The sequence below is a fragment of the Canis lupus genome, chromosome 6, assembly GCF_048164855.1.
Source record: "Canis lupus baileyi chromosome 6, mCanLup2.hap1, whole genome shotgun sequence".
In the NCBI taxonomy this organism is placed as follows: Eukaryota; Metazoa; Chordata; class Mammalia; order Carnivora; family Canidae; genus Canis; species Canis lupus.
This window is the reverse complement of record NC_132843.1, coordinates 55,678,008-55,738,955: the sequence shown is the minus strand read 5'-3', so window position 1 is coordinate 55,738,955 and position 60,948 is coordinate 55,678,008. Positions and strand designations below refer to the sequence as shown.

The 60,948-nt window shown below is 39.0% G+C and overlaps 1 long non-coding RNA gene and 2 pseudogenes across 2 annotated transcripts; 2 read left to right on the top strand and 1 right to left on the bottom strand.

The window, feature by feature from the left end:
* The first annotated feature begins 3,509 nt into the window (after nt 1–3,509).
* Nucleotides 3,510–19,015, top strand: LOC140634736 (uncharacterized). Of its 2 annotated transcripts, none has more exons than XR_012032122.1 (4): nt 3,510–3,837; nt 6,925–7,001; nt 9,374–9,513; nt 16,653–19,015. It is a non-coding gene; the product is annotated as an uncharacterized lncRNA (long non-coding RNA). The 2 variants fall into 2 exon arrangements; XR_012032121.1 differs by having other exon boundaries at nt 6,874–7,001.
* Nucleotides 19,016–27,961: 8,946 nt separating this feature from the next.
* LOC140636062 (alpha-ketoglutarate dehydrogenase component 4 pseudogene) lies at nt 27,962–28,415 on the bottom strand (annotated as a pseudogene).
* A 14,525-nt stretch (nt 28,416–42,940) lies between these two features.
* On the top strand, nt 42,941–43,856 carry LOC140636061 (elongation factor 1-alpha 1-like; annotated as a pseudogene).
* Nucleotides 43,857–60,948: the final 17,092 nt, after the last annotated feature.

Below are 60,948 nucleotides of genomic sequence, written 5' to 3'. Positions count from 1 at the left end.
GGTGTTGTTAACTCCAGACAGGAGGAGGGGTGAAGCCAGCTGGGGGTTGACTCCGCCTCAGTGCGCTGGGCCCTCCACACTCTCTACTTTAAGGACTGTGATAAAGGTAAGAACAGAGCTGGCAGCACTTAAGTGGACTTCTTGAATAGTAGCTATTTAAGTGTAAGATTTACTTAATACAGCAGCAGCTGTCAGCTTCAGCCCAGCACCTCCCTGAAAGTTCTTGTTCAGACAGAGTCTGCTGTGCTGATGTCACATTACAGTTGTGGTGGTTGGAGGGGGGTTGAAAATACTGCTAAAGCTCCGTAAGACATTTAATTCAAGCTTACTTAAGAACTAAACCCACTGGATCAACTTCCTCCTTCCTTCCCTCAGGACATGTTTATAGGGTACCCACCATGTGCCAGGCACCTGCCAGTGCTGGGGATTCACCGGTCACTCAGCTGCGTGGTCTTTTTCCCAATTGGCACTGAAGGTTATGCCTTAGCCTGTGCCCAGGACTGGTGCCAGTCTTTTGAGGATCAGTTCCTCTTTCAGCTCTTGTTTCCAAGAGCCTCAGAGAGTTAGCGTCTCTCTCTTTGCAAGTGAACTCCCCACGCTTTAAATCAGAATGTTTTCTATTTATTTAGCACCTGACAAATGGTAAGAGAATTCTGGATATTTATTCCTTTTCTGCTTTGGTTGGGATTGGTTGGGATTCTCAGCATGACGAATGTGAGCAGATCATCTGGAGAGATGAGGAAATGCAGGAAAGAGGAAAAGACCATTCTCTCTGTTGCTGAAAAATAGGAATTTTTCATAGAGATAGACATTTTCATGATTTTCTTTAAAAATGTTTTAGAATGGAAAAAAACATTTTAGAATGGAAAAATTTAAATATGCAGAAAAGTAGAGAGAATAGCGTAATAACCCCCCATGTGCCCTCCACCCTGCTTCAAGAATTATCAACTCATGGCCTGATCTGGTGTCACACACAGCTCCTCACCTGTATTATTTTGAAGCAAATTGGATATATTATCTCATCTGTAAACATTTTAATAGGTAGTTCTAATAGATCAAGACTCCTTTGGAAAAAGTAATCACAAGACAAGTAATTCACCTACATTAGCATAATTCCTTTTTTTAAAAAAGATTTTATTTATTTATTCATGAGACACACACAGAGAGAGGCAGAGACATAGACAGAGAGAGAAGCAGGTTCCATGCAGGGAGCTCGATGTGGGACTCAATCCCAGGACCCTGGGATCACGACCTGAGCCATAGGCACTTGCTCAACCATTGAGCTACCCAGGTATCCCAGCAATAATTATTTAATATGGTGTACCATCTAGTCAATTTTAAGTTTCTAATTGTCTCATAAGTGTACATGTACATATTTTACAGTCTATCTGTTTGAATTAGGATCCAAATCATCTCTACCTATTGTACCCAGTAAATCTCTCTCTCTCTCTTTCAAAAGATTTTATTTTTTAAGTAATCTCTACACCCAACACGGAGCTAGAACTCACAACCCTGAGATCAAGAGTTGCATGCTCCACTGACAGAGTCAGCCAGGTGCCTACTCAGTAAATCTCTTACATCTCTTTTATTTCACAGATTTCCCCCATCCGTGTACCTCTGTCTTTTATCACTCTTGCAATGTGTAGAAAAACTGAGACATTCATCCTTTAGATTTCGCTGATTGCTGGTGCTTTTTTAAAAGGTCCTCCATTCTGTTTCCTATAAATCAGTAGTCGATTCAAGAGGCATGGTTAGATTCCTATTCTGTTAAAATGATTTCGTAAGTAGTGGAATAATTTCTCTCTTTAAAAATAGCATTCTTTATAATGTCATCGGTTTCTGAACTTGGTTGCAGCCTATAAGAGAATGTTTCTCAACCCTGGCACTATTGAAATTTTGGACTGGATAATTCTTTGTTGTGGGATCTCTGCTGTGCTCAACATGAGATGATGAGCAGCATCCTGGCCTCTACTCACTAGATGCCAGTAGTACCCAGACCCCAGTTGTAGCAATAGAAAAGATCTAGACTTTTCCAGTTCCCCTGGGGAGGGTGAGGCAAAGTCGCCCTTGTAGAGAACCACAACTGTGAAGCACTGACCGTTCTTAAAGGTTATTAGTCCAAACCTTTAAATGTTCAAATGTCCATCAGTTGGTCATAAGGTATTGGCCATTCACTACACATATTGTATGAGTTTCCTATTGCTGTGATGACAGATTACCATAAACATCGTTGTTTAAAACAATGCAAATTTACTGTTTTACAGTTCTGAAGGCCAGAAATCTGAACTGGGTTTCATTTGGCTAAGATCAAGGTGTCAACAGGGCTGGATTCCTTCTAGAGTCTCTAGGACAGAATCTGTTCCCTTGCCTCTTCTGGCAACTGCCATCAGGCCTTGGCTCATACCTCTTCCTCCATCTTCAAAGCCAACAAGGTGGCAGCATCAGCTCTCTGTCTCTCTATCTCTGACTCTCCTGTGTTCCCTTTATGAGAATCCTTGGGATAATCCAGAACAAGCTCTGCATTTAAAAATCCTCAACTTAATCATAGTAGCAAAATACCCTTTGTTATGTAAGGTAATATAGTCACAGATTCTCATGATTAGGGGTGGACATATTTTGGGAGCCATTATTCTGCCTTTCATGCCCATATGACTAAGAATCCAAAGGAGTAGAAAGTTCATCAATAGATTTAAAGAGTCATCCTGACTGAAAAGAGAACAAAAATGTGTAGAAAGTAGGGCCAGTCATGATTTGTTCATAGTTCCCAGGCTTGGCCTCCTTGTTGTGCATTCATAGAGCCTCCATGGACACATGAAATGTTGTGTGTATATTTACCACTTACAACTCCCCTTGAGCAGGACTGAATTGCTAACTGCTAGAGGAAAAACTAGAACTGGACATAGAGTAGTAAACAAGATTTCACTTAGAAAAACTATTTTAGTAGGAGAAAGGCTGACCCCACAAGGATGAATGGAGATTTATAACCAAGGAATAGATTTGGGTGTCAGTGGATGGAAGATGACTAAGAGGAAACAGCATTGGTGGGGGAGGGTTGTTTTTGTTTTTGTTTTTGTTTTTTTTTTTGCTAAATTGACTTAGCAGGATTCTTGCTAAAGTGGAACGATGTGGAAATGAACACAGACTCTTGAAAGAAAGATCCTGGTTGAGAAGAGAGTTCAGGGGAGCCTGAGCAGAGTTTTGTCAAGGAGAGAACCTGTCCCTGGCCCATGCCCTTTTCTATCTGGTTGTATTACTGGCCCCTGAGATGGAATGTGGCCCCAAGTCACTGACTTCCCTTCCAAACTAGCTCCTTTTCCCTCTTCACTAGTTGTATTAATGACACACATCCTTCCAGAGCCCGGAATTCAACCTCTTCCTTGATCTCATTTTTTTGCTAAGTCCGAGGGATTCCAATTCCATGAGACTTTTAAAATCAATTGTTTGCTAAGTCCGAGGGGTTCCAATTCCATGAGAATTTTAAAATTTATCCTTTCTTCCCTGTCCTCACCACCATTCTCTTATTTCAGGCCTTCAGATTCTTTCCTTGGATTATGAGTCTTCCTAAATTACCCCCTAATCAGTCTCCATGGCTCTAGTTTCCCCTCCTCCCAATTTGTGCATTAATGATAACAATAGCTATTCTTATAGAGCACTCTTTGTATGTAATCTCATTATCCTTACAACCTTTCCTTGAGCAGAGTTGAGCCAAGGGACAGGCCGGAGAGGAAGAAGTTCAAAGTCACAACTGGTCAGGGGTGTCAAGACATCACGAGAAATTGAATTCACTAGGAACTCCTGTTGGAGGGTCGGCACCTAGTTTTAAGGAAGAAGACTCAGGTTAACTACAGAGTACTGTTTGGCTGGGTGGAACATTGGAATTGCTTGGGACAGTAGAGGAAAGGCAGAGGGTCTCTACGTGAATCAGTGCTTAGCCTCTCCTTAAAAAAAAATAGTTGAATCAGTATTTAAAGAATCTCTGATGGAAGAGACATTATATTATTGCATGTTTGGGGACCCATCTACCTGGTCCCACTTTAATAGATGAGGCAAATGAGCTTCAGAAGATTTAAGTAATTTGCCTAAGTTCACATAGGCTGTAAATGACAGAATTGGAATTTTATCTCAGGACTCCAATATTCCATGTTCTTTCCACCCTATGATCTGGCTTCACTTGTGTTTGCAACTTAATTTCCCACTCTCTTCCTTCTATCTCCAATGTTGCAGTAAAACCAATCTTCTCAGTTCTCTTTAGTAGAATTTGAGTTTCCCATCTTTATTTTTGTATGTGGTTTCCTCTGCCTCCTAGAATGACCTAGAATCCATCTTCACCTTCGCAAAGGCTATTCTCCTTGCAAGCCTAGCAGCAACACTATTGCTTCTAGGAAACCATCACAAAGATTCCCACCTGGAAGTGATGGGTTCTTCTAATAACCGATAGCAGTCCGTACCTTGTTTATGACTGTTTCCACTTTGTACATTTTAACACAGATATTTATGTATAGGTCATTCTCTTAGTGAACATGTCTATGAGTACAGGTCTAGATCTAATTCATCTTTGTGTCTCTCACGGAGCCTTGTCCATTGGAGGCAATCAAAAAATACATATGGCATAAAGGAGCAAGTACAGAGATACTTCAACCAGAATTGTCTATTTTTTTCTAATTATTAAGGAGTTGGCAAAACATAATATTAAAGCGAGAGATATGGAAGAAGGGTGTAGTTTTGTTCTAGTTTGATTCTGTGCCTTTGTACAAATTGTTTCTTCTCTCCTTCCTATACCACTAGCTTTTGCCTACAGAACTTCCTTACTTGCATCAAACTGTTACCGAGTACTTTGTATATGAAAGGCCTTGCTGTGTCCTGGGAGGTCAGGGAAAGCTTTGCAGGAGAGGTGGGATCTAAGCAGGGTCTTGAAGGCTGTGTTTTAATTAAAGAGGTGGAGGGATACCTGGGTGGCTCAGTGGTTGAACATCTGCCTTCAACTTGGAGCGTGATCCCTAGGTCTCGGGATAGAGTCCCACTTCGGGCTTCCTGTGGGGAGACTGCTTCTCCATCTGCCTCTCTCTCTGTGTCTCTCAGGAATAAAGAAATAAGACCTTAAAAAGAAAGAGGTGGAAAGAAAAGGGAAATAAAATTATGTATGATATTGAAAGGTTTAATTCCTACTCTTCCTGTTACTGGCAATCTTGAGAAAAACCATTTAATCTCATCAGGGGTCAATTTCCACTTATGTAAGATGGGAATAATAAAATCCACATTCGGATGGTTTTGAGAATTAATGTGGAAGGCCCATGTATTGGTTAGAACTCTTTTGGTTACAAGTGATATTAATGCAGTTAAGATGCAACATGTTATAACATTTTCGGTGGTTACCATATAGCACTGAAGACCTGTCAATTTATGATGAGGACACACTGTTTCCTCTATGCCCCCGAATCTCTCATCTTGTGGTATCTACCTTGCTTAAGTTGGCTGAAGATGGGAGAAGTCTTCCTTTTGGGCTCCCTTCTTCAGGGGACCAGAATTGGTCTGCTGTCTTAATCACTACAGATTCCTCAATAATCGTCCGGTTTCTCAAGGGAGAGGAGAACTGAATTGTTTCCACCTTCTCCATGCACATTTCACTGTTTTAAGCCTGTGCTTTTACTCATTGTTGACTCTTCTACCTGGAATTGCGCATTCCAAGTCTTTCCAAGCTTAGCCTGGCCAGCTCTCATTGCCCCAGTAAGGGGCAGGGGAGGCATCACACTGGGAAATCACCTTGGCTCCTTTTTGACCACCTTGAGTGTCTCCAGTTCCCTTTGTCTCTGGGCCCCACTCTGTCATGGCACAATTATCACACTGTGCTACAAAAACCTGCCTCTCGGGATCCCTGGGTGGCGCAGCGGTTTAGCGCCTGCCTTTGGCCCAGGGCGCGATCCTGGAGACCCAGGATCGAATCCCACGTCGGGCTCCTGGTGCATGGAGCCTGCTTCTCCCTCTGCCTGTGTCTCTGCCTCTCTCTCTCTCTCTCTCTCTCTCTCTGTGACTATCATAAATAAATAAAAACAACAACAACAAAAAAACCTGCCTCTCTCGCCAGACTCCCCAGACTTATAAGGCTAGCACATAGCTCAGTACATAGCTACTAAATGAATGAGTGGACTTCCTCCATTCTCTCTCAGTCCTAACTTTTTTTTTTTTTTTTTTTTTTAACCCCTGCACACCACCATTATCTTCTCTATCTTTCTGTATTGTTTATGGCTTATTCATTACAAGACCACTTCCTGTTCGGACCATCAATATTGTCCTCCCATTTTAAAATGAATGATAACATTTGCTCACATCTACTGAGCACTTGCTATTTGCCTGGCACTGTTTCAAGCTTTGTACACGGATAAACTCCTTTACACATTCTTTGTTGCCTAATTTTTCTGCCAGAGGTTAACCTTGACCTTGTTGAGGTGTACTTTATTGCTATAGTCCCATCACAGCACAATAAATGCTACAGTGAGACAAGTTGGCTCGATGTACTATCATTCCAATGTTGGAAGATCTGACATAGAAGCAACAACATAAGGAAGTGCTAAACATGTGATGTCCTTACAGTGCGATGACACTACAGTTTTTTTTCCTGTTCATGTTTGCGTTTAAATTACTATATTATGTTTCAGGTAATGTAAGCCAGAAGGACAACTTGGGATGGACTGTTGTATTTAAATTTCATTTTATTTGTGTAGCCATGAAAAAACTAGGGTAATATGAGTATCAGCATGAAAAACATGAGGTTTTCATTTTTTTTTTTTCCAAAAGAGGTAAGCTAGCAAGGAGGATAGATTTGGGAATATTAGTCATGAAAATTCACCTTTCAGTGGATCCTTCTTGGCTGGGAAGGAAAACTTTTCTTCTAGTTACCTGGGAATGGTGATATGGTTATTTTAACAGAAGATAGAAGCATCTGGCAGATGAAGACAACTCCCTGGAAAATAAGGGGCACTATAATATGGAAGAGATGTGGTTCAGTAAGTTTGGGGTTCCTCAGTGATACTGCTTACCAGGTGTTAGCTTGGGTCAAGTTACTTATCTTCCTGAAGGCTCAGTTTTCTTATCCATAAAAAATAGGGTCAGCTTGCCAATTTTACCAAATAAAAATACAAGATGCCTAGTTAAATTTGAATTTCAGATAAACCACAAATTTTTAGTATAAATATGCCCCATGAAATATTTGTGTCCCATGCAATAAGTATGACTTTAGTATTGCATGGGACATACTTATACTCATTGTGTATTGGATTCAAATTTAACTTGTCTTTGGCTTCCTGGACTCAATTCCAACATGTACATGGGGGCCTGGAGGTACCCTCCACACCTCAAAGCAATCCTCTGGACATAGCTGGGTATCCTACAATAGGTCTCAATTCTGACTCTACCTACCCAGAGATAGTATCAGATTCTAAAGATTGAGGGCTCAGTCCCACAAGACTGCCTCCAGTCCCCTCCTCTTCAGACATCAGTTGGAAGTGCTTCTGATGGCTACAAATCAGAAGTTCCCATGATCCCCTCCTTGGGTTTGATTAATTTGCTAGAGCAGCTCACAGAACTCAGAGAAACATTTTACTTACCGGATTACCATCCAGTTGATCACAAAAAGAAATGAAAAAGGATACAGATGAGCATCTAGGTGAAAGAGATATAGAGGACAAGGCATGGGGAAAAGGCACTGAGCTTCCAATGCCTTCTCTAGGCATGCTACTCTCCCAGCACTCCATGTGTTCATGGACCTAGAGGTTCTCCAAACTCAGTTCTTAGGTTTTTATGACATAGGCAAAATTGATTATATCAGTGGCCATAGCCAATCAATTCAATCCCCAGCCTCTCTGCCTTTGCCAGACTTCGGTGGGGAGGTAGGGACTGAGAGTTCTACCCCTCCAGTCCACTGCAACCAGCCCCCATCCTCAGGAGCAGTACAAAAGACACCTTTCTCCCTCTCCACACACAGGAAATTGCAAGGGTGCTGAGAACTGTGAGCCAAAAAGTAAAGACTAGACTATATTTGCTTAATATAAATTACAGTATCACAACTGGGCTTTCTGTACTTTATCTGACAATCCTAAATAGGGTATGATCAAGTGATTATCCTGTAAGGGTGTTGTCAGGATAAAATGATACCATGTTTAAGTATGGCCACAGTAATTGATACATAGTCCAAATCTGAACAAATGGATGTTATTAATAGAATACTTAATAAAAGTATTTTTAAATTTCAGCCTAATTGAGGTATAGTTAACAAATAAAATTGTAAGATATTTAAAACGTTCATCCCAGTGAATTGATATATGAATGCATTGTGAAAGAATTCCCTCATCTAAGACATAGACATGGCCAACATGCATATGAGAAAATGCTCTGCATCACTTGCCATCAGGGAAATACAAATCAAAACTACAATGAGTTACCACCTCACACCAGTGAGAATGGGGAAAATTAACAAGGCAGGAAACAACAAATGTTGGAGAGGATGCGGAGAAAAGGGAACCCTCTTACACTGTTGGTGGGAATGTGAACTGGTGCAGCCACTCTGGAAAACTGTGTGGAGGTTCCTCAAACAGTTAAAAATATACCTGCCCTACGACCCAGCAATTGCACTGTTGGGGATTTACCCCAAAGATACAAATGCAATGAAACGCCGGGACACCTGCACCCCGATGTTTCTAGCAGCAATGGCCACTATAGCCAAACTGTGGAAGGAGCCTCGGTGTCCACTGAAAGATGAATGGATAAAGAAGATGTGGTTTATGTATACAATGGAATATTACTCGGCTATTAGAAATGACAAATACCCACCATTTGCTTCAACGTGGATGGAACTGGAGGGTATTATGCTGAGTGAAGTAAGTCAGTCGGAGAAGGACAAACATTATATGTTCTCATTCATTTGGGGAATATAAATAATAGTGAAAGGGAAAATAAGGGAAGGGAGAAGAAATGTGTGGGAAATATCAGAAAGGGAGACAGAACGTAAAGACTGCTAACTCTGGGAAACGAACTAGGGGTGGTAGAAGGGGATAAGGGCGGGGGGTGGGAGTGAATGGGTGACGGGCACTGGGTGTTATTCTGTATGTTAGTAAATTGAACACCAATATGTAAAAAAAAAAAAAAAAAAGTTGAAACGTTAAAAAAAAAAAAAAAAAAAGAATTCCCTCATCTAGTTCATTAACATGGCCATCACCTCACGTTTATTTTTTTTTCTTTTTGTGAGAACATTTGAGTTCTACTTTCTTAGGAAATTTCAGTTATGCAATACAGCGTTATCAGCCATAGTCACCATGTTTTACATTAACTCCTAAGACCTTATGTATCTTTTTAAAAAATATTGTATTCATTTATTCATAAGAGACACACAGAGAGAGAGGCAGAGCCATAGGCAGAGGGAGAAGCAGGCTCCCTGTGTGGAGTATGATGCAGGACTTGATTCCAGGACCCCAGGACCACAACCTGAGCCAAAGGCAGATGCTCAACCACTGAGCCACCAAGGTACCCCAGACCTTATTCTTCTTATAACTGAAAGTTTGTACCCATTTACCAACCCCTCCCAACATCCCCCACCCCCAGTCCCTGGCAAACACTTTCTACTCTCTGTTTCTATGATTTGACTTTTTGTTTGTTTGTTTGTTTGTTTTTGTTTTTAAGGTTCTGCATATAAGTGACACCAGCAGTATTTGTCTCTGTCTAGCATATTTTACTTAGCATTTGCCCTCAAGATCCATCCACATTGTTGCAAATGGTTCTTTTTTTTTATGGCTAGATAACATTTCATTGCATATATACACCACATCTTATTTATGCATTTATCCATTGATGGGCACTTTGGTTGTTTCCATATCTTTGCTATTGTGAATCATGCTATTATAACATGAGAGTGAAAATATCATTTTGATATCCTGTTTTCATTTTCTTTGAATATATCCCAGAAGTGGGATTGCTGGATCATATGGTAGTTCTAGTTTTAATTTTTGGTACTATGGAAACCTCTATATTGTTTCCATACTACCAGTACCAATTTACATTCCCACCAATAATACACAAGGGGTTTCTTTCTCCACATCCTCACCAACACTTACTTCTTTTTTTTTATGATAACCATTCTAACTGGTGTGAAGTTTTTAATTTGCATTTCTTTGATGACTAGTGATGTTGAACACCTTTTTTTGAACTTTGGCCATTTTATGTCCTCTTTGGAAAAATGCCTATTTAGGTTGTCTGCCCATTTTAATTTTTTTAATTTTTAAATTTTTAAAAAAGATTTTATTTATTTGTTCATGAGAGACACACAGAGAGAGAGAGAGAAGCAGAAACATAGGCAGAGGGAGAAGCAGGCTCCATACAGGGAGCCTGATGTGGGACTCGATTCCGGGACTCCAGGATCACGTCCTGGGCCAAAGGCAGGTGCTAAACCACTGAGACACCCAGGGATCCCCTGTCTGCCTATTTTTATTTTTATTTTTTTAAAACTTTTATTCATTTATGATAGTCACAGAGAGAGAGAGAGAGAGGCAGAGACACAGGCAGAGGGAGAAGCAGGCTCCATGCACCGGGAGCCCAACGTGGGATTCGATCCCAGGTCTCCAGGATCGTGCCCTGGGCCAAAGGCAGGCGCCAAACCGCTGCGCAACCCCAGGATCGCTGTCTGCTTATTTTTAAATTGGCTTTTTCCTCCTATTGAGCTGTATGATTTCTTTATTTATTTTGGATATTAACACCTTATCAGATATATGATTTGCAAAAATTTTCTCCCATTTCATGTTTCATTTCTCTTTTGTTGATGGTTTCATTTTGCTGTACAGAAGTTTTTTAGTTTGGTGTAGACCTATTTGTTTCATTTTGCTTTTGTTGCATTTACTTTTGGTGTCAAATACAAAAAAATCATTGTCAACACCAAAGTCGAGGAACTTACCCTTAAGCTTTCTTACGGAGTTTCATAGTTTTGGGTCTTACATTCAATTCTTTAACCCATTTTGAGTTAGTTTTTATGCATAGTGTAAGATATTGGTTCAGTTTCATTCTATTGAATGTAGCTGTCTAGTTTTCCCAACACCGTTTATTGAAGACACTGCTCTTTCCCCATTTACATGGGCATATTTCTGGGCTCTCTTATCTATGTGTCTGTTTTATGTCAATATCACACTATTTTGATTACTACAGCTTTGTAGTTTATTTTGAAATTGGGAAGTGTGATATCTTCAGCTTTGTTCTTTCTCAAGATTGCTTTGGCTATTCAGGGTCTTTTGCAATTTCGTACACACTTTAGGATTTTTTAAAAAAATTTCAGTGAAAAATGTCATTGGACTTTAATAGGGATTGCATTGGATCTGTAGATCATTTGGGCAGTATGGCCATTTTAACAATGTTAATTCTTCCAATCCATGAGCACAGAACATTTTTCCATTTATTTGTGTCTTCTTTAATTTCTTTTATAACCATCGGGTAAATGTATTACTAGGGGTTCATTTGTTTGTTTCTGGATGCAATTGTAAATGGCATTGTTTTCTTAATTTTTTCTTCTGATAGTTAAGTGTGTATAAACACAACTAATTTTATATATTGATTTTGTATTCTGCAACTTTTCTGAATTCATTTATTAGTTCTTACAGATTTTTGGTGGATTCTTTAGAGGTTTCCATATATAATATCATGTAATCTGCAAATAGTAGAGTTTTAGTTCTTCCTTTCCAATTTAGATGCCTTTTATTTTTTCTTGCCTGATTGTTTCTGGCTAGGACTTCCAGTGCTATGTTAAATAAAAGTGGTGAGAGTGCTTGCTTTGCTCCTGATTTTAGAGAAAACTCTTTTATCTTCTGTTGAATATGATCTATCCATTGGTGAAAGTGGGGGTGCTGGAGTCCCTACTATTATTGTGTTGCTGTCTATTTTTCTCTTCTTCAAAGCAAATACTTGAAATATTTAGGTACTTCTAGGTTGGATGCATAAATATTTACAGATGTTATATCTTCTTGTATTGATTCTTTTATCATTGTATCATGACTCTATTTTCTCGTATTATAGACTTTATCTTAGAGTCTACTTTGTCTGATATAAGTATAGCTACCCATGTTTTCCTTTGGTGTCCACTTGCATAGAATATCTTTCTCCATTCTTTTCACCGTTAGTTGTGTGTGTGTCCTTAAAGCTGAAGCAATTCCTTTCTAGGTAGTTTTAGTCCATTTATATTTAAAGTGATTATTGATAAGTATGATTTACTACTGACATTTTGTAATTGTTTTCTGGCTTTGCCATTCCTTTGTTTCTTTCTTCTTGTCTTGCTCTCCTTTGTGATATGATGATTTTCTTTAGTGGAATGCTTAGTTTTCTTGCTCTTTATCTTTTGTGTGTCTACTATGGAATTTGTTTTGTGGTACCATGAGGCCTGCATAAAGCATCTTATAACAGTCTATTTTAAGCTGATAACAACTTAACTTCAAATGCATACAGAACTACATATTTACTTTCTCTCACATATGTTGTGTTTTTGATCTCACAATTTACATCTTATAATCTTGTTGATCAATTAGAAAATTATTGTAGTTATAGTTATTTTTACTACTTTAGCTGCTAATCTTTATACTAGATTATAGTATAAGTGATTTACCCATCACCATTACAATATTAGAATATTCTGAATTTAACTATATATTATACCCTCGACGGCAAGATTCATACTTTCATATGTTTTCCTGTTATTAATTAGCATCCTTTTGTTTCAACCTGAGGAAGTCCCCTTAACCTTTCTTGTTAAGTCCAGTCTAGTGGTGATGAACTTCAGCTTTTGCTTATCTGAAAAATTCTTTATCTCTCCCTCAATTCTGAAGCACAGCTTTGCTGTGCTGAATATTCTTGGTTGTCTGTTTTTGTCTTTCAGCACTTTGAATGTATTGTGCCTCTCTCTTCTGGCCTGTCAAGTTTCTGCTGAAGAATCTGCTGGTAATCTTTTGGGGTTTCCCTGGTACAAAACAAATTGTTTTTCTCTTTCTGCTTTTGAGATTCTCTCCTTTTCTTTAACTTTTGACAACTTAATTATGTATCTCAGCATGTGGGGCTATTTGAATTCATCTTATTTGGAACTTTCTAGGTTTCCTGAATCTGGATGTCTCTTTTCCCAGGTTAAGGAATCCTTAGCCATTATTTATTTGAATAAGTATTCTACTCCACTCCCACCCCCTTTACTCTATCTTCCCCACCCCCTTTATTTTTCCTTCTGGGACCTCTATAATGTGTATGTTGGTCTGCTTCACATGTCCCATACGTCTTTAAGATGTCTTAATTCTTTTTAATTATTTTTTCTTTCTGGTCCTTTGTTTGGATAAATTCCTCTGCTACCCTGTTCTTGAGTTCATTGATCTTTCTTCTTTCCACCTGAACTTGTCTGCCATCAAACTCCTCTATTGAATATTTTAATTCAGTTATCATATTCCTCAGATCTGTGATTTCTGTTTAGTACTTTAAAAAAATCTATTCTATTACTTTGTTGAAATTCTCACTTTGAATTTTGAAATTCTCATTTTCTCTTGACCTTGGTGATCACCTTTATGACTATTACTTTCAACTCTCTATCCAGGAAATCACTTATCTTTGTTTCATTAAGGTCTGTTTCTTGAGTTTTTTCTTGTTCTTTTGTTTAGAACATAGTCCTCTGTTTCTTCATTTTCTTTCACTCTCTGTATTGGTTTCTGTTTTATCTAAATAGCTACCCCACCCAGTGTTGGTGGAGTGGTTTTGTGTAGAAGATGAACTTTTTCATTCAGCCTGATCCCAGCTCTTGGTTGTTTCTCAAACCTTTGTGATTGTCTAAGCCACCTACTTTCTTTTTAGTGGGTCCTGGTAGTTGAAGATGTATCAGTCATGTAGGTATTTTTTTGTTCAGCCAAAGTGTAGGAGTCACTCAGCTAGTTTCTAGATTTCTTTCAGAGGGAATTGCTCTCTGTAGATGTAGCTGTAGATTTGGTGATTCTGTGGGAGGAGGTGAATTCAGGAACCTCTTTGTCACCATCTTTGATCAGAACCCTTTCAAGATCCTTCTCTCATTCCAGCTTTTCCATGAAAGGCTTTCCCAAATCCCCCAGACTGTGGCAGCAAAGTCTTGGTAGTGCATCATGCATCTTAATTTCATTCTATTGTGCTGAGCACACTGCTTTCAAAGTAAAGTGCTTAAGAAATCTTTGTCCCTTCAGCAGGCGCAGAATCTAGCAAGGCACTCTAGCACCCTTAAAGGTCTTCACATGACAATTTGCCATAAAAGTAGTGCTTGGTGAAAAGTTTGCTACTGTAATTTTGGGGAAGGTGAATTATAATCAAGGGTTTTAAATTACACAGTGATAATTGGGGGAAGGAGGGGAATTAGTAAATTATTTCATTTAATAGTTGGGAGGGGACAGCCCTAGTGGCGCAGCGGGTTAGCGCCGCCTGCAGCCCAGGGCATGATCCTGAAGATCCGGGATGGAGTCCCACGTCAGGCTCCCTGCATGGAACCTGCTTCTCCCTCTGCCTGTGTCTCTGGCTCTCTCTCTCTCGCTCTGTATCTCTCATGAGTACATAAAATAAAATCTTAAAAAACAATAGTTGGGAGATTTTTCTTAATAGTTTGTTCTGTAGGGTATTGGTAAAGAAAAATATTTCATTGACGCTTAGTAAAGATGGAAGACAGATTTTGCTCAGGACCATTGCAATAGGTACATAGGGACTATTGCAATGGGATTTTATGGGTGGTGGGGAGAGATTAGGATCAATTCCAAATATAGCATGAATAGGGAGAAATTTAAGCCAAGGATCTGAGTGGGTTTAATGGATGGAAAATTACTTTGAGGAAACATCACAGATAAGAGGGATTCTGGCTAAACTGGCCTAATGGTATTCTTGCTGAAGGCAGGCAGGGTATGGAGGGGTGTTGGTGGTGGTGGTGGAGGTGGCGGTGCGGTGTTGGGGTGGGAGGATCAGACATTACCTTGGGGATGCTGAAGGATGAGTAACATGGTCAGATATTGATGGTGATCAAATATTGAGAATGGGGGTGGGGAGGGTTCAGGTTAAACTGACTTAGCAGGGTTTTTGCTAAAACCAAGTTTTATAAGGAAGCTTACAGATGGCCTAGGAGAAGGCTCAGGAGCCTGACTAAAGTTTGGTCAAACAAAAGATTTGTCAGTATCATTTAAAAATTATATTTAGTTTATGCTAATTAATTTGATATACTTTTGGTTTTAGATATTTATTTTCTTTGTTTTGTTTTTAAACAGGGAAAATATATTTAGCTTTATCTTATGGAAATTATGCGGTCATGTTAAGACTGCTGGTAGGCAATTCTGGCAAGGAAAAAGGCATTTAGTGCCTCCTGGTGGCCATGTCTTCTTACTGCAATGTTCCCAAAAGCAGCCCTAGAGAAAAGTGAGCATTTGAACTTTGCTAAATCCTGAAGGCACTAAAGGTGTGTCATGACATCAAGAGACATGAACAACTGTACTCTTTCCCCCACCCTCCTCTTTTCCAAGGTTTGAGGCTGAGAATTAGCAGCTTGCCAAGGGAAGCAGAGTAGTGAAAATACTGAAGTCCATTCCCTCCCTCTTGGTACGGTGGGTTTCCAAACCAGAAGTGAAAAGCCAGAGAAGGAAGCTTTGTGTTGAGTGGAGTACTGATAATTACATTGGACTGGTCTTTTAAGGGCCAAGACAAAGGGCCTCTTTATTTCATGACTAAAAGTGGTTAGAAAATCCATGCATGGCATTGCTCAGCTTTCACCCAAAGGGCAGGCAAAGTACAAATCCAGATGGTGGCATTGAGGGGACAAAGAAAAAGAAAAATTGTGAGTTTCACTTGCATCCTATTGTGTGTAGCTCATTCAATGCACATGTTTCAAATGCATAAATGTGAAAGGGGAAAAAATGCATAAATGTGAGGAAAAAAAATGAGCAAGAAAGGAAGCTCAGTGATTCTGCCAAGGAACAGGCAAACTGAATTAGGATTCTGGCTTGGATTCTTCTGACTTCTCATGTCACTCATGAACAAACCAAGGTTAAAATCAGGGGAGGCAGGGTAAGGTTATCGGAAGGGTCTGCTCCAGGATTCATAGTAAATCTATTTAAAAAAAAATCTGAAAAAATTCTCAAGTCTATTATAACCAGGGCATAAGTAGAGTCTAGTCCTGGCCTACTTGACCCTGACTCAACCATGGTTAGAAGAGCTGTTTCTTTTTGATCTATTTCCCTTCCTGTGGGTCTTTTGCAGGCACAGCAGGGAGGCATAGAGGCTGGTTCCAGCAGTGCCTCTTCCCCAGCCTTCAACCTCGTTTCTTTTCTATGCACCCTCTGTCTTCTGTGTCTGTTCCCCCAAATAATGCCTAACCTTTGTATATGGCCTATCAGTCAGGCCAGGTGTTCACACCCACTGGCTCAGTGAGTCTTTTCTGTCTCCCAGGGAGGCATTATATCTCTATTTGCATGGGAGGGTCAGGAGAGCAGGGGCTGACATGCCCAAGGTCATCATACACCTGTAAAGTGGCAGGGCCAGAGTGACACCAAGTGTGGGCCTCTCTCCATTATATTTACTGCCCTCGCATTTCTGCCGTCTTTTTCTGGCTTTCCGTTCTGGACTATGACCATTTTTTTGACTGTTTTTTATTTTTTTTTCAGTGTGAAAGTTTTCAAGACGCCCACGAGTGGAAAATGTACTCCCCCCAGCCAAATCAAACTCCGCCAGATTCCTTACAGCTGTGTGCCGTTGAAATGACTAATGAAAGCACCTTTTGCTGCTGGTGGAACTTTCACATCGGGCTCTGCTACTGCTGTTCACCAGGACCCGACCCCACGTATTTACATACTGGATGTCACCCCAAAAGCCCCCGACCAGGGGATTTCCGGGATGTAATAAGAATGTCGCTCTGGGCCTTGGAAGGTGCAGTGTCTGAGCACTTGTCCTACAGGAAATGGGGGGCAGCATTTCGGACCCCACCACTCCCTCACCAGGCTCTCCTCCTGGGGAGATGTCCAATTCAGTCACAGGCCCATTGGTGGCAGGACACTGCTTGCCTGCCAGGTATGGAGGTGCTGGGAATATCAACACGAGGAATTCAGGGACCCTATACAGCAGGAGCTCGGGTCCCTGGCTAAGTAAGGCAAGAGACACAAACAGTCTGAGAAGTTCAATCCAAAATGTGAGTGCAAAGGGGGATGCCTAACTTAAGAATGGCCAGGGGAGGATTCCTAGGGTTTGTAATGAGTGAGCTGTCTTCAGAAATTTTTAGTCTTTTTTTCTTAAAAGTTAGAATATCTAGTTACAAAGGTAATACATCCCATTGAAAAGAATTTAAACTTCATAGAAATATGTTCCCTTAGAAAAAAGTGTAGGGAACAAAAAAGAAGAAAGAATACTTGATTGGTAGGATTTCTACTCAGTTCGTGCTGTGGCTTTCTTCCTGAAAATTTGTTTGTGTGTGTGTGTGTGTGTGTCTGTGTGTGTCTGTGTAAGGGGGTGGAGTAGTGCCCAAAAGAGGGAGGCAAAGACTCTAGGGTCAGCCTGGTCCCTGTGGCCACAACCAGCCTGAGTGAGAAATCAGCCAGCCACTTACCAGGTACCCACTTGCTATGGAACTCTGGTTTTTCTGACTTGATATTCTAGGTTTGAATCTTGACTTTTTCTGTCCTATAACTTCAGAGTCTTGTCTCTGCCCACTCTCCAAAAGGTATACCAGGGTATTTTTCTACGTGAAATGAATCTCTCCCTAAAAAGAATAAGACCTGGTTTAAGATGTCAATACTTAACTTGTTACAGTGCCAGTAAGAGCTCACATATACTGAGGGCTTTCTGTACTGAGAGCTTTATTCCTTCATAACATTAAGGCTCACAATGACCTCCTGGAGCAAGTGTTTCATTACTCCTATTTTACAGATGAGGCAAGTAAGGCTATTGAGTTGCTCAAACCACATGGCTAAGAGTTGGCCTCAAACCAGGGTGTGTGTGACTCCTGAGTCTATGCTCATGAACACGATCCTCTCTTGCACTCTTTCTCAAGCATATTTGGCCACAGAGTGTTTTTTTTTTAAAGATTTATTTATTTATTCATGAGACACACACACACACACACACACAGAGAGAGAGAGAGAGCGAGAGAGCGGCAGAGGGAGAAGCAGGCCCCTCGCAGGAGCCTGATGCGGGACTCCATCCCGGATCCCAGGATCATGACCCGAGCCGAAGGCAGCCGCCCAACCACCCAGGCCAGGTGTCCCAGTCACAGAGTGTTTTTAATTACACAACCCTCATCTCTTAGCATTACTATTACTGTTCCATGGATCACACTATGGCAAATGGTGCCCAAGGGAAACTCACTGCCCCACCCATAAAACAGAGATAATAGCACAATCTCAGTGCTTTGATGATTAAAAGATATTTCACAAAACAGATGCTGAAAAAACTTACCTTCCACTGTTCGTAATGTCATTGGAGAAATGAAGCAGTGTTTTGGCTGGAATGACAATGAAGATGATGGCTGCTAGGTACAGAGACCACCCCTTAGCCCTGGGGGGGCAGGTTTCTGCATCCTAAAACCAGGTTTAGCTGGCCAAGGGATACCTGGGGGAGAAGAGGGTTCAGAGCCTGACTAAGGTTTGTCCACCAAGGGAGTTTATGTCAGCATTCCTGAAGCAGTGTAAGAGTTGGAGCCTAGTCAATCAGAGAAAGACAATTATCAGATGGTTTCACTCATGTGGAATATGAGAAAAGTGCAGAGGATCATAGGGGAAGGGAGAGAAAACTGAATGGGAAGAAATCTGAGAGGGAGACAAACTTGAAGCTCTAGCCTCCAATGTGACTCTATTTGGAGATAGGGCCTCTAAGGAGGTAAGTAAGGCTGAATGAAACCATAAAGGCAGAGGCATAATCTGATAGGATCAGTGTCCTTCTAAGAAGAGGAAGAGACACCATAGAGGAAAGGCCATGAAGACATGGCTGGAAACCAGGAAGAGAGGCTTACCAGAAACTGAAATTTACAATACCTCAATTTTGAACTTCTTGCTTCCAGAACCGTGAGAAAATAAATTTCTCTTGTGTAAGCTACCCTGTGTCTGGTATTTTGTTATGGCAGTCCTAGAAGATGAATCCAGTCTCATCTCATGGATTTGCTTTGAGAACTAAACACAAGTGGAGGATCTTACAGCAATCCACATGTTAGTTCATTTGCCCCCCTGTCCTGCTGTGGGATCTGTGGAGTGGTAAAGGCCTATTTGTCACCAAAAGTCTTTCTTGCAACTGAACGATGGCATGAGAAATTCATCCAGCAGAATAACACCTTTGGAATTCGGGCTTTGTTCCTCCATGTCGCAAATAACAGAACTTTCACAAGCTACTATAAACTGAAAGGGGAATTTCCTAGAAGTGTGCTGTTCTCAAGATTCCCAGTTTCAAGTAGCAGAAACTCAGTGTGATTGACTTAGACTGAAAAGGAACTCTAAAAAGGATATTGAATCCAGTCAGGAAGACTGGAGACCTACACGTGGGGTCTTGTCAGATGCGCATGTAGAAGGGTGTGTGAGGACCCCAGAGCCACACTGCATAGGGCACTGGCTGCTGCTGCCTGCTGCTCTGACCCCTCCAACACTGGACTGAACCAGCACTGGTGGACCATCTTGCAGAATGAATGTGCCTGAGGCCCGTGTAGTTCAGGGGCAGTGCCATCTCTTTGGTAGAGCCTACATTACCCATCTGCTACATTCTAGTTGTGAGGAAGGCTGGAAAACTGAGCATTTGGCATTTTGAGCATTGACAATGCTCCCACTGAGATTCATGCAGTGGGGAAGCTTTCTCAAATAATAAAAGGAGATTCAAAATGCCAGATGGCCAACAGGAATGAAAAGTTTCCCCACAGAGAGGGAATCTTAGAGAGCTCCCAAATAGGTCACTCATAGGACTAAGAAACACAAATTGGAAAGCCTGGAGCTGGGTTACTCTGCCTGTGTCTCTCTGTATTCTTTCTATCTTCTTGAGAACTGGGTTTCCTGCTCATTTGCTCTGGTGAGGGCCACTTCCTTCCTGACTGTTGGAAAATTAGTTGTCTCTCACCTCTAGGACGTCTGTTTCTTCTTCTTCCAGAAACACCTCCCTATTCCCTTTTGAGGGCCCCTTCTCTGTCCATTTATGGCCTGAGTGGGCTCCATCACCAGCTCTAGGAAGGAACCACATGACCCAGGTCCAAGTCAGTCATTGTATTCCCTGGCTACAGTGACTGATCTAGGGAGGGGAAGGAGACCTAAGAGAGCCTGGTGCTTTTAAAAGTTGAACTATAACTTAAATGTTGTAAAATGAATGAATTTTAAGTGTATGGCTCAATGAATTTTACATATTCATACACCACCACCAAGATGGAACCATAGGACATCTCTAGCAGCCCAAAGAAGGCTCACTTATAGCTACTCTATCAGTACTCCATCCAAAGATAGTCACTATTCTGACTTTCATTACCATTGACAGAAATCTTACCTATATTTTTGAACTCCATTTAGATGGAATCAATCATACAGTATATAATCTTTGGTATCTGTTTTTTTTTTTTTCTCAACATTATGTCTGTGAGATTCAACCAAGCCTTAGCTTACTCATTTTTATACCTACATGGTATTCTATTATATGAATTTTACCACAATTTATCCCTTTTACCATTGATGGACATTTGGGTTGTTTCTGGTTTGGAGCTATTAAATAATGTTGCTATGTACTTTATTGTATATCTTTTGGCGGATATAGGCACTCATTTCTTTGGGTATATATCAAGAGTGGAATTTCCAGCTAATGGGAAAAATACATAGCTTTAGTAGGTATTACCAAATACTTTTCCAAGTAATTGTATCAATTTACACATTTACCAGCAATATATAAGACCTATAGTTGCTCTATATGCTTGCCTATACTTATTGTTGGCATTATAAATTGTGGCCATTTGGATTAGGTATCACAGTATCATGGTATAGTTTTAATTTGTATTTCCATAATGACTATTGGTGCCAAACACTTTCACTGGCTGTTTGAATATGCTGTTTGGTCAAGTGGCTGTTTAAGCTTTTGCCCATTTCTGAAAAACACTTGTTGTTGGTCTTTTTTAAATTGACTTCTAGAAATTCTTTATGTATTCTCTGAGTCCAGATATAGATATTTGCTTGATAACATATATTGCAAATATGTTCACGTATCCCATGGTTGCATTTTCAAGTCCTTAATGATATACTTTTAGGGATATAAGTTCAATGTATTAATATTTTCCATGGCTACTGCTTTTTAACTTGTTCTGTTTAAGACACTCACATGGAGTTTATATACTATAGGATTTTGGAAATTATTTGAAAACATTTGCTTATAACCCAGATTAAGATATGATAAATAATTTTCTTGTCATCACAGCTGGGGAAAAACCACTGGTAAATCAGAACCACAGCTAAAACCCAGGTCTCCTGGATTGAACCCTCACCCCCTACCCACAGTCTGTCAGAAAGACCTGAATGGTGATAATGAGTGACATGGCTTTCGGTTCAGCCTTACGGTAGACTAAGATAGGTGGAGGTTTTCCTCTCTTCCTTTGACCCTGGGCAAATAGAAAGTGAGATTCCCCTCTGGTCTGCAGTGGCAGAGACATCAGGAAGCCCACACAAGTCAAAGGGCCAAAGCAGATCAGTGTCAACTGGCAGAAATCAGAGGGACTTCCCCGAGGTCCTTCCTGTCAAAGAAAGAAGCATTAGAGATCTTTGTGAAAAGAAAAACACCTCAAGGACATTCTAGACTAGGTAATGTCTCCCTAGTGGGGCTGCTACCCCTTGGGTTTTATCCTAGGAAACTGGGCTCCATCTTACTGTGGCCAGTTCCAGGAATCTGGGATTGAAACCTGGACACTTTGAGCAAGTCCTAGGTGAAGACTAGGTTCCAAGGAACAGTGGAGTCTTCTTATTGGCAGCCAGAGGGAAGTGATGGACATTTGGATGCCTTGTCATTCACCAATGAAAGTGAGATCAGCGACATGGCGATGACTCCACCAGGCCTTTTCTGACCTCTGGCTTCTAATTTTCACCACACATATGACTGCAACAACCAGCACCACAGGGGCTCACTTAGACATGCTCATGACTGTCAAAGTGTCCCTGAGGTCTCCATACTGACAAGAGACATATTTTGAATGTCCCCTCACATGATAAGAGGAAGGTGGCGCATTTCAGAGTGGTTCCTCATATCAGATGTGTGGGCTGGTGACAGGCTGTGTAAGAATTACCCTTGTGAGTCTCGGCTTGGGACTGGGAACCTGGCATTTTTTAAGCCATCCAAGTGATTATGATAAACAGATGGTTCTGAAAATCATTTTGCTACTTCGTGCTTGGGCTCTGACAAACCACGGTTTCAATTCTGCCTCTGCTCTACCTCTTAACAATTGAACTTTCTTGCCCACAAATAGCCTCTTGAGCCCTCAGTTTTCCTGTCTGCAAGACGAGAGATGATAACAGTATGTACCTCATGATGTTGTTACACAGAGGGAGCGAGATAGTGTGAAATACGTAAAGCTGAAGCCTAGGGCTGGTCACTCAATGAGTCAGAATAACATGTGATGCTATCATTATTATTATGAGTCCAGATACATTTCTCTCACCTCCTCTCTCCATTGTCATGCTTCCTTTTTGTGCCCTAACTGCATATTAGCATTGCTTAGTTACACAAAACTAACTGCCCACAAGACCTTTTGTTTGATACAAACAGAACAAAGAACTTTACTATGACTTCATTTTTAAAGGTGAAAAAAAGAGTACCAAGAAGTTACATGATTTGCCCCAAGTCACATCACTTGTAAGTGCCGATGCTATGGTCTAGACACAGGACTGTGGGTTCTAGGGTCAAGAAGGATGACGCAGAGAGAAATACTGCACTGCCCCAGGAAGGAGACACTATTCACACCCTTCTCTCAGGCCTCATGTTTTATGTTTTGAGTGTCTGCGTCATTGCAAAGAGGCTCAATTCATCGTCCGCCTAGTCTGAACAGAGCAACTCTTTCCCACAAAGGGGAAGCAAACAGATGAAATGAAGCTTCATCCTTAACGCCTGGCTGACCAGGTGAGGCCACGGAGCAGCGGCACAGACACAGCCACATTAGTAAGGATGAGTCGCCGCCCCGCATTTGAACCCATATTTTAATAAGGTCAAGAGGTTGAGGTCTGAGAAGCAGTAGGAGGAGGCAGGACCGCTGTGTGGAGTAAAGGGATCCAGGTGCTTGCACGGGACAGTACTTTCCCGACTGAGGGAGCTGGGATGTCCAGGTGCAAACGACCCCCGTGAGGAGGAGGACGGGGCTGCTGCACCTGGCTCTGGCGGCACAGGCCTGCGGCTCGCGCCACACGGTCGAGCATCCCTTCTTGCTGTTACCCACGTCCCTGGGAATCCGGCCTCCAGTGTTGTTTAGGCAGCAGCACTACGGGGCCTCACTGAGACTGTGAAAGCATCACTGGAGTCTTCACAGGGACCAAGTCTCTAGACATGTTTGAGTGTTTGGACCTTCTCTTATGTCATTGAGGAAGGCAGGAACGACGCGGTAGTAAAACTAGATTTGAATAGGCGTCTCCCACGTCTGCACTGAAGAGGACGTGGTGGCTGATGAGCCAGCGTGTGTTGTTGGCTGCCTTTTTTTTTTTTTTTTTCCTTTCTGTTCTGGGTTCCAGGGATCTTTTCCCTTGAGTTTTTTTCAAGCACAAATTTTCACTGTTGATTTGCGAGTGTGACATATGCAGCTCTGACGAAGTTGTCATCGTCTAGTGTTGATGGTGGTTTGTGGATTTTTTAAGATTAGGGACTATGTCTTTTTTTTTTTTTCTCACTTAAATTTAAATTTTATTGAAGTATAACATGCATACAGAAAAGAGCACAAAGGTTAAGCATACAGCTTGAGGGAAAGCATAAGGATGCACCCTCCTCGTGCACCCAGCACCTCAGTCAGGAAACAGAACGCTAGAACTGCAGAAGCTCATCACTCTTTTATAGTCACTACTTCCTCTTTCTTCTCCCACCAGGGGGACCAAAGTCCTTGCTTCTCCAAATGTACGTTTGCTTTGCATGTGGGAATCATATTTTTATTTAAAAAAAACACCTTAATTTAAAAAGTGTTATAAACCTATAGAAGCACATGTTCTTCAGGGAACACACAACACTTTGGTTACAAATTCTGGAGTCCTTGGCTTTTCCTGTAAAAGTTGGAAGATCTCCAATTTTTTAAAAGATTTTATTTATTCATGAGAGACAGACAGAGAAGAGAGAGAGAGAGAGGCAGGGACACAGGCAGAGGGAGAAGCAGGCTCCACACGGGGGAGCCTGATGTGGGACTCGATCCTGGATCTCCAGGATCATACCCTGGGCTGAAGACGGTGCTACACCACTGAGCCACCAGGGCTGCCCCAAGATCTTCAATTTAATTTAGCTTCTTATATTGCAACAATTTCAAACTTAGAGAAAAGTTGCAAGAATAGCGTGATAATTTTTCTCTTGAACTATCTGAGGGGAATTTGCTGGCACTGATGCCCTGTCTACCCTCCATCCCAAATATTTTGGTGTATAGTTCTTTCACACAGGAAATCTTTCTACATAATGATAATACAACCATCAAAATCACCAAAATGACATGGATACATTATTGCCACCGAATTTGAAGACAACATTCAAGTTTCGTCAAGTCTAGGATCACATACTGCAGTTAGTTGGTGTGTCTTCTTAGGCTTCTTCAAAGAGTTCTTCACTCTTCCCTTGACTTTCAGAACTTTCACACTTTATAAAATTACTGGGCAGTTATTTTGTGAAGCTGTAAAACTCAATTTGAGTTTATCTGATATTTTTTCATCATTAGATTTAGGTAATGCTTTTTTATTTTAGGCAGAAATATCTCAGAAGGGACGGTCTTCTCAATGCCTCCAATAGGTGGTGCACAATTTTAATTTGTCTTATTAAAGGTAATATTCACTTTGATCACTTGACTAAGAGTATCTGCTAGGTTCCTTTATTGTAAACGTATTCTTTCTCCCCTTTTACTTAGTATCTTGTGGGAGGTGTTTTGAGACCATTTAAATATCCCATTCTATATCAAACATTTACCCATTAGTTTTAGCATCCATTGATTATTCTTTTTTTTATTCAAGTATAATGAACATACATCTTATATTAGTTTCAGTTGTACAATATAGTGATTCTATAATTCTGTGCTCATCGTGATAACTGTACTCTTAACCCCTTCACCTATTTCACCCATCCTCCTATCCGCCTCCCAAGTCCGGTGAGACTTTTTTGGTTTCTTTTTTTTCCTTTGTTTTATTTCTTAAATTCCACAAATGAATGAAATCACGTGGCATTTGTTTTTCTCCTACTGATTTATTTCATTTAATTTTATATCCTCTAGGTCCATTCATGTTGTTGCAAACGGCAAGATTTCATTCTTTTTATGGCTGAGTAATATTCCATTGTATATAAATAACATATCTTCTTTATCCATTCATCTATGGATGGACAGTTGGGTTGCTTCCATATCTTGACTATTGTAAATAATGATGCAATAAACATAGGGGTACCTATATCTTTTCAAATTGGTGTTTTCATTTTTAGGGGGTAAATACCCGGTAGTGGAATTACTGGCTCATATGGTAATTCTATTTTTAATTTTTTGAGGACCTTCCATACTGTTTTCCACAGTGGCTGCACCAGCTTGCATTTCCACCAACAGTGCAGGAGGGTGCCTTTTCCTCCACGTTCTCACTAATAGTGTTATTACGTTTTTGATTTTAGCCATTCTGACAGGGGTGAGGTGATCTCTCATTATAGTTTTGATCTGCATTTCCCTGATGATAAGTCATGTTGAGCATCTTTTCATGTGTTTGTTGGCTATCTGTATGTCTTCTTTTAAAAAATGTCTATTCATATCCTATGTGCAATCTAGGGATTATTCTTGTCTGAACTAATGTTATTATGATGGTTGCCATATAGTTATTTTCTAATTTAACCTAATCATTCATTCTTTATTATTTGGCATTTTGCTGTAAGGAAAAAAAATTCTCTTCTCCTTATCAATTAGTTAATTAATCAATTAACATCAGTTTGGACTCATGGATACCTGTTTTATTCACTGGGTTCTAATCTCTTATCACCATTATTTAAAATGTGTTACCAATTTGTTCCCAATTTGGCAGTGTCTCTAACATTGTTTTAGAACTTCTTTACTTTCTGGAATAAGATATTCTAAGATTGTCTTTTAATTCTCCTGCCATTTCTTCTGACAGCCCTACTTCCTTTGTTTAGAAATCAAAATGTGGGTGTATGTTTACTCTTATTGGAATGTCAGTGCTCCCAGCTTCTCTCAATGGCTATATTCCACTCAGGCTTTGATAGCTTGTACTAGGTTGTAAGGTCACTCTCCTCATTTGCTCCTGCTCTACCCTTGCCATCTACCCAACCTACAGCAAGATCTTCTCATCACCCTGCTCAGAACCTAATACTCTTCACCAGGCTGCTCTCACTGTCTCTCCACACGGTCATCCCCCTTACCCCATTGCCATGGTCCTCTCCTCCCCAATTCCCCTTCAAGACTCCCACATCCTGGAATTCCACTTATCATGCTCAGCCCCTTTGAATAACTTTTGAATTATACAGGATGACAGGTAGGAAAGCAGAGATTGTCACAGGGCCAACTTCTCCATCAGGCATAGTAGACATAGTACCCAGGGTCCATGATAACTTTAGGGGCCCACAACAATGTTGTAATTTTAATTTCTTCTTCCTTTTTAAAGATTTTATTTATTTATTTGAGAGGGGGCAGATTGAGAGAGAGAGCACAAGTGGGAGGAGAGACAGAAGGAGAGGGAGAAGCAGATTCCCTGCTGAGCGGGGAGCCCAATGTGGGGCTTGATCCTGGGACCCTGAGGTCATGACCTGAGCTGAAGGCAGACGCTTAACTTACTGAGCCACCCAGGTGCCCCATTAATTAAATTTGGAAGAAATAATGAACATAATAATGAACCCAGTTTGAATTATATTTATCTTTATATCAATGCAAAATAAAATGTTAAATTTTTTCAAAGGTATGGAAGAGGATTTATTTAGCTTTGTGAGACTTTACGTTCACAATAGTACATACCCTTGGCATTGTAAGATGCTATTACAGTTTCATAAATTGCTCTAATAAGGTAAATATTTGGGTTGATTTTATGAGGCTTTTGAACATTAAGTTTGAGAAAGTTAGTGGTATCAAAATTTGCACACATGATGACAAATCAAAACAGTAAATGAAATCAAAGAATAACACTTAACACCCCTAATAACATAGTAAGTTGCAATTTCTAGTCAAACATCTATCTATTCCTGGGTTATATTAATTTCAATCTCTTATTTTCCATTTTATACTCTGGGGTTTTCTTCTGAATATAGGTTATAAATAATCTTTTGTGTTAATTCCCACTTTTAATACCAAAAAGTCACCTGTTTTACCTCGATTATACTTTTATCATTTAGCATAGGATATGCTTTTTAAACTAGTTATGCTCTCATAACTTTGTGAATGAAAAGATGTTAAGAAAGTTAAGAACGAATAATGGAGTCATTCTTTCACCGATTCTCATCCAGTTTCAGGAAAACCACTTCCCAAAAGCAGCAGTTGTGTCTAATAAATTTTACCATGTCTAAACAGAAACTGAAAGAAAAGTGAAATTATGGGAAACCTATTACTAGATATGGTGTGCTTTTATAGCTCAACACTGGTAATACTTGATAATCAAGAGTAATGTATACTTTAATAAGTGTATACCAAGTAGATAGGCTTGTGGATAATATATATATTAGGAGATACAAGTGTCCATCTAAATTTTCTATATTTCATTTTTTAACAGAATATTTATTCATGTTGTTTAATGTATAATGTCTCATGTGCCATTTTGGAAGACATTTATTTTAAAGACTATTTTTTTTGTCTGATGACAAACAGCAGCCACAGTGTCAGTAATAATTCTGGACCTCCACATTGGATAAATTCAATTTTTTCTTGAGACACAAGTTCCCTTCTGTTTTTCTGTCCTGAGGTGCTGTTCTTATTATTTCTGCAGTGTCTGGCAGCCCCTGATGCATCAGCCAATCTGGTGATTTACTCCAATCAGAATGCTGTGAAATTGAAGAAGAGTGAGGTGGTAGTCCCATTGATCTCAGAACTTCTGATACATTGGGTTTAGGATTGTCTCTTATGTCAGAGAACCTTTTATTTGTTTATTTTTTAAGTTTATTGAATGATAGACTACAAAGCTCTCAAGGAAGGATGGGATCTGAGAGGGCTGCCCATCAGGGAAACTTATTAATGGAGTATGTGACTTGACTACCTGAATGACCCTTCTGACAGATGCCATCTCACAGCCCATCATGACCCAAATTAATTTTTGTGGAGGAGGGGAAGTATCAAGGCCCCATAGAAAGCTGCAATGAAGCCTTGCTTCTTGGTTAGTTTTGTAGGTCCATTTCCTTGTAGGGTTTCTGGAACATAGTATATGCTTGATAAATGTGAAATAAATGAATGCATAAGTGGCCAAGCATTGGGGCTTATATTTCTTGTTTTTCCCATGGCAGACAAGAATAGAGTAGAAGAAAAATCATATTTTTTGATGGCCTGCTTACCAGGATGGTGTTTGTTTTCCTCCAGTAGTTCAAAGCTATATATTTATCCGTTAATTCAAATATTTACTGATTACCTATAATCCACGTGGCTCTGCTCCTTCTGTGCATCAGTATGGGATTGCAGAATATCTACTTTAGTCTTAGGAGAATAGAGTGTATCTATAAGAACAAAGTCCTGAACTAACCAGCCGGTGTGGGAACATAACTGACTGTACCTCCCTGGGAGAGCACTCTCATTCATGGGGCTTGCAGGTCTGGAATGTGCTGAGGTCATTCTCCAGGTTGAGCAATACACGTCCTCACTCCATGCAGCCTTTTCTGTACCGCTGACATGAGACAACTTCATCTTTTCTCAGTATGAGTCACTGTCAAAAAATATACACATTGTCATAACTGGCTTAATTCCTAGTTCTGTCAGTTGCTTTTTAAGCAATAATTAAATCAAATCTAAGGCTCATGTTGAAAGCTTGGTTTTATTGATGTCATACCATGTGAGATGGATGAGCTATTTGGGGCCAGAATTGTTTACCATCTACCATTTTTCTTATTCCAATTGAACTAACTCAAATGAGTCATAATTCAGAAAGTGGCTAAAGTTAAATTTTCCTCTATGCTATGTAAAGCACTTGACAAACACAATAATAACATAAACATGATTATATAAGGAATGTTCAATGTACTTAAAATAACACTTTCAAGTACACTCAAGTATTTTGGCATAAAATCTTCTATTCAAACCTTTACTATGTTCTAGATCACAGCCAGCTACTCCCTGTTTTTTATGGCCTGTAAAGTAAGAATTTTTAAAAAAAACATTTTAAGTGGTTGAAAAAAATAGAAAGAAGAATATTCTATGATATGTGAAGATTATATTAAATTTGAGTTTCAACAGCTGTAAGTGAAGTTTTATGCAACTCAGCTACACTCATGTACTTGTGTATTATCTGTGCCTGCTTTTGAATAATGAAGGGCAGAGTTCAGTTGTGACAGAGATTGTATGGCTCCCAAAGCCAGAAATATTTGCCATCTTGCCATCTGAAACTGTACAGAAAAGTTTGCCGTCATGAATGTGAGGTCCTTGAGACGCATCATGAACAAAACAGAGATCCCTGTGTTGGAGGAGGTCATCAAGAGGGCATAACTGCCCGCTGACCTTAGTCCTTCCCTGTCCCATGTACTTTTCTGAGGACCATTATCATGACTGGAGCTGTTTCAAGGACACAACCTTAAAAAAGTAATGTGTTAAAAAAAAAAAAAAGTAATGTGTTGTTTTAAAAAAGAAAGTCATGTGTTGTTGAGACCATTTGGACTGTATATGTGACTCAGTCCTGTTAAGGGCCCTATATAAACTTTTAAGATTCTGGCAGATGGGTATGAAGATCTATCTACTCATCATGTTGTCACCCAAGACCAGTCTGTATGTAAGCTCTCATGCTTGTTAAACCTGCCACCTACCAGTCTTGAGTGGCCTCTTTCTTTGTTCTGCTTGCCCTCCTTGCATGGGGGCCAGGTTTGATTCTTACCCAGAGAATTCTCTGGGTTGCAAACCAACACCTTGCCCTCAGAAAACTTATGTTTAACAAAGGGGAAGACAGTAAACCTAAGTACATTGTATTTAATATATTAGAAGGTGATCAAATGTTATGGGAAAAAAAGTAGAGTAGGGTAAAGGGAATGGAGATTTTTGGAGGGGAGGAGGATGTTACAATCCCAAAGGGAGGGTATCCGTGCGTGGCTCAGCGGTTAAGCGCCTGCCTTCCGCCCAGGGCGCGATCTTGGAGTCCCGGGATCGAGTCCCATGTCGGGTTCCCTGCATGGAGCCTACTTTTCCTTCTGCCTGTGTCTCTGCCTCTCTCTCTCTCTCTCTCTCTCTCTGTGTGTCTCATAAATAAATAAATAAATAAATAAATAAATAAATAAATAAAATCTTAAAAAAAGAAACTATTTCAAAGAGAGCAATCAGGGTAGAACCTCATTAAAAAGGTGGTACTTGCAACGGCTGAGGAAGTGAGCCGTGTGGGTGTCTGAGGAAAAGCGTTCAAGGCAGATTTTGGCAACTCCTCACAGGGTTGTTGTGTAGATTAAGTGAGTAATGTATTTAGCTAAAAATAGTGCCTGGTAAGTGGTAAATTCTCAAAAAATAGTTCTTTTTTCGTACCTGCTGGCTGTAGATGCAACTTTCCTCTTTGCAGTGGGCTGCTGCGCTGACTTTTGGTAGGCGATCACTATAGCAGAGTAAAGCTCTCCTGAATATAGGGGATCTCGATATCCGAGCTTTATCTGACCCAGGATTAGCTGTCATCCTTGCAGCTTAGCTTTCAGGGACAGAGCTGTCTTGGAGAATTATGGGCTCAGAGGTATCATATTTATGGTCTGCATAGTTATAAAATATGGATTCTAGTTTGTCGTGACACACAGGCTAAGGGACTTGCCCCACCATCACACAATTAGTCAGCAGCAAAGCTTCGATAGACATGGGGTCTTTTGCTTCCAAGTCTAGTGCTGCACTCTGTCCTGCACCAAACCTATTTTTATGCAGCTTATTTCTTCCAGTAAATTCTCAGGTGTCCTTTGTACAGGGACCATGTCTTACTCATTTTGTTTTCCCCTTCAGAATCAGGCACCAAACAAACAAAACCCAAAACCGTTGAAAGAATACTCAGTACTTGAACTTGTTTGGTACCATTTTAAATCTTAACCACTATATGTGTCAGTCTGCCAGAAAATGTCAATGTGGAACTGATTGGGCTTTGTTCCTTGTGTTCATATAAAGCATGGGGAGGTGAATTGTCCTACAAGTCAGGGAATTCTGGGAAAGATCTCAGACATTCACATTTTCAAACTTTTTTTATGTTGCTAAATATTATATGAAGATCCTGGAGCATAAAAATTCATTCATGAGCTTTGATGAGTTCTAAAGGCTAGCAGTAGTGTTTGGCTGCCAGATAAGAGATGGCATTTCCAGGGCAAAAAGTTGGGCAGATTATGCAGAGCAATACTTTATCCTTTGTCTTAGTCCAGGGCAGTTCTTAAAGTGTGGTTTATGAACCAGCAGCATCAGCATCACCCAATGCTTGTTAGAATGCAAACTCTTGGGCCTCACCTCAAACTTATTGAATTTGGAATTCTGGGTGTGGAGTCTGAAAATCTATGTTGGAATGACACTCCATGTGATTTTGAGGCATGCTAAAGTTTGAGAGTCCCTGGCCACTTTTTTATCTGTATGGATCTCCGGCCAGGACTCACCCTGCCAAGTGCCTAAGCTACGTATTGGGTGAGCAAAGAGCTTCTTTTATAAAACTTTATGATAACTTTGTGGCAGGAAAATCTCTCTAGGGAAAATTGAGATTATATCACATTTCCAGTTGGTTTAACATATTCCCTCTGACTGATGAAAGTGAGAAACACTTTGTCATGAAGAATAAGCCAGAGCATTGCATAATTAGGTCAGGTGTTGGAATAAAGGAAGCTTTTAAATCTTAAAATTTTAACTCTGACTGGGCTTTGTTTGGATATGCACACCAGCTGGCCCATGACAGGAACAATATGGAATATGGAAGTTCTGCTCTGATTTGGGCAGGTCATTTGAAAAATTCTCTTGCAAAAAAGCAGAAGGCCAATTAATAGTAAGTGGCTTTTCCAGAGTCCTGCAGCAGATCAGCCTGTAGGAAGCACACATATTAATCATTCCAACCTTGCAGGTTTGTAGATGTCGTGTACCTTCGGTAGATGTATGGGAAGAATAACCTAGGAATGCATCTTTGATCTAGGATAAAAGACACTGACAAATCCTCCCCACTCCCACCCCCATATAAAATATTTGAGCACAGGAAATTAAGCTTAGAATTTGAGACAAATAGTTAAAAATATCCTTCTAAAGAAGTCATGGATTATCAAGACAACATTAACAAGGCAAGTGCAAAGGAATAGTCAGAAGATGACAGAGAGCTCTACCTAGCGCAAGCTTTTTATCAGCGACATTATAAGACAAAAATAAGTATGATCTAATCAGGTCTGACAAACAGTTGACCATAAAATATGACATTACCAACATTTTTTGAAAAATGGATTTATTTTTAATAAATCTCTCCTGCCACATTAGGAGGACTTGCCTACACATATAGTATACCTTCAGTGATAAACTAATACTAGCATGAGACCAGCTTGATTAGCAAGAGCTTTGAAAACAGAAACATAAAACAACCATTTCAGTGATGTCTGCCTCAGGTCAGTATTTTACAACATTTCACCAATCTCACTCATATGTTTTTAGAAGTCATTTTGAAGTTTCTTGCCTGTAATGTCAAAAGATATTACATACCATGGGGGAAAAGCATATGCTTCCTGCTAAAGTAGAAATGTCAAAGGAAAAATGGCATAAAATTAAATTTCATTCTTTCTCAGGAAATACTCCTGGAAAATATGCAAAAATATCATATGAAGAAAGAATTACGTTGACAAATTGTTCCCTTTGGGATGCTTGTGACACAAAAGGATGAAAATGCAGATGTTTTTCACATGTCTCAGCTAATGGTAAGTGCTAGATTTTGTTTCAGTGGTGGAATTAGGGAGGAACCACACTTCTGAATGGATTACTAAGGTAAATAATATACAGATATTCTCAATTGTATATGAATTATGGAAAACATCGTTCTGTGGGAAAATGCTGTGGTATATAGCTTTTCTGTACATTTAAACTGTCTTCTTTGGGTGGGTTCTCAAGAAATGTTATCCTCAATCCTTTTCTTCTGTCACACTGTCAACCACAGTGCGGAAGAATCTCGGAGCCAAGAAATCAGCATGTGTGCTCTGCTGGAGATTTGGACTCTATCCTGGGAGAGAATGGATCAGATTTGTAATTTTAGACAGTGAGAGGCTGGAGGTGACAAAGGGCCCAGTAGCAGCAAAGTCAGAGGTAGGGGCAGTTGGAAAGCAGGGAAGATGAGTCAGAAGGACAGATGACATCCTGAATTAGGGAGATGATGTACAATGTTGCGTGGTGGTGACAGAGCAGTAATGACTTCCAGGTTTCTGGCAGTGAGTTAGGGAATGGGAATTTGGAATTTGGAATAAATTTTTCGGGAACAGACACAGGAGGCAGGCTGAGCCTTTCTGTGGATGTTAGCTGCTGGACCCCCTTCTTACATTTAGCTCTCACAAGGGGTTCATTATCCAGGTATCCTCCCACATCCAGGTATCCTCCCATATCCGGGTAACCTCCCACATCCAGTTATCCTCCTCCTTCCGTGCTCTGGGCCAGAGAAGTAAGATGGCCTGACTGCTGGAGAGAAACACCAACATTTATGGGCTTATGCTTGCTTTCAATGGTTATAATTTGAGTGAAATTTCTTTAAGCAGATTTAGTGGATTTCATAAATTTTTAAGTGACGTGTGTTTATAGTTAAAAGTTATACAAGGTATAGTTATTAAATATTATATTAAATATAAGAGTTTTCCTCTGAATTTTGCCCAAATTCGTTTCCATCCAAACTGTCTGATTTATCAATTATAGATGGGCTTTTATTAGATTGCTTGTCTGATCTGAGGAAAGTCTGATTTCTTTGCTTCTTAAAAAAGCTGTAAAAAAAAAAAAAGCTGTAGAATAAGTTTCTTATGAAAGATATTTTTTCTTCCTACTCCAAGAACTTATCTAAATATTTTAGCATATCTCTCAATCAATGTGTATTCAGTGAGAAACAATAAATGAAGAATAGGCTCTTGGGACTTAATAATGAGGCAAATAGAGGCACTTGGGTGGCTCAGTGGTTGAGCATCTGCCTTTGCCTCATGTCGTGATCCTGGGGTCCTGGGATTGAGCCCGCATCAGGCTCCCTACAGGAAGCCTGCTTCTCCCCCTGCCTGTGCCTCTGCCTCTCTCTGTGTCTCTCATGAATAAATAAAATACTAAAAATAATGATAGATATTAATTACTCATTGATGAATGCCAGGCAGCATAATATAATTTATACCTATTATTTCTAATTGTAAAAATAATACTGTAATGCAGACAGTTGCTTCGGAGAGTAGTAATGACGTCTACAAGTTGTTTCCTTTCCCTTTCTGAGTTTCTTTCTAGAAAATGACATAGTGAAACTTGATTGGTTATGCAAGAACAATACTGTGTTTATTAATTTGTTCAAGTTTGGAAATGCCTTAATGTAAAATATTTAATACTTAATCTTATGAGATAAATATTATCTTTATTTGAAAGATGAGAAAATTGAGACCCACAGGGTAAACAAGTTAGCCATGGAGTTGATAATAGAGCCCAGGCCTTCTGACTCCAAAACTGGCTCTTTTTCCACTGTCTTGTGTTTTATGTGCACTAGATTAATAATTTCTTCAGTAATCAGTGCATGGGCATCCTGGTTGCTCAGGATTTCTTACTTAAGTTTCCTATGATGACATTTTAGAGGAACATTTAAGGTGTTTGCTACATCCTGTAACCTGTTCTCTAGGATCTGTCAGCATAGGCAAGGACAAAGGAAAAAAAAACCCAAATGAACAGGGGTATAGGTAGAACTCCAGGGGCTTTATGAATCTATCCCATTAGGAAAGTCATGGCTATAATGTCAGCTGTAATGGGTTACAAATATGGAAACCTGTTCTTATTCCCTGGATTGCATGAATCTTTAGTATTGGCTAACATAGGGGATGAAGTGGGAAGAAGAATAGGCATTATATCCTGTGCAACTTGATGCTAGAGTTGCCACCCTTGTTCTGTTTGGCTTAGGAGGAAGAGCTGTCTCAAGATCTCAGGATTTTTTCTACAATGATAGTTCTTATTCTGCAGGGCAGGGCCAGTGAGGGTATATGCCATGATAACATTTACATTTTATTCTTTTAAATTAGAGAAATAATTAAGGATATGTGAACTTCCTGGGGATTGCTGTGAGGTGACGTTGGATTGCATTTATCACCTGATTCCCATACACCCTTGCTCAGATTGGCCTATCTTAAAGTGGTAGTATAGGCCCCAGAAATTAGTGTTAACTCAGGGTTTGTAGCCAACATTTCCCAAAGATTTGGGGAGTACTTTTAGACAAATGGCTATAGGCCCATTTGGGTAAAGTTATGAAATTTCAAGGTCCTGGTGTTAGAACACTTTGGCTTATGTAAAATATTTGTAAAGTCCTGCTTTTATTGTATTTTTGTAATAAAAGTCACTCAAAACCTCTCAATTTTTGTTCTTGGAGGCACCAGGCCCTGCAAATTAGACTTAGACATCTCTGAGTGTTAGGCCACTGATTACTACAAATATTTCATAGTAATTGCTAATCATCCTCATCCTTTTTAGGTTTATTTAAACTGTCTGGCTGAGTCACAGTGTGGTATTGGTTAGACTGACATAGTCTGAGGAGAAGGAATTATCAGAAATGTGGGGGAGAGGGAGATAAAACTGTGGATTTCTGTAGTGGTGGGAAGGGAAGGTGATGAATCCAAGTAGGAACAGGGTCATCTGAGAAGTTCAATCTTGGTCTAAGACCCCCCCCCCCCAAAGAGATTTAAGTAGGTAGGAAGCAGTTATGGGTATATAAGGCTGAGATGATATGGGACACATTGTTTTCTTTTTTTTTTCTTTCTAAGGAAGATGGGATATGCTAGTGGAAAAGCCTTAGATGTGTCAAACATTTTGACAAGTTGGTATATCTTCATTTAGGAAAGGAACCAGAGAGAGAGCCAATCTGGTGTGTGCTATGGAGAGAGGGAGAGAGAAATTTGAAGCTGAAGCTGGAGATGCGTCAACAGAGAGAGGAAAAGGAGCCCATGAGACCAGGTGCTGCATAGAAGGGCTAGAGCAAGAATCCTCTTATGGCTAAACTACCTGGAAGGCTGATAAAATAAATATTAAATATATTTTTAAAACTATTTATTTATTTATTTATTTATTTATTTATTTACTTACTTACTTACTTATGAGAGAGAGAGAGAGAACATGAGCAGGGTGAGTGGCAGAGGGAGAAGCAGACTCCTTGCTGAGGGAGAGCCTGATGTAGGGCCTGACTCCCAGACTCTGGGATCATGACCCAAGCCAAAGGCAGATGCTCAACTGACTGAACCACCCAGACGCCCCTTAACTGTAGATTTTTAACATGTCTGCTGTTTGTGTACTCCTTAGTAAGCAAAGTATGGGGAAGACATGACCAGTTCTATAATTTATAGTTTCTTATAACAGAAGAATGTCTAAATTATGTTGGTAATAATAACATCAGCAAGGAATTCTGCTTTCCATTCTTTTATGAAGTTGAAGAAATGAAGTGAGTTAGGTTTGAGAAGAGAAGTAATTTGGAGGATAAATTTGGTTTTGTCTTTAGGTAACCTAAACTTGAACAATAAACAACAATGAGGACTTCTGTTTCTAACAATATGGCAGACTAGATAGTCTGTTACCTCTTCCAATGCAAAATACTGAAAAGTACTAGACAGATTACAATGGGGATCTTTTTCAGTGCATAGCTGAATTTGTAAGAAAGAAGGGAAAATTGCATGGCCAAAACTTGAGAATAAAGTGAAAAATTGGAAGGGTTCGTAGGTCTCAATACCAATATGTTTGGTTTTTAATGGCCTCACAAGGATGGGAGACAGGTTTTAAGGCCACTGGAAGTGAAATTGCTGTATGTGTGCATAAAGCAGAGACCTAAATTGGCAGCAACAATGGTGAACAAGGTGGACTAGAAGACTACTTTTGGCCAGTCACTGAAAAAAGTGTTTCCTGATGAATGGCAAATATAAGACTATTCTCACATGGTCTAGGGGTTCAAATTTGTATTGTCCACATGTTCTCATAAACATTCAAACCAACAATTTATCATGAAAGTGCATCCTTGGACACCTGGGAGAGGCAAGTGCAACATCTAGAAAAGCATACCCTCAGTCGAGGCCCTTATAAAACAAACTGCAGAATTAATCCTCAGGATCTTCAGATACTGTAGTTATTTAAGTCTTTAAATATGTTCGAGTGAATAAATAAATCAGTGAGGGAATAAAAATCATAATAAACAAAACCTTACAAATAGAAGATATTAGGTATTTGAAAAAAGATTTTTTAAAATTTTTATTTATTTATGATAGTCACACACAGAGAGAGAGAGAGGCAGAAACATAGGCAGAGGGAGAAGCAGGCTCCACGCACCTGGAGCCTGACGTGGGATTCGATCCAGGGTCTCCAGGATCGCACCCTGGGCCAAAGGCAGGCGCTAAACCGCTGCGCCACCCAGGGATCCCAGGTATTTGAAAAAAGAATCAGATAGAACTTCTAGAACAATTATAGTAATTGACATTTGAAATTCAGTGGAAGGATTTTAGTTGCAGATTAGAAGCAGTTCAAGTGAGAATCAGTAAGAAATGCAGAAAAAATGGTGAATGCATCAAAGGTAAAGAGGGATTCCTTCTTTGGCTAGATTCATAATCTCTTTGGGTTACATTATAATCATAGTTATGTCTGCTTAGGAGCTTTAATATGCTTGCAAAGAGAAGAAAATGAATTAGCACTCTAATATATTTAGAACTATCTTATTAGCTTAAAGACAAGGTGATGTCAAAAAAATTAACAATGGAAATTTTCTGGTAGTCATAAACATGATACAGATTTCTCTTAGCCTGTCATTGTTAAGTGATCCAAAGAAAAGTGGGTGTCCTTGAATGGGTCAGTAATATCTGGAAGAGAAAACACAACATGCTTCCAAGGGCACTCCTAGAAGGAAAGTTGGAAAGTGTGGTGAAATAATAACTTCACTTTTTCTTATTTCAGGATTCCCAATATGCATAGTATATTACCATTTGTAAAAATAAAAATAGTATGTAATACAAAAATATGCATGCAATATGGTACCAGGAAACTGGTAACAGAGGCTGCCTCTCATGAAGGGAACTGTGTGCTCAGAGGGACGGATGCATATGAGAGAGAGACTTATTTCTCACTGTATATCAGTAGTTCTCAAACTTTTTTAGACTTAGCACCCCTTTGGGTGTTAAAAATTAATGCTTAAGTTCCCAAAGAATTTTTGTTTATGTGAGTAATATGTCTATCAATATTTACCGTACTAGACATTAAAATGAATCTCAAAAATACTTATTTAATAATTCACTTAAAAATAACAAGGCGGGGTGGGGGGCGCCTGGGTGGCTCAGTCAGTCAAGCATCCAACACTTGATTTCGGCTCAGATCTTGATTTCAGAGTCATGAGAATGAGCTGGGCTCCATGCTCAGCTCAGTCTGCTTGAGATTCTCTCTCCCTCGCTCTCTGCCCCTCCCCCACTGCACACACACACTCTCTCTCAAATAAATAAATCTTGAAAAAAACCCCAATTGTGTTAACCTATTATGTGTTAACATAAACTATTGTTAAATGAAAATAACTGTATATTCTAAAACAAAATTTAGTGAGAAGAATAACATGATTTGCCTTTTATTTTTGCAAATCTTTTTTACCATCTGGCTTAAGAGACATCTGAATTCTTATATTTGCTGCTGTATTCAGTATTCATGACATGACACATCATAGAACATCTGGAGAACACCCCTGTATACTTGAGAGATAATCAGAGTGAGAAAGGCAAGCAACATATTAATATTATTATGAAAGTAGTTTTCATCTCACAGACCTATGAAAAGGATCTCAGGGACCCCGAGAGGTTCCCTGGACTATACTTTCAGAATTGCTTCTGTATAAACTATTTGAATTCTATACCATGCACATGAATCAGGAAGTCAAAATACATCCAAACTTACATCCATACAAACATGCATACATGCATATGCATATATAAATGTACACCTTTAAAGACTCTTTTCTGATCTTTCTGGAAGGTAAAAAGAAAGTAATTGAGGATTTCTGTGAAACAAGTGCATCAAAGTTTTGATATCAATGCTACTATCTCTACTTTAGAAAGGAAAAGTAATATATAGCTAATTATGTTTAGTTTTTCAAAAAAGATTTTATTTATTTAGAGAGGGCACTTGCATGAACAGGGGGAGGGGCAAAGGGAGAGGATGAGAGAGAATCTTAAACAGACACAGGGCTGAGCATGGAGCCCTACTGGGGGGTCTATCCCATGACCCTAAGATCATGATCCGATTGGAAATCAAGAGTCTGATACTTAGCTAACTGAGCCTCCCAGGTGCCCTGATGTCTAGTATTTATTGGGAGCTTATTATGTACTGTGCAGTGTGCCAAGAATTTTATGTGCCTTACCTAATTTAATCTTTTCCTGAGTCACATGAAAAAGGTACTATTGTTTTCTTCACTTTACTGAGATGAAACTGAGACTCAGAGGAGTTCAGCCACGTATCCAAGATCATGCAGTCATTAGAATTTTGCTATGTCCAACTCCAAAGCATATCACTCTCAAAAACTGGAAGATAAATGGTTGTCTTTTCTCTCTATTCAATTTTTAAAATTGTGGTAAAATACACGTAAAATAAAATTTACCGCCTTAACCCTTTTTAAGTGTACCATTTAGTAGTATTAAAAACATTCATGTTGTTGTGCAGCTATCACCATTATCCATTTCCATAATTCTTTTCATCTTGTAAAACTGAAACTCTATGCCCATTAAAAAATAACTGTTCTTTCCATCCCTCCTTCAGTCCCTGGTAACCACCCTTCTACTTTGTCTATTATTTTGACTACTCTAAGTATCTCATATAAGTGGAATTATGTAGTACTAGGTTTTTCCACATAATAAAATGTCTTCAAGATTCATCCATGTTGTAGACTATATCAGAATTTCTTCCTTTTAAAAGCTGAATAATAATATGTTATAAGTATATACTACATTTTATCACTTCATACACGGATAGGCACTTTGGTTGCTCTCACAACTTAGGTATCGTCAATAATGCTACTGTGAACATACGTGTACAAATATCTCTTTGAGAACCTGCCTTCAAAATTTTTGAGTGAAACCTGAATAAAGCCTTTAGTTAATATTATTGTACTCATGTTCTTAATTTTAACAAATGGACCATAGATATATTAATAGTGGGGCAAGAAATTTCCCTAGGTGAAGAGAACTCTGTTTACTCTTGCAACTTTTCTGTAAATTACGAATTACTATAAAATAAAGATTTCTTTAAATAGTGAATTACAAGCTTTTAATACTTGGTCAGTGATAAATATACCTTTAGGAAGATTCTTCTCATATGTAATCTTTTTCTATTTCAGTATGAGTACATATAGCTAATTTTGTCTATTTCCTCTTAGTCATTAGGAACGTCTGCTCTTTAATTACCAAAAAATGTTCTTTCATGACTTAAATTTTGAGAATTACAAAAGCTTTTCACAAATATTTGCATTTTAAGCAATTCATATTATTTAAACAACCCAAAATTATGGTTCAATTTTAATCTCTGTATAAGCTATTTGGTCATATTCTCTGCCAGTATTGTCTCAAAGTCACATAGGCAAAGCAACCTGACAATCATTATGATTGGCTTTATTTTTTAACTTTATTGACGTATAATTGACATAGAGCATTATGTTGATTTGATACACTTATGTTTTGCAAAATGATTACCACCCTTGTGTTAGCTAATACTTCCATCACATCATCTAATGACCATTCTTTTTGTAATGAGAACATTTAAGATTTACTCTCCTAATGACTTTCAAGTGTATAAGACAGTATAATTAGCTATAATCCCCATGCTATATGTTAGATCCTCAGAACTTATCATCTTATAACTGAAAGTTATTCCCTTTGACCACATCTCCCTGTTTTCCCCACCCGTACCGCCTAGTAATCACCATCCTATTCTGTTTCTAAGTTCAATGTTTTTATATTTATTTATTTTATTTTTTAATTTTTTAAATGATTTTATTTATTTGAGAGAGTGAGCAAGAGAGAAAGAGCACAAGCAGGGGTGGGGGAGGGGCAGAGGGAAAGCAAGCAGCAGACTCTCCTGCTGAGCAGGGAGCCCCCGACTCCAGGCTCAATCCCCAAACCCTGAGATCATGACCTGGGCAGAAGGCAGATGCTTAACTGACTGAGCCACCCAGGGACCCTGAGTTTGATGTTTTTAGATTCCACATATAAATGAGATCCTACAGTATTTATCTTTCTTTAAATTATTTCACATAGCATGACACCCTGAAATTCTATACATGTTGTTACAAATGGCAGGATTTTCTTCTTCTTTTTTTTTTTTAAGTGGCTGAATAGTATTCCATTGTATATATACCTCATTTTCTTCATCCATTCACCCACTGATGAACACTTAGGTTGTTTTCATGTCTTGGCTATTGTGAATATTGCAGCAAAGAACATGGGAGTGCAGATATTTTTTGAGTTAGTATTTTCATTTCTTTCACATAAATTCTCAGAAGTGGGATTTCTGGATCATATGGGAATTTTATTTTTAATTTTTTTGAGGAATCTCCATACTATTTTCCATAGTGGCTGCATTAATTCACATTTCCTCAAATAGTGCATAAATATTCCATGTTCTCATCAATACTTGTTATCTCTTGTCTTTTTAAATGATGGCCGTCTAAATGTGTATGGAGTCACAAGACTCCAATTAACCAAAGCAATTCTGAGAAAAAAAAAACACACAAAGCTAAAGCTATTACACTTCCAGTTTCAAACTGTACTACAAAGTCATAGTAATCGAAACAGTATGGTATTGGCACAAAAGCAGGCATGTAGGTTCTATTCAGTGGAACAAAATGGAGAGCCCAGAAATAAACCCACACATATATGGTCAATTTACAACAAAGGAGCCAAGAATATGCAATGGAGAAAGAACAGTTTCTTTAATAAATGGTACCGGGAAACTCGATAACCATACACAGAAGAATGAAATCAGATTCTAATAACACCCACAAAAATTAACTCAAAATGGGCTAAAAGCTTAAGTATAACCTGAAATGATAAACTCTTAGAAGAAAATATAAAAATCTCTTTGACATTGACCTTGGCAACATTTTCTTTCTTTGACATCAAAAGCACAAACAAACACAAAGTAAATGAGTGGGACTACATCAAACTAAAAACCTTCTGCATAGCAAAAGAAACAATCAGCAAAATGAAAAGGCAACCTATAGAATAGTAGAAAATATTTGCATATCATGTATATGATAAGCAGTTACTATTCAAAAACTATGAAGAACTCTACAACTCAAAAGAAAAAAAGAACAATTTAAAAATGGGCAGAATAACTTACTAGATATTTCTTCAAAGAAGACCTACAAATTGCCAACAGATATATGACAAAATGCTCAACATCACTAACCACCAGGAAAATGCAAATCAAAATCACAAGGAGAAACAATTAATTGTTGGTGTTAACAAAATGGATTCCAATAAACCATGCTAGAGCCAGAAGAGAAATAAGGAACTCGTTAAGGAAGTCAGCACCTACATTAAGAAAATTGGCTACAACTCTGACACAGTAGCATTTGTGCCAATTTTTGATTGGAATGGTTACAACATGCTGGAGCCAAGTGCTAACACGCTTTGGTTCAAGGGATGGAAAGTCACCTGTAAAGATGGTAATGCCAATGGAACCATGTCCTGGAAGTTCTGGATTGCATTCTGCTAACAACTTGTCCAATTGACAAGCCCTTCCATTTGCCCCTCCAAGATGTCTACAAAAGTGGTGGTGTTGGTACTGTCCTTATGGGCTGAGCACAGACTGGTGTTCTTAAATCTGGCATGGTGGTCACCTTTGCTCCAGTTAATGTTGCATCTGAAATAAAGTTTGTTGAAATGCATCATGAAACTTTGAATGAGGTTTCCTGGGAACAATGCAGACTTCAATGTCAAGTATGTATATGTCAAAGATGTTTGTTATGCAATGTGGCTGGTGACAGCAAAAATGACCTACCAATACAAGTGGCTGGCTTCATGGCTCAAGTGATTATCTTGATTGTCCTGAACCATCCAGGCCAAATCAGTGCTGGACATGCAGCTGTGCCAGATTGTCACACATCTCACATTGCTTGCAAGTTTGATGAGCTGATGAAGAAGATTGATCCTGGTTCTGGAAAAAAGTTGGAAGATGTCTCCAAGTTCTTGAAATCTGGTGATGCTGCCATCATTGACATAGCTCCTGGCAAACCTATCTGTATTGAGAGCTATTTTGCTGTTTGTGATATGAGACAGTTGCTATGGGTGTCATCAATGCAGTGGACAAGAAGGCAGGGGGAGCTGGCATGGTCACCAGGTCTGAAAGTTTAGAAGGCTAAATAAATATTATCCCCAATACCTGCCACCCCAGTCTTAATCAGTCTTAATCAGTGGTGGAAGAATAGTCTCAGAACTCTTTGTGTCAACTGGCCATTTAAGTTTAATAGTAAAATTATGGTTAATGATAATAATGCATCATGAAACCTTCAGAAGGAAAAGAGAATGTTTTGTGGACCTCTCTGTGTGTGTGTGTGTGTGTGTGAGTTTTAAGTTATTAGTTTTTAAAATCAGTACTTTATAATAGAAACAACTTGACCAAAAATCTGTCACAGAATTTGAGACTCATTAAAACAGAAGCTTAAGGGGAAAAAAAAAATCACAGTGAGGTATCCTTTCATACCCATTATAGTGGCATGACAAAAGATAACAAGTGTTGGTCTTGGTGCTTGACTTTTTTTTTCAATTTGACACCAAAAGCAAAAGCAACAGAACCAAAAACAAACAAGTGGGACTATATCAAATTAAAAGGCAACCATTAACAAATTAAAGGTAACCATTAACAAAATGAAAAGGCAATCTACCTAATGGGAGAAAATATTTGCAAATCATATATCTAATAAGGAATTAATATCCAAAATATATAAAGAAATAATACAACTCAGTAGAGTTGTTGGGTAGATGATCTGAATAGACATTTTTCTAAGGAAGACATATAGGTGGCCGAGAGGTACATGAGCAGGTGCTCAACATCATGAATAATTAGGAAAATGCAAGTCAAAATCACAATGAGATATCACCTCACATCTGTTAAAATTGCCATTACCAAAAAAGATAGGAAATGACAAGTGTTGGTGAGGTTGTGGAGAAAAAGGAACCCTTTGCACTGTTGGTGGAAATGTAAATTGGTTCAGCCGCTGTAGAAAAAAGTATGGAAGCTCCTCAAAAAATTGAAAATAGAATTACCATATAATCCAGTTATTCCACTTTAGGGTATTTTTTCAAAGGAAACAAAACCAGTTATTCGAAAATATCTGAACCTCCACGTTCATTGCGGCATTATGTACAATAGCTAAGACATGGAAGTACCCTAAGTGTCTATTGATGGATGAATAAAGAAAATGTAATATATATAATATAATATTATATACATACACACACAATGGAATAGTAAAGCCATATTCCATAAAAAATGATAAAAAAGAATGAAATCCTGCCACTTACAATAACATAAATGGACCTTGACAGTGTTATGCCAGGTAAAATAAGTCAGACAAAGACAAATACCATATAATCTTACTTATATATAGAATAAGAAACCTCTCTGAGCTCATAAATACAGAGAACAGATTGATGGTTGCCAGAGATAACAATTGCAGTTTGGGTGAAATGAGTGAAGGTGGTCAAAAGGTACAAACTTCCAGTTATAAAATGAATAAGTCCTGGGACATAATGTATGGCATGGTGACTATAGTTAATAATTCTGTATTGTATGGAAGTTGCTGAAGGAATAGATCTTAAAAATTCTTATGAAAAGAAAGTCAATCAGAGAAAGACAAATATTATATGATTTTACTCATATGTGGAATTTAAGAAAAACAAAGAGCAAAGGGAAAGGGAAGGCAACCAAGAAACAGACTCTTAACTACAGAGAACAAACTGATGATACCAGAGGGGAGGCGGGTGGGGGGATGAGTGAAATTGATGGGAGGAATTGAAGGAGTGCACTTTTTGTGATGAGCACGGGGTGTTATATGGAAGTGTTGATTTACCATATTGTACACCTGTAACCAATATTACAATTATGTTAACTAAATGGAATTTAAATAAAAACTTTAAAAAAGTTCTCATCACACAAAAAAAATTAACTACACGTGGTAATAGTTATTGACTACAGTTATTGTGATCATTTGGCAAAGTACATCAAATTATTATGTTGTACACCTGAAACAAACATAATGTTGTATGTCAATTTTATCTCAATTAAAAAATAAAACAAAGAAAATCCTAAATAAAAAGAGTAACAAATTAGGCAATGTGGGAGAATACATTAAGAAGGTGTAGGAAAAAAGTATTATAGCCATGTCCTAAGAAATGAAAAGTTTATTTCTGGATTATGTGATTGAATCTGTCAGCATTTTTTTTTTTTTTGTCAGCATTTTTAAACTTATTTTTTCTGTGCTTTTCTTTTCCAAAATAAATATTCACTCTTTATCTGATTTTATATTCATATTTTTGTATTCTTTTTTTTTTTTTCCTTAAAAGAGGCCTCCCTTATGTAAGTTTTGGGGTCTGCATAACCTGGCACTAGCCCTGCTTATCTGATGTGATAAAAAGTTCCCTTTGAAAAGTAAAGTGTGAGTAGTGACCAATGCTTCCATTTCCCTATAATTGTAGGAGAACAAAGAACACTTTATGCCCTTTCATTGTACTTTAAAGTGATATAATTAGTTTGATTATAATGCAGTCCTGATTGATACCAACATAAAAGTAACATGGTGTTTAACTTCTCTAAAATATCTTTATTGATTTCTAAAATTAGAAAAAAGTAACTCAAACTATTTAAAAGATTCAGATAATATAGTGGTAATATGCAAAAATAAACAAATAAAAGCTCCTCTTCCCCCCATCCCGGTCCCCTAGAGTTAACTGCTGTTTATTGTTTGGTGAGAGTTTCTTTTCACAGTTTTTCCATGTATGTATATATAAATAATATGTATACATGTTTGAATGTAAAAATACGTGGGTGGGTATATGTGTGTATATCTACCTACATCTCTCTCTCTCTCTCTCTCTCTCTATATATATATATATATATATATATATCAGCAAATATGTGTATTTATAAATCTATTTAAAAATGGGAAAAAATTACAACAAAATGAGATGATAGAATTTGTTTTTTTCCTCTTCATTTCTCTGAGCAATGTGGTATGCACCTCTTTCCATTTCAGTAAGATATATATCTACCTTATTCTTCTTAGATGTAAAATATATATCTAGAATAATTTAATTCCCTATAGATGGATCTTTAGATTATTCTCATTTTTTCCTTGTTATAAACAATGCTGCACTAAAACTCATACAAACATCTTTGTGCATATTTGTGAGGGTTTCTGGGGTCCGATTCCTAGAAATCAAATTTCTGAATTGAAGGCTATGGACTTGAATATCTCTATGGTTTATTACCAAATCATTCCTTCAGAGTGGTTGGCTTCCACATTGTTACAAACTCTTGTTAGGAATAGGGCCAGACTGTGATATGTTGTTTTCTCCAACAGGCTAAGAACGTGGTGCCCAGCATTCTTTAAGCCTTTTGTTCTATTGACAAGGAGGAGGGGAGGTTTCAGCGATGTGGAGGGAAAGGACAGAGAGGCAGGGCCCCTCAGCAGAGCTCTGTATCTTTTCCATCATGGTCCTGAGCCATTCTGGCCTGGTGTAAACTGGCAGATCCACTTAATAGATCAAAAACCCTGCAGTTAAATGGACTTACCTATCTTAAAAGGCTGTTTCATACATATCTGATGTTATACAAGCATGCTTTTGAGGGGATTTTACCTTCCATTTCCTCCTTTGTGAGAAATGATTAAATTATTCCTTTGTAACTACATTCAGTAAGCTCTCTGAGATGGGTTCTAATACACCTGATTTTCTGCAGTCCTGTATTTCCAGGGCTGCTGTCCCTAAGCAAGCTTGGCTAGCTCCCTCATTTTCTTTGCTCATCCGAGCAACCTGTGTGAAGAGCCCCTACTGCCCTTGCCATAATGTCAAGTGTTGCCTCACAGCTTTCCTTGCAGCCTCGTTTTTGCTCACAGGATGACTTTAATAATTTATGTGGTTTTTTACTTTCCCTCTGCCCTCTAATTTCTCACAGTTGGGTTCCTGGCCTGCCAGTGAGCCCTGCTCTGAACTTTCTTTTCCAAAAGGGACGCCTTGGTCTAGCACCTTGTTTAAATCCTTCCTTATTTCTTTGGATATCTTCCTGTTTCTGTCACTGGCAGTACCACAGCTAGATCTCCTATCCCCAGCTATCCATCTTTTGTAATCCAACAGTGAGAACCAAAGCAACAAGCTAATAGACCTTCATTGCCAGGCTCAGCATTTCCAGCTTTCTTTGGTAAATATAGATCAAGCACGGTAAGTGGAATTAAACACATATCCTTTTTGAAGGCAATCTTTGATCTTCAAAATTACCATATTTATTTTATCGCCCTGCTTCGCTATTGCAGTGTAGTGGGAGGAAATGTTTAAGTACTTGAGAGGCTTTTCTGCCAGAGTCAGCAGTGACTTGTCAGGCAAACAACTTCTGAGGTGCAGCTTTGATCTCGATGGCCTTCATTTGATAAGACACAAGCTTTGAAATGGGAAATTGAGAAAGACTTTAGAAAAGGTGTTTATTTCATGGCTATATATGGATCTTTACCTGCCAATAGGTACTTTTTAAAAAAGCTTCTAAACAAAGAAGATAGAGATATATCTCTTTTGAAGGGTAGAATCAGAACTGTATCAGCCAGGCTAATAGGACTGGGAAGAGGTCAAGGTTAGTGGTTGGAAATATGGCTCCTGGTCTGTGTGGTCATCAGAGCTGGGATAGATGGACAGTATGATAAATGAATCATTGACCTTGTGGTTAAATAGTCTGACCAGTGTTTTTAGATTGACAAGCTTCCCACCCAGTGTGCTATGGTTAACTCATGTGCAGAAAATGAGTTATGAGGATAGCTCACTATATTACACGGATAATAGTGAGGAGACAGGGCAGTGCCATCAATGGTTAGGGAAGGCAGCAGATACTGTGATTTGTGTTTTACAAGCGGGAAAAAGAAAGTCCTTGAATTTCCCTTTTTAAAAATAACTCCGAGACTATGAATGTTTATCTGTTTCATTAGACCATGAACTTCTTGAGAATAGGTTTTGTGTTTTTACCCCAAGCACCTAACAGTGCCCATTGAATAAATATTTGTTGAAATTATCAGCCACAAACGAATTGTAAAAGAAGAAGTTCATTCATTCATTCTGCTCAACAAACATTTTGGAGCCATTATTATGTGTTGGGTTTTGGATATTCGGATGAATAAGAAATTCCATAGTTTTACCAGGGTTCACAGTTTAGAAGAGGAAATAGGCATTGTTTCAGATGGCATAACAGAGGCTGAACAAGAGAAAAGGCAATGGCTAATGAATGAATGAATGAATGTTCATACCATAGAACATTATACAACAATGAGACTGAATGATCCAATGAAAAAGCAATGGCTAATTTTATACTGGGGGGGGGTGTGGTTAGGTAACCTGAAGTGATGCTTTAACAGGGTTTATTTTTGAAGGTTCATTTAAATATGACACACACATAGTATACATGTATGGTAAATAGCTTAGTGTGTTTTGGCAAATTGAACACATCATATAAACCAGTACTCCAGAAACATCTGTTTTCCCTCCTGTTTACTATTCCCATTTGACTCCAAACAGCATAAAATGTTTGTGCCTACAATTAGTGCCTTAAAGTCATAGAAACCATATATGTGCTCTTTTATGTGCCTGGTTTCTTCTACCAAATGTTAGGGCTGTGAGATTCATCTACATTTCCGGGTATAGATGAGGATCATTCAGTCTCATTCTTGTATAATGCTCTATAGTATGAATATTCATTCATTCATTCATTTATTCATTCAATTTTCTTACTATTTGATGGACATTTTCAGTCTTTGTTACAGATAGTGGTTATGAAATTCTAGTACATGTGCTTTAGTGAAAATATGTATGCATTTCTGTTGAGTATATACCTAAGAGTGCAATTCCTGGTTCTTATGGTATATTCAGCTTTAGTAGATACTTTCAGTTTTCCAAAGTGGTCGTCCTAACTTATACCACCAGTGGTAGTATATGAGGGTTTTGTTTGCTTCACTTCCTTGCCAACACTTGATTTTTTTTTCTTTTTATTTCAGTCATCCTATGGCTGGTCATATTCTAGGTTAGCAGAGTTTTGAAAGATGCATTGTGCATTATCAGGCACATGGAGTGGAAGAGGGTTTTCTGGGGAAGCTCAGAAAGGGTGCTCAGGAAAGGGGGGCCAATGGGAGTTTTCAGGTATGAACCTCATTTAGTTATGTAAGCTGCAGGTAAATCAAATACACAAATAATATGTCCCCAAAGTATTGTTTGTAGTAGAAATTTACAGTAAAGTTTGAAGTAGAAACAGACTTTATAGAGAGGCAATTTGCCATCAGCTGGTGAGTCAAACACAGTGTATAGGCTCTCAGCTCTGAAAGGAATAAACAAATGGCATTCCAAATGGGAGACTCTGACATGTTGGCAGCTTGTGTGTAAGTACAGGTAAAAACAATTCATAACAATAAAACAGTGATGCTCTAGTAGGTACTCCCAATGAGATGTCTTTACCTAGTGAAGTAAGGAGTGCATATCCAGCATAGTACCTCCAGGGGGCTTCTGGCATGCATCTACCTTACTACTTTGTAATATGAGTGTGTCTTCTAGTTGCCTACCATTTGAGTAATTCTTTTTATTATTCTTAGTAATAGAACCCCCAGTTTTATTTCTGGAGGAGGTGTTAGTATGCCTAATTAAAAACTGTATTTCCCAAATTCCTTGCAACTATGTTCTGATCAAGTGAAATGTAAATGTAAATATTGTATGCCACTGCTGGATATTGTCCTTAGGGAGAAAATATACCCCCCTTTCCCCCTCTATTTTCTTTCCTAGAGGCTTAAATGGGGATGTGATAACTGGGGCCTGAGCAGCCATCTTGGACCATTAGGTGGAAGCCACATACTGAAGATGGCAAAAGGCTCCTGAATGCCTGATTTCATTAAGCAGCCATACCAGTCCTAGACTTCCTACTTCTGGATTTCTTTTTCTATGAGAGAGTAATACATTTGTATCTTGTTTAAGCCAGGGTTTTTTTGTGCACACGTGCTCTCTCTCTGTTATTTGTAGCCCAATCTAACATTAAATAGAAACTGTATATCAGGAAGAGGAAAGCTCTTCCTAGAAACCAGTGTGTGGGAAGAAAGGACACGAGCTTTTTATTTTTAAAAGATTTTATTTATTTATTCATGAGAGACACACAGAGAGGGTTAGAGACATAGGCAGAAGGAGAAGCAGGCTCCCTTTGGGGAGCCTGATACGGGACTTGGTCCCAAGACCCCGGGATCACTACCTAAGCCAAAGGCAGATGCTCAACCATTGAGCCACCCAGGCGTCCCAAGGAATGAGTTTTTAAGTATAAACGCTTCCTGGTAATTCTCTATAATACCATAGACATGGAGTTTGTATGGTGTCTGATATGCTACAAATAAGCCTTTGTTGAATTAAAGTGAACTGTTGCTTAAATCAATAGAAGAAAGTAATTGTATTACTTTCCTATTGCTGCTGTAACAAATTACCACAAACGTTGTGCCTCAAAACAACTTCATTATCTTATAGTTCTGGAGGGCAGAAATCTAAAATCAGTTGCACTTGGCTAAAATCAAGGTGCTAGTAGGCCTGTGTTTCTTCTGGAGGCTGTAGGAGAGCATTCATTCCTTTGTCTTTTTCTAGCTTCTAGACTCTACTCACATTCCTTGACTCATGGCCATACATCCCTCCAACTTTGCTTCTTTCATCACATCTCCCTCTCTCACTTCTACTCTCCCTCCTCCCTCTTATTAAGGACCCTTATTATGCAGGATAAGACCCCATCCCAAGACCCTTAATTTAATCACACCTGCAAAGTAATATACTTACAAATTCCTGGAATTAGGACATGCATATCTTTTAGCAAGTCTGTATCTGGCCTACTCGTGTTATAGTCCCAGCTCATCTACAGTGTGAACTATTCTTATTTATGTGTGTCAGGTGCGAGGCAGAACAGTGTAACAGAAGGAACACTGCTTCGGAGTTAGCACACCTGAGTTCCAAATCTTTTCTTTTAAAGATTTTATTTATTTATTTGAGAGTGAGAGACAGAGATAGTGACAGAGATAGTTAGAGAGAGCATGATCAGGGAGGAGCGGGAGATGCAGGCTCCCCGCTGAGCAGGGAGCTCAACCTGCGACTTGATTCCAGGACCCTGGGGTCATGACCTGAGCAGAAGGCAGACACTTAACTGACTGAGCCACCCAAGCGCCCCTCAGAGCTGCTTCTAAGCAGCTGTAAGGCCTTGGACAAATCATTTAAATTCTCTTGGTTCGGGGGAATCCCTAGGTGGCTCAGGAGTTAAGTGCCTGCCTTTGGCCCAAGGTGTGATTCTGGAGTCCCATGTCGGGCTCCCTGCATGGAGCCTGCTTCTCCCTCTGCCTGTGTCTCTGCCTCTCTCTTTCTCTTTCTCTCTCTCTGTGTCTCTCATGAATAAATAAATATAATCTTAAAAAAATTCTCTTGGTTCTCACTTTTTAATTTATAAAATGAGTTCTAGGGATCCCTGGGTGGCGCAGCAGTTTAGCGCCTGCCTTTGGCCCAGGGCCTGATCCTGGAGACCCGGGATCGAATCCCACGTCGGGCTCCCGGTGCATGGAGCCTGCTTCTCCCTCTGCCTATGTCTCTGCCTCTCTCTCTCTCTCTCTCTCTCTGACTATCATAAATTAAAAAAAAAATTATAAAATGAGTTCTAAATTTTCCAGGGAGAGACATACTTGGTGAGCAGCACACTGTCAACCCTTCCCCCTACACCTATAACAGAGATGATTTCTCTTGTGAGCTTGTTCCTAATCTTTCAAACAGCCACTGCTAGGTAGCCAGAAGTGATTCTTAGATGAAATCTATTTTCTCTTCCTGAGCAAGATCATCTCTAAGGCCTGTGACTTAAGCTATGAAAACACAGAGCTAAAAAACTCAACAAGCATCATCATGGATCACTGAATGCCCAAAGTCAATTGATACCCTTTCTTTTGTTTATATTTTCTCCCCTTAGTTTTATCTAGAACTATTAACTTGGCTAACATTAGTATTTCCTATTTCCATGCTTCCTTTTGAAGAGAGCAGTTAGGAGCAAGAAAAGACAGAAGACCTGAAAGTTCTCCTACCTGTTTTGTCAATTAGGTATAAATGAGAGTTGCCCTCACAGAACCCCTGTCCTGTGACTACAGCAAGACCCCAGGCATGATCAGCCTGTGCTTGTGCTGGTAATTTATACTCACACCTACACCTGCATCTATACTTAAGTCTAAATCTACACTAACACATACACCTATCCTTACACTTAGACTTAACGGCTCATGTCCTTTTTCTTTACCCACTGATTCCTATACAGAGGTTGCCTCTTGCTGATATACAGAAAACACTGTAGCAAACTCTACTGTCTATTACCAGATTCACAAACCAGAAAGGATTTTCTCAAAAACAATTGGCAACCTGTCATGACTAGACATGTGAAGCATCTCACTGATTGTAGGTACAAAACATCAAAGACACATAGCTTGGGTCATGAAAAAAGCTACAAGACAGTATGTGACTCTCTTCTACTTGAAAGAGTTTAATGTTAAAAAAAAAAAGAAAACAAAAACCAAAACACTCACACACACACACACACACACACACACACACAACCCAACCCCAACCCCAAAAACCCAACAACAACACAGTGAGGTTTGCTCACCAAGAACAGAGTCAGGTGCTAGACAAACCTCAGAATAGTCAAATGATCAAATTGTCTAGAGTATGTGGTTTCTGGAATGCATGAAAAGTGAAAGGCCAATGTTCTATTAAGATTATTGTCCCTTTTCAGAATCTGCTTAGACTTGTTGAAACCTTTAACACAGGGCAGCCCTGGTGGCTCAGCAGTTTAGCGCCGCCTTCAGCCCAGGGTGTGATCGAGTCCCACGTCAGGCTCCCTGCAGGGAGCCTGCTTCTCCCTCTGCCTGTGTCTCTCTCTCTCTCTCTCTCATGTCTCTCATGAATAAATAAATAAATTTATATATATATATATATATATATATATATATATATATATATATATATATAAAAGAAAACTTTAACACTATTTTTGGTAAAATTTTCCAAAGAAGAGATAATCTTTTTGCTTATTCTAATAGTTCTTCTCATCAAAGTGGAATTTTGGATTGCTTCATTCCATAACCATAGGTCAGAGAAGAATCCTCTCTTGAGATCTGAGGTCCTCACTGGATATTCTTGGTAGAGACACAGAGAAGCACTCTGAAAGGGGCTATCTTCCCCGAAGAGCTAACACATCCCTCTCCTTACATTGAGTATTTGCCATGACTTAAGCCGGTTTTATTTTCCATACAAAACTTACTGATTTTATCTTTTTGTTTGCTTTTGGGATGGCTCTCCTGTGGGTGATGAGTGGGGCGAGATCTACATGGCAGGCTCATTTTCTTTGTCCCATAGAAGGATGTACACCAGTTTTGAATCTGAATGTTTTTAGGTAGAAACTCTCCAGCTCAACATAATGATCACTACTCCTTATCTCATGCTTGGTTCTTCAGACATCAGTTCTCTGCCTTGTGCAAGAAGACAAGTGAGTGGGAACTGTGGCTTCCGTATAGCAGGTATCTTGGGGAACCTATAACTCCATGGAGTGGGGATATCATATATACTCCAGCATGTATAATGGCAAACATTCAACAACTATGTATTCATGGGGATGGAAAGTAAGTGGTGTTATTTTTGGCTCCTTCTAATTTGTAGGTCAAAGAGGAGGCGTCTTACCCTTCTCATGCTTTTACTTTCTTACCTGTAGGAGGATTAAGTGGTTTAATGTATGTGGAGTTCAGAGGTAAATGAGCAAGGGATCTGTTAAGATTCTTTTAAGATCCCTGAGCAATACTTACCAGATGATGAGGAACTTCTTGTAGGCAAGCTTTTCAGAGAATGGAACTGCCTCTTTAGATGTGGAATAAAGCTTTATAAGTCTTAATATTGTGAGACCCCTCTCTATGAAAGATGAAGTAATGAAGAATCAGTCAGCATGGTAAGCAAAATAATGCTTCCCCAACCTCCAAAGATATCCACATCCCGATACTCCAAATCTGTGAATATGTTACCTGACATGGCAAAAGGGACTTTATAGATGTGATTACTACAGCTCCCTTGAGATGGAGAGATTATGATAGATTATCCATTTAGGGAGCCCAATCTAATCAAAAGTGTTCTTATAAAGGAAAGAGGGAAGCTGGAGAGTCAGAGTCAGGGAAGACAATGTGATGGTGAAAGCAGAGATCAGTGATGCCATTGCTGGAAAGGGCCATAAGCTGAGGGAAGCAAGCGACCTGTAAAAGCTGGAAAAGGCAAGAAATAGATCCTCCCCTAGAGCCTCCAGTGGGAATACAACCCTGTCTGCACCTGGATTTCAGGCCCATGACACACATGTCAGACTTCTGACCTTTGAAACTATAAGGTAATAAATTTGTGCCATCCTAAGACACAAAGTCGGTGGTAATTTGCTATAGCAGCAATGGGAAGCTAACGCAATAAGTAAGTCAATATTTATTGAGCATTTATTGTGAGTCAGGAACTGACCAAAACAGTGTTGGTATTGCATAGCCTTGTTTTCCCTGATTAGTTCAGTTGTTTAATATAGTGTTTCCTTGATCATCAGTGAACCTGGGAAACAGTTCAAATAAAGAATGTTGGATCCCAACCCAGCCTGTTCTGATATAGGCTCTGGAAGAGCCACAGAATTTACCAGTATGCTTTATAGTAGGAAACACTGATTCTACTAGTCTGTCCTATGCCAGGATTACCAAAACTGGGCATTGTGACCTCGCCTGCATTGTGCATAGCATGTGTTATTCAAAAAAAGAAAGGAAACATTTTTTAAAAAATTTTATTTTTTATTGGTGTTCAATTTGCCAACATATAGAATAACATCCAGTGCTCATCCCATCAAGTGCCCACCTCAGTGCCCGTCACCCAGTCACTCCCACCCCCCACCCACCTCCCCTTCCACCACCCCTAGTTCGTTTCCCAGAGTTAGGAGTCTTTCATGTTCTGTCTCCCTTTCTGATATTTCCCACTTATTTTTTTCTCCTTTCCCCTTTATTCCCTTTCACTATTTTTTATATTCCCCAAATGAATGAGACCATATAATGTTTGTCCTTCTCCAACTGACTTATTTCACTCAGCATAATACCCTCCAGTTCCATCCACATTGAAGCAAATGGTGGGTATTTGTCGTTTCTCATGGCTGAGTAATATTCCATTGTATACATAAACCACATCTTCTTTATCCATCATAAAAAAAGAAAGGAAACATTAATGATAATTGTCATCTTGGGAGTCCTGGGGACATCTTTTGAGATAACAGTATAATTAGGAATGTCAGAAAAACCAGGTGTATTAATTTTCCAGGGCCTGCCATAACAGAGTACCACACACTGGTTGGTTTACACAACAGAAATTAATTTTCTCATAGTTCTGGAGGCTAGAAACTGAGGTGAAGGTATTAGTTTCCTCTGAGGCCTCTCTCCTTGGCTTGTAGATGGTGTCTTCTGCCTGTATTTCAAATGGTCTTCCTTTTTTTTTTTTTTTTTAAGATTTTATTTATTTATTCATGAGAGACACAGGGAGAGAGGCAGAGATGCAGGCAGAGGGAGAAGCAGGCTCCCCGCAGGGAGCCCGATGCAGGACCTGATCCCAGGACCCCGGGATCACGACCTGAGCCAAAGGTAGAAGCTCAACCACTGAGCCACCCAGGTGCCCACAAAGTCTTCCTTCTGGATATGCCCATGTTCTAATCTCCTTTTATAAAGACAACAGTTGTACTGGATTAAGGTTTATCCTAAGGACCCCACTTTACTTTTTAAAAGACTTTATCTCCAAATGCAGTCCCATTCTTTTTTATGAAGACTGCAAAGAGATGAACTTGACTCAGAGATAGAAGTGTTTCTAGTTAAGAGAGGAGGTACATGATTAATGTGGTGATGAGTGTGATTCACATGGGTCACTTGCAACTTAAGTAAGCATGCATTTTCTACACTAAATTATTTTGTATAGTAAATGTACTATGTGCTTCAAGTAAATGTTTTCTGTGCTTCTAGGTTGAAGATTTCATTATAGGGGAAGTTTACACAGAACTTTGTATTAAGTGTTGAATGACTATCCCAGGAAGAAGTGGAGAGCTCTTGAAAATCTTGATGTCTTGCTTTTTCTTAGCCAATATAGCAATAGAGTAGTTTATATCTAAATGCTTGCATACATGCATGTACTTATATTTCTAACTTTAATTTTAAAAAGAGCTCGTGCCCATTTGTCTGTTTCCATTGTTTTTTTTGTTTTTGTTTTTTTTGTATTCTTGAGGATCTAGAATACAAGTATTTTCTCTTGAAACTCTTATCTTAAGGAGGAGGAAATAACTAGTCCAGTACTTAAAAGATTTTAAGCACATGTGGATTGTTTACTCCCAAGGTTTATAATTGTGACCTATTGTGTCTTGTGAGTTTAATCAGGATATCCTCACATCGCGAGGAAAGGGAAACTGGGAAATGAGGTGACTGGTAAAGGCCATTTTGTGAGCTAGAGACAGAGCCAGTATTACAGCTATTACAGCCTGTTTTTACTTTTTCCTGCTCTTTGGAAGAGTTTGAGTATGTTAGTATTATTTCTTCCTTAAATGTTTGGAAGAATTTATTTATTGGAGTAGGTATGCAGGCCTGAAGATTTCCTTGTGGTGAGGTTTTAAACCACACATTCAATTTATTTAAATATATATTTACTATTCAGATTTTCCATTTTATTTTGCTTCAGTTTTGATATTTTGCATTTTTCTAAGATTTGACCTTTTTTGATACAATTTTTGAGTATGGTTGACACACAATGTTACATTAATTTTAAGTGTACAACATAATGATTTGACAAGTTTATATATTGTGCTATGCTCACTGTGAGTGTAGCTACCATCTGTCACCATACAGTGTTATTACAAGATCATTGACTGTATTCCTTATGCTGTGTCTTTTATTCCCATGACTTATTCATTCTATAGCTGGAAGTCTATGTCTCCCACTCCCTTTCACCCATTTTGTCCATTCCCTCAACCCCCTTCCTTCTGGCAACCACTGGTTTGTTCCCTATTTATAGAAGACTTGTCCTTTTCATCCAAATTTTCAAATTCACTGTCATGAGGTTGTTCCTCACATCTTCTTATGATGTTAATGTTTGTGGGATTTATAGTGCTTTCCAGTTTTCATGCTTGATACTAATAATTTGTGCCTTGTTTCTTTGTTATTCTTGATAAGGTTGTACAAATTTTATTAAAATTTTCAAATAACTAGTTTTTGGTTTTGTTGATTTTTCTCTAGTGCATATTTATCTTTTTCTCTATTGTATGTTTATTTATATTTGTTGATCTTTGTTTTCATCTTTACTATTTTTTCTTTTATTTGATATAGGATTGATACACTTTTGTTTTTCTAGCTTTTTGAAATAGATACTTAGATTATGGATCTATTGTCTTTCTCCTTTTCTATGCATTTAAAGCTGTTTCAATCTCAGTACTGCTTCAGCTGCATCTTCTAAATTTAAGAATCATTGCCTTAGAGTCATTCTCAAGGTTATCCCTTAGATCAAGTGATTTTCAACTTGATGATTTTACTACTCCTACTCCCTACCCTCAGGAATGTTTGGCAGTGTCTGGAAACATTTTTGGTTGTCACAGCTTGGGGAGAGGAGCTACTAGCATCCAGTGAGTAGAGGCTAGGGTTGTTACTAAAAATTCTACAATATACAGGACAACCCCTCACAACAAAGAAGAATCTGTCAATAGTGCTGAGGTTGAGAAACCTTGTGGACTTAGACATATGTATTACCCTAAAATGTACCCGCACTCACCACCCATAATATCCTCCACATGGCTTGTTTCTTTACTTTTATGGGTTCCCAAGATGCTGTCCCTAATCATCCTATACATGTAGCTCTGAATCAAGCTCTATAATCTCTACTTTGTTATGTTTTCCTTCATAGAACATTATGCACATTATGCATGTTATCATATGATGTAAATATTATAAATATCACACATGACCATATATATATATAATATTTATTTCTTTTTGCTTGACTCCCCCACAAGAAAAGAAGGGTTCTGTCTACTTTGTTTATTGTCCTTTTCCCAATATCTAGAACAGTGCAGCAGAGTCGAATGAGTTAATATTTGTTGCATGATTAAATGCAGTGTTGCATTGGAATAAGTGTCATTTCCAGTTCGAGGCGCTGAAAGTACAGTGGTTAAGTAAGGCAGATGTTGTATAAGGGTAAATACAAATACAAACAGGAAAATATTGAATTTTTCCTGGTGCAAGAAGGGTGATTCTTTCTCCTCTTTCCTTAGTACATTTATTTTTGACGAAAACTGTAATTTTGAATTCTTTCTCTGTCCATTTTATAATGTGTAAACCTTTTAAAAAGCTAAGTAAGCCTCTAGCAAGTTTTGTAACCTACAAATCTTTCTCAAGGACTTTGCAGCTATCCCTTTGAAACGTAATCAAGGAAGACAGCACCTCTATTTCCCAGTCTCTGGGACTAGGTAGGAGCCCAATTTTGGTAGGTGTGTGATTCCAAGTTACTAATCTACCACTTATAAGAAATTTATATTTCCTTTGGATAAAGGCAATTAGTAAACATAGTGCCTGCCCCAATTATCAGGTGAATTTGGAACGAACTATGTATGGCAAATGGTGCTGTCAAATGCGCTCACTTGAGAACTGGTCATTGTTTAACTTGAGAACATGTATGAAATGGGCTGCAACTGCTTGACTATATAAAAGGATGAGATTTCTTTTCTACCTTGTGATCTCTTTAGTGGCTTATCTGTGATGTGCATCACATTCTGGTTTGCTACTTATTCAGTAAGGAGGCTATTTTCTTTCTCTTCTGCTTTTGTGGATAGGTTTTCTGAGTTGGCAGGAGATTTTATTTTGATTTTTTTCCCCACCCACAGTCTCTGGCTAGGCCAGGGACGTCGGTTTGTAATTTAAAAGATGCTCCACTGCATTTTTCCTTAACTAAACCAACGTCCTTCTCTCGTTTCTTTCTCTCTCCCTTGGTACCTGTTTAGGCATATCAGTGCTTCTGAATCTGAGGGAGACTCTATTTCCATCAGTTCCTTTCTCCGATACCATCTAGGGAGCTTTCATAAATGTATGTATAGTGTGTGCAGGCTCAGTTTCAAGGTAGGGAACAAAGAGTTTAACACACACATGGGCTCTCCTTCCAGTCCTCTAGCAGATTTGTTTTAGATAGCTCTTTTGTGGGAGCGGGACAGAAATCAGAGGCATTTTTATTTTTTTAGGTGATGCTGTTATCATTGGTTGGTACACTAGTCCAGTGATCCACAGGGGATTGTGCAGGTATTTCTCCTACAACCTGCTCATTTCTGAAGACTTGTCTTCTCTTCTCTCTCTCACCTAATGTGATTTGTTTAAGCAATTCTTTTTTTTTTTTTTTTAAGATTTTATTTATTTATGAGAGACACAGAAAGAGGCAGAGACTCAGGCAGAGACACAGGCAGAGAGAGGAGCAGGCTCCATGCAGGGAGCCTGATGCAGGACTCAATTCCAGGACCCCAGGATCACACCCTGAGCTGAAGGAAGGCGCCCAACTGCTGAGCCACCCATGCGTCCCTATTTAAGCAATTCTTTGGCTGAATGCTTGAGTAAGCGTCCTACAGCTGCACAGAGTTGAGGTGTAGGTGCGAGGGTCATGAGATGTGCCTTTGAACTAACTTACTCATGGGGAATGGGATGGAATGGGGATGCATGATGAGTGGATATGGCTTCAACTTACGTCTTCAAGAAGGTGAACCGCAAGTAGGCTTGCTCATTTCTTCACTTTCTTTTTCCTTCAGTCCTACCCATTTTCTCTCTTTTGTTCTCGCTTAGGTCCTCCTTACCCAAAGTCCCTGCCCTTGCCTTCAGGGTCACTCTGGCTCTTCATTCAACATAATGAAACAGCATGTTCAGACCCTTCCTAGGTCTTAGAGACATTTCAGGCATCAGCTGATTAACACTGGGGTCTCTACTCAGACTCCTGCTGACTTTCCTGTGGTAAGTCATTGGGAATAGTAGCTGCTTTAACTTCAGTTCTATCTCTCTCTGTTGACAATGCTGAAGCTAGTTTTCTCCTGAAGAACTTGATGACAAGCACACTTCTCCATTGGAATAATTCATTTATTTCTAGAAAACTTTTTGGTCTATTCTG